The following is a 68820-nucleotide window of genomic DNA, read 5'->3' on the forward strand; positions in this document are numbered from 1 at the left end:
CTAAGCAACATGACCAAATGCAAGACTCATACGAAGCAAGCCAGATGAGGACTAATTCAACAGAACTTGCATATAACTGGTTCATGTCAGATGAGAAAGATAAATAGGTACAAGAAAAACAACATCGTGAGAGCTCCAAGCAAAGGCAAATAATGGGAAAAGAGACCATATACAGGTAGCTTATCAGCTTGATGAGTTCATTGATCCACAACAGATACATCATGGTACATGAATTTGGAAAAATAAGGGAGCAACATCTTGATATAGTTAAGCACAACATACTAGTCGTACATTATATTAACATAACTGTTTTTCAATTGAAAGAAAAAATAACTCAAACCTGGATGAGCCTCGCCACCGAAGTGATTTGCCGCAAGGTGTGCCATAAGAAAATCAATTTGAAGTCACCAACCCTTTACGTGATTATCTGTCTTCAGAAAATGAGCCACTCAAAGAATACCCGACAAAATTGACCAGATCAACTGAAAAAACCCACAACATCAGTATACACCAAGTAATAGTGAACAAATACAGATGTAACCTCCTAAACTCTAAAGCCTCGAAATAGTTAACTGTTGTTGCTCTTCTTCAACAAATGTCCCCAAAAAGCACAAAGTTATTACCCCCTCTTAAATAATCTGCATAACTTAAAGAATTGGGCACAATGGCCTGCGATGTAAACTAGACCCTCATTTACAGTAAACATGAGACTCCCCATATTGTAAAATATAAAGGCCTATCTTAAGGCCCTAATTAGATCCCAAAATAGAGATTCTAGAGCTCCAGCAGATACAAATTATGTTCCCCAATTCACAAAACATAAACGAAGATTGACATATAAAACATACATCAACTGTTCACAAAGGGGAAAACATGAAAAAAAATTAACAACTTGCACTAAAAACCCTGCAACCAAATACAGATCGAAACATTTAAGACAGCTCCGAGATCTAACCCAAAGCACAAGAAGCTCTAGCAGCAAAAAATTGTATATGTAGAGAGAGAGAGAGAGAGAGAAAACACCTAACTATATGGAAATTCAAAGGTTTCTATATATAACAGCATGATATTTCTATAAAGCTAGAAGATATTAATCAAAAAGGAAAATAAAAACACACAATCAAAATTCAAAGCACAAAAAAAGACTACCTTAAGTATTCAGCCGGATTTCTCTATTAGTCATCATACACCACGGATAATACGTTCATTTCCATGTACAACACAATCAGAAAAAGCTTAAAAATATCAGCACTCGGTCGCAGAACAAAGGTTGAGCTATAAATTGATCGATTAGTTGAACTAGTACACAGCTTTAATTAGGGTTTTCTCGTCTTCACAGAGAGTAAAGCTATGGAGGGAGGAAGAGAGAGAACTGGAGAGAGAAAATTGGTGATGGTCTTTGCCTGGCTGAAGCCGACAGTACTCCTTTTTGTTTCTCTCTCTACAAATATTCATGTATCTGTATTTGTAATTTTTCTATTAATTTATATTTTCTTTTTCGTTTCCACTTTTTCTTTTTCTTTGGGTTTATGTTGGACTGTGTGGAGCAATGGTGTCAAGCAAGATAGACTTTGAATAGCAGCACCAATAATATTTAAGGGTGGTAGGGTACTAGGTGTGCACAATGTGTATTGGTAATTGAGAAAAAAAAACTTACATTAATGTTTACCCTAAATTCAATAAATATATATATATATATATATATATATTTATCCTTTTTCCCGATATAAGTAATATTTATCTTCAAAAACATTATTATTATTATTATTATTATTATTAAAAAGTTTTAAATTATAGTACCCATTTTCATCTCAATCTAGTACTTTACTGTAACAAATTAATATGATATGTTATAAATACTAGGTACGATTTATGTCTGAGTCAAAATTTATGCAGATAAATTTGTCTAAATTTTTTATTTTTGTAAAAGCGGATTTTGAGACTTAAAAATATTTGAAAATTTGAGTTTTAATATTTTAAATTTTTAATTATTATTTCAAAATTTGTTTTAAACAAATATTTTATGAAATAAATAAATCATAGATCGAACCGCCGAATCGAAAAAATTAGTCTCAAAATTTAAATTTGCATAAAAAACTCGAAACATCAAATAAACACCAATCGATATACTAACTACCATCACTCTCACTAATCTACTATGAATATTTCTTTGAACTCTTTAGCCCGATGACATAAGTCATGTCGATGGAGGACTAGGTTAAAATTATATATATATATATATATATATATATAATGGTTAAAAATGGATCTTAGTTGTTTAAAATGCTCTTTTTGTGGCTTTTTTTCCTTATATGCATTCAATTTTACTAGTTATCATTTATATAGAAATAATAAGAGAATTAATCGCTCAAAAAATGAGATTTTGAATAACTCAAGAGATGATAACGAATAAATGACGAAAATTATATCAAAACTCATACCTTTTATGATGTCAGACACCGATTAGTTATTGAATTCAAGATGAACACAATAAACCAAATAAAAGCTTGGTGCGACGGAAAGCTTGATGAAAACCCTAAACGTTTTACCCGTATATATAGTAGCGGACTCACACACCCGGGAAGAAGTTTGAAGAGATTTCAATTATCTAACATTAATTTCATTCCATAGTTTTATATATCATTTAGGCAATTATCTTTTAGACAAATCTGTCAATACGGTGCTTGTTTTAGTCACTCAGTAATTTTATTTAGTTAGTAGGATATATATGAGTTTTATATCATTTATATTATTTTATACAATAGTTTCAGTGTACGCTTATTGCCATGTATCTCATCTCAATGAGTAATTTTTTTAAATATAACTTAAATTATTTTTTTAAATTGTGTTTGAATTATAATATTAAAGTATAAGCTCTTGAAATTAATGAATGTTGCTCTTATATATTATAACTCAATAAAAAAGGAACTAAGTCACGTAAAAGTATTAAATAATCGTTCAATATACTTAACTTAATTTTTGTCCCAATTTTATATTTTTATTAGTTTTATTTCACAATTTATCATACTCTTTTTTTAGTTTCGACAAGAAAACATAACATTGAAAGGTGTTAGAGTTTATTTTATTTTTGTTAACATATGTGAAAACTATTACAAGAAGACACAAAAATTGTTAGCTATACTTCTATTACCACTCTTAAAAAAACTGTCAAATATTCAAGATTACTTTATTTTCTAAAATAGATACAGGTTGAGGAATAAGAAAATCACAATCTCTATATTATTCGTTGGTAATATATTATGATTTTATAAATTTCGTTTCTTTTGGAACCAAATACCTTTCATTTAATTAAATGTGTTAATTTTTCGACTTCCAAACTCATAATGTTTTTAAGAAAATAAAAATAGCCAAGTATTTATTTTGACTTGGAACCAAATACCAAGCTTTATTTATAATAAATATTGGAATCTATAGTAGGTTTGATATTATGATAATCCAAATAATAGACACATATTAATTTCATAACGAGTGAAGTCGAACGTGTTTTCAATATTAGTATTGGTCCATTATTTGTTTGAAATCTTAGCTTTCTTGAGAATTAAGAGTTCAAGTTTAATCAAAAGTTCAATCGAATTAATTACAATTACTACACGTATTAGAACATTCAAATAAGAAAACGATTTATATAAAATAAAATTAATGGTAAACGCCTAAATATTAGAACTTCCTACATGGTTTAAATAATGAAAAAAAAATTACTTGATTTCTAAGTCCTGAATATTAGAAAAAATGATTAAATAAAATTTTTATATGATGTAAACATTATCTTTAAAGGATAAAAAATGCTTTCTGCTTTTAGTTTAGTATAAATAGATAAGTTATTTGGATTTTAGCAAATCATATCATATAAAATTGTATACTATACCACCTAAATATTTTTAATCCCTCGTGTCATGATACTATATAATGAATCATCTAGAGGATTTTTTTGCTCCAAATCATAATTAACATATCAAGAGTCTTGGGGTTGTTTGGTTTGGCTGACCTATATATAGAGAGGGGGGAATTTTGCACAAGTAATTCTTATGTTGATCCGTCACAAAATAAAAAGGTTTCCGCCACTATTAGAATGTGTATTAAATTATACATAATTAATGTTATGTCTTGTTGATAATATCAGTTTTTAAAAGGCACGAGCGAGACAAGAGCCGAGACATTTTATCTAACATGAGACGAAGCGAAAGCTCTGGGCCCATGAGTACTTCATTTTTGATATTTTTACAAGTTAATAAAATAAATATATTAATAAAAATACATTAAAATTTAGAAAATAATTCAAGAAAATTATAAAATTAGTGTGTGTGTATATATATATATATATATATATATATATATATATATATATATATATATATATATATATATATATATATATTTTATAATCGTAGTAGCATGTGCATGAATTATACAAAAAAAATGTTTTATAAGTGAAAGACGTAAAGATTCATTACACTAACATGATCATGATACGACATACTTAGAGTTATAAAAATAATATTATAGTTACAATAAAATAACGCTATTGCTTAAAAACTTAAAATCGGATAACAAATGACAAATACTTAACATATAATCAAAAAACCATAATAGAGTCATCAAATATCTAAACTTAACCGATACCAAAAGAAATTCTAAAATCAAAAATTATTTTGAAAAGAACAAATTAAAGAATGTCAAAAATAAATCGAAGAAAATGAAGCATAAAGAAGGAAAATGCAAGCGTAGCATATTAAGAACTCGAGGGTAAAGTGTTGGGTTTGTTATTTAATAAATAATAACAAAAGAGGTGTGAATGGAAAATGGTGGGAAAAGAAATGGAGGGATGACCCGCGGCCCGGTCCGGTCTAGCCCGTTTTTCTTTCCCGGATTAATTTAAATTCGTTTTAAATTTCCCGCAAAAAAATTTCCAACAACCATGACTATTCTGAAAGGTTGCAAACCTCTTCATAGGGTCACACCTGTTCCAACAGCCATGACTGTTCTGAGAGGTTTGCAACCTTTCAGAGGGTCACACCTGTTCCAACAGTCATGACTATTCTGAAAGGTTGCAAACCTCTTCAGAAACATCACCAAGTTGGCTACAAATAGACCTTCAAATCCCAGAATATTTATTTACTAAATTTTCTAAATCTTCTTCTTCTTCTGCACAAAATATTCCAGTGTGTTTTACGACCATCGAGTGGTTCGCCGATCACCAGAGTTTTAGGTACCGATACACTGGTGAGTTAAATCGTTCTGTCCTGAGAGGATATATTCCAAAACCTCGGGTACTTGAGGGGAATAATTTTTTTAAGGACACACTGTATATTCAGTGGGCCCGATTTGTTCCTACAACGTTTTTCCAGAATTTATTTTGAAGAAGTTTACTGTTTTCGGAATTTAATTTCTACTAACTTTCTGTTCCTGTTTTCAGAAAGATTATTATTTAATTTACAGCAATACAGATATATAACATAAAGCTCTTTGCTTTGTAGTTTGTATTTTGCCAACAAAGATCAAAAGTGTATTTGTTATTCGGTATAAACGATAGAGAAAAGATTATGAATTTCGGGTAAGCAATTAGAAAAATCTTTGGTTTTTGAGTATTTTTAGTTTGAAAATTTACTACTCCCTCCGGTCTAAAATAAGTGATTTTTTGGCATTTTTCTTGTGGTCCAAAATAAGTGATTTTTTTCATATTTCAAGAATGAATTAATTATTTTTTTCCTACATTGTCCTTGGAGTAAATAGTGTTGGAATATGTGTTAAGAGTGTTTATGTGAGATAATAAAGGTTAATATGATCAGTTCCATTGCTAATCTATATTATATTAAAAGAAGAGTAGTGAAGCATGAGGTTAAGCCAAGTGGCAAGCTAAAAAGAAGCCACTTGGCAATTTTAAGACAACATTAAAAATTTGAATTATAAATGGAAACACAATTAATGTAAGTAGTTTAATAAATCTTATACTCAATCTAAATAAATCTAATCTATGTATCTACATTTAAATTTATATTTATATGTATATGTATATTTGTAGCTATATCTCTATTTATATCTATATTGATCCATCCATAGATATTTTTTCTATGTTAGCTAGAAATATGGAGGTAAAACATTAACTAAAAATTATACTAGAAAAAAATAAAAAAATATAGAAAGACATAGATTTAGATAACCTGTCACTATTTATACTTTGGAGTAAGTTGAAATAAAATTAAAATTTACTTATGATATTAAAGGTTCAATAAGTTTAAAAATTATATAAATTCAAGCGGTAAAATAAAATCTTACATAAAATATATAAATTATTTATAAGGTAGGGAAAAACTTAAATAATTAGTAAAAAAAATATTTTAATAACAAAATAATAATGTCATATTAATATTGATAAATCGGGCAAACGAATATTTTATACATAAATATTACGACAACATTCAAATATAATGGGTTAAAACAATAAAGATTTTTTTTTTTGTAATTAAAATTTGAATTGAGTGTATTTAGTTTAAGTTTGAAAGCATAACATAATTTTTTGAAATGCAGCCAAATTTAGAAAATAGTATAATAAAACTTATTTGAATTTGAGAAAGTTTTTAAATTTTTATCTATGCTATATTAGAATGAGTGTGGTAAATAGATATTAAATTCAAACAAGCTAAGAACCCACATGACAATGTAATAATATTAGGTATTGAATACTATAATATCAAAAATACAAAATAAATAGAGAAATTTTTTTTTAGATTTTTTATCATAGAAAAAAACAGTAAAACTTATTTAAATTTGAGATGAGCAAGTTTTTATATTATGATAAGAGAAGTCATAATATGAATAGATCCACGTAACTCAACTCTAATAGATAAAAATAAAAAACTAAAAATATTGAATAATAGAAATAAATTAGAGATAANGTAGAGTATAAAATTCACTTGTAGAATTTGAAACGTCATGACAATGACTATTTTCATAGACAAGGCCAAAAAGTGGCAAGTGAGCACAATTTTAACCATAAATTACAAAACTTTTTTGGGTTGAAGATAGCGTAAATCAATTAACGATTGACAATCTATTTATATCTATATCTATATTATATTAAAAGGAGAGTAGTGAAGCATGTGGTTAAGCCAAGTGGCAAGCTAAAAAGAAGTCACTTGGCAATTTTAGGACAACATTAAAAATTTGAATTATAAATGGAAACATAATTAATGTAAGTAGTTTAATAAATCTTATACTCAATCTAAATAAATCTTAGACAAATCTAATCTATATATCTTCATTTAAATTTTTATTTATATGTATATTTGTAGCTATATCTCTATTTATATCTATATTGATCCACCCATAGATATTTTTTCTGTGTTAGCTAGAAATATGGAGTTAAAAGAATAACTAAAAATTATAATAGAAAAAAATAAAAAAATATAGAAAGACGTAGATTTAGATAACCTGTGACTATTTATACTTTGGAGTAAGTTAAAATAAAATTAAAATTTACTTAAGATATTAAAGATTTATTAAGTTTAAAAATTAAATAAATTCAAGCGGCAAAATAAGATCTTACATAAAGTATATAAATTTTTATAAGGTAAGAAAAAACTCAAATGATTAGTAAAAACTATTTTAATAACAAGAATAATAATGTCATATTAAGATTGAAAAATCGTGCAAACGAATATTTTATACGTAAATATTACTACAACATTCAGATATAATGGGTTAACAATTAAGAAGATATTTTTTTGTGATTAATATTTGAATTGAGTGTATTTAGTTTAAGTTTGAAAGCATAACATAATTTTTGAAATGCAGTGAAATTTGGAAAATAGTATAATTAAACTTANAAACTGATAGACTGCTTTTAAATTGTTTAATGGTTTATTTAATTGTTTTAATTGTGTGGCCTGTGGGTGTGTTTCATTATTGATGGCTTAGTGGAATTTGACATTAGTATTCATATATTGTGGGATTTAATGACATCTCAGTCCCCTCATTTATTGCTTCTTCTTTTGTCATTGCTATATTCAGTATGAGGATTTATCGGCTACAGCCTATTCCTTTTGTTTTAACCTACAACCGAATACTAGTCGTATTCAATCTAAGACTTCAAAAAATTTAATTATACCAAACAAGATGTGTTTCTTCCACATTTATAATATGTTCTTAGACCGACCAGGGTTACTAGGACTATTTTTGTAATTTTTTATTTATGGTTCTTTATTATACATGTTGTGGCATTCACACCCGTTATCACGTTACATTGTTGCTAATATTTTTTGCTATTTAATTGCTTTATCTTCACTATTCTTAAGCCGAGGGTCTATTGGAAACGATCTCTCTATCTCTATGAGGTAGGGGTAAGGTCCTCCCCATACCCCCCATTTTATATTTTTATTAGTTTTATTTCACAATTTATCATACTCTTTTTTTAGTTTCGACAAGAAAACATAACATTGAAAGGTGTTAGAGTTTATTTTATTTTTGTTAACATATGTGAAAACTATTACAAGAAGACACAAAAATTGTTAGCTATACTTCTATTACCACTCTTAAAAAAACTGTCAAATATTCNTGATCTATTGTGCTCAATCAAGACAGATCACAACATGATATGTTTAGTATTCTTTAGTATTGATAGCGAAACGAAATGCAAGACTAAAATCAAGGTTAGGTTGCTGCGAATATAAAAAAAAGAAGGTTATGCAATACGAAATTTGAACAATAATTTCATATCCTACTTCATAATTAATATCTAATGTTACATAATTTTTATCTGAGAGGTTTATATTTTAAGGTTATTTGCACATGATTCAAACAAGCTACATCATAATTTAATATGATTTATGTCCGCTCATCGCGCGGGTACTAATACTAGTTAATGTTAAAAGGTGGATTTCTTAATCTGTGTGAAAACATCCAAAAAATCACTTATTTTGGACCGGAGGAAGTATGTGTTAACTTTTAGATATTTAAGTTAAAAATAAAGATTTATTAGGCAATTTTTGCTCAAATTTGTAAAAAATTGCGGGGCTTATGCCCTAAATGAACTTGGGACTTACACCTAGGCAAACACCCGGAATGCTGAGGCTTACGCCCCACCAGTACGTATTGGTGCGATTTTGATACACCTCATCATAAGACTCGTCCAAAAAAATGCCTTTTAAAACACTAGATAGTGTTACTTACATTACTAATACTTATATAAATTTTCAAGAAAGTATATACTTATTTTATGTGAATTAAGATTACATGTTTTCAATATCTAGCAATCCATCCAATAATTATATAGTCAAGTTAAACAAGTTTAGAATGGGAGATAACTGAGTGATGAGGTATATATAAATGTATTATGTATAAATGAAGTCAAAACAGTGGATTCATTTGCACTCATAATTAGATCCGATCTCTGGGGTGGGGGGGGAGGGGGGTAGGCAGGAGGAAGAATAATAATAGAGGGAGTAAATAAATAAATAAAGAAACAGAGAAGAAAAGCGTGCCCCGAAACGCCAACAGGTTTCCCGTCCAGTGTCCACGCGCGTTAAAGCAAACTCCATTGGGAATTGGGGGATTTTTCTTTTCCTTGCTTTAATTAATTGCAATTAATTAAATAAATTAAACTGATAGACTGCTTTTAAATTGTTTAATGGTTTATTTAATTGTTTTAATTGTGTGGCCTGTGGGTGTGTTTCATTATTGATGGCTTAGTGGAATTTGACATTAGTATTCATATATTGTGGGATTTAATGACATCTCAGTCCCCTCATTTATTGCTTCTTCTTTTGTCATTGCTATATTCAGTATGAGGATTTATCGGCTACAGCCTATTCCTTTTGTTTTAACCTACAACCGAATACTAGTCGTATTCAATCTAAGACTTCAAAAAATTTAATTATACCAAACAAGATGTGTTTCTTCCACATTTATAATATGTTCTTAGACCGACCAGGGTTACTAGGACTATTTTTGTAATTTTTTATTTATGGTTCTTTATTATACATGTTGTGGCATTCACACCCGTTATCACGTTACATTGTTGCTAATATTTTTTGCTATTTAATTGCTTTATCTTCACTATTCTTAAGCCGAGGGTCTATTGGAAACGATCTCTCTATCTCTATGAGGTAGGGGTAAGGTCCTCCCCATACCCCCCATTTATGGGATCGATTGGGTTTGGCGTTGTTGTTTACTATTATATCTTAATATGTAGTTGTCAACAACAACAATAACGACAACAACAAACTCAGTGTAATCTCACAAAGGGATGTCTGAGAAGAGTAAAATGTATGTAGACCTTATCCTTACCGTACGAAGATAGAGAGACTGTTTTCGACAGACCAACGATCAAGAGAAAAAACATGTAGCTATCATTAGGTAAAAACACAAATTATGACTATAAAATGCATATGAACTAACATAATTAATTTTTTTCTAGCGATGAACAATATAACTTTAGAGAAAAGAATTTTATTGAAATTTGATTTACGTACAAAGTTAGTAATTTCATAAAATATGTCATTATCACTACATGAATCATTAACCATAATAAACCAATATGTATTTTTGCAATTAATTAAATTGAAAAATAAAATTTATTAACACTTACTTAAGTTTGTACTCCATGTAAATATAATGCCATATAGATCATTTAATTTTTTGAAAAATAACAAATTTTCAATATTATAATAAGACGCTTCAAAATTAACGGGTATGATTAATGATCTGATTATAGCTTGTGACAAAAGATCATCCCAATAATAAATTAACTACATTTAATATAGTTATCGAGTATTTTCAACCCACCATAATAAAATTATTTTAAGCACAACTAGCAGAAATAGTTATTTATATTTATAGTTATCAAGAACCTAAGTTTGTCTTTTTGTTAGAACTTTAGTGGAATGGGTCGAACTAATTAGAGAACGAGGAAATGGGAAAAGGGTCCCACTATAGTTGGGAAATTGAGTGCATTGTCCACTTAAACAGTGAAGCCAACCCACAAAAAGTAAAATAAATACTTACTAGTAGTACGTAACAAATAAAAATTAAAAACAACAATTAATAAATGAACAAGATACAGCACGGGATGGACATCCACGGAAGCAATAATGGAAGTGAAAGTATAGAATCGTGGCCCAATAAGGAAGCCGTGAAATGAACTCCACATGTTTGTTTGGGTTACTTTAGGAGAACCTTAGCTACTTCCAAAGTAACTAGACAAAAGTGTTGTATGTTTGTTGGAAGGGTACATTTGTAACTTTAATTACCTACAATAAGCCAGACAATAAACTAACCATGGTTAAATCCCTTCAGTTGACTGGAAATCTGGAATATACATACAGCTGAACAGAAGCAGGCAAAGTAGCTTTCTTTCATATCGGATATTTCCATAATGTGTTTTCGACCGTAGTTAATTGCCACGTACCACTTTGCCGGCCAATATGGAATTCTCCTTCTTTTGTTTCCTTTCTTTTTTTGCGCTACATTTTTTTGGACAATGGTGCACGGACATAATTTTGTAAGGACATTCTGGGGCCTTTTTTCCATAATAACAAGTACAAAGGATATGTATAAAGTTGAATTGTTTGAAAGATTTAAGTAAAACGATATTATAAGGGATCCTCTTAATCTGAAATTGTAGTGCCATGGATTGTTAATGTAGCGAATGATAATACCAGAATATTGCGTAGAAATAATAATGCGGGAATTGTAGTGTCATGAATAATCAAACATGTATTGTTATGTAGAAAATTGCACGGCTTAAAATTTTTCTAATATTTAGATACTCTTACACATTTATTGTTAATATGTATATTATGATCATGTTAGATTTTATCTTTTATGAGATAATTCACATATTTATGTATAAGTTATATTGGAATCGGTAATAGTGCTTGCTTTATGATATAAATTCCATTTTACTTATTTGAAGTTTAATATCAAAAACTCAAACGTTGTACTTGTATACGGGTAAAATCAAGCTCGTGGTACACCTAGGTCCCCGACATGATGAGCCAAGTTCGAGACATGATAACAAGGGGGCAAAATTTAGGCAAAGGTCTCATTGATTCAGAGTCCGAAACCATAACGCTCACCCTCGAGAATATCGAGGCTATGGTTCGGGATCGATCCCAGCCTTGAATAACTTCGAAGAACGTTGTCAGGTAATCGAGCACGGCCAACAGAAGACCGTGATATCCGTGACCGGCAGGATAACACGGCGGGATCTCAGCACGTATCGATAGGGGACCGACAATCAGTTAATCAGAAGATTTTTACCTTTTATAGAATTTGTATACGGTCGAAATCGGAGAGCTCGATTTCGAAGACTTGATCATACCCCGAGCTCGAGTTCGGAAGCTCGGAGTAAGAATCAGAGACTTGATCATACCCCGGCCGGGTTGTGTGCACCTCGAGAGGCAAATCGGAGATCCGCCATAATCTGCCACGAGGAAAGTATAATTTCGATGACACTCAAGAAAGAGCGGGAATTTCTCAAGGACATGTGGGTTAGGGTATAAATTATAGGATAAGATTCGTACGAAATAGTACGAAATAGTACTAGGTTGTTATACAGCTGTACCAATAGAATTCTTTACCATAATTGGGAATGTACCATATTGGGGTTTTCCCCTCCTATATAAAGGGGACCCCAATCATTTGTAAAGATCATCTCATTTTCTCTGCAATAGAATATTCTACTCTGCTTTCCTCATTTATCGTGCTCTACAATTGTTCTTCAGCTTTATTATTTTTGCTTTATTGTTCATACTTTATTAGCTCTTAACTCACCTCGAGGCTCCCGAGACAATCGAGCTCGAGGTCCCCGTTGCTCTAAAAACGCTGGTTTGGTTCATCAATTCTTCGTACTTAATCCTAATATTACTTGTATATTCACTAGTATTGAAATAGATCACATATCTTTAAAACCACAAATCACCTTTAATTATTACTCTCATTTTTTACAGTTTGGCGCCCACCGTGGGGCTAAAGATAATAGTGATTATTTTAGTGCTAGTTTTCTGATAACACATGTTATTCTTCACACTTTTTCTTGTCAAAGATTCTTTGATTTCAGGCTAAGATATGTCTAGCTCACCAAACGCACCTGTGCATGGAAACGACGGTCTCGGATCTCATGGAGAAAACAATGCCACAACTGCAGGGACCGGTGTGCCACCGCTAAACCCTGGGGTAGCACCAACGCCAAACCCCGTCGATGTCGGTTCGCACATTGCCGTGAACGTCGATTTGGATGCTGATGTCGAAGGAAGTGCGCGCGGAAGGGATCAACTTGACGCTCAAAGGACACATGCTCAAGGAGAAAGAGAAGTTAGTCTACGAGTGATTTTTGAGATATTGCAAGCGCAACAAGTTGCTATCGCTCAGTTGCAGAGTCAGCAAAAGACTCCGAGCGTGGTTGGGCCAGAAACCACTCATCGTGTTGAGCCAACCCCGAAAAGATCAAGTAACAACGGCTCAGGAACTGACCCCACCGTCATAAAAATGCTCGAGGAACTCTCGAAGAGGATCGAGTCAGGAGAAAAAAGGATTGAGGACAATGACAAAAAGGTGGAAACATACAACTCGGGGGTCGACCAAATACCGGAGCACCTCTGATTTTGAAAGGACTGGACTCAAAGAAGTTCGTGCAAAAACCATTCCCCCAAAGTGCGGCTCCGAAACCCATCCCGAAGAAGTTTCGGATGCCGGACATCCCAAAATACAACGGGACCACTGATTCCAACGAGCACATCACCACGTATACTTGTGGCATAAAAGGAAATGACTTGGAAGACGATGAGATTGAGCCCGTTTTGCTAAAAAGGTTTGGGGAAACTCTGTCTAAGGGTGCCATGATTTGGTACCATAACTTATCCCCAAACTCTATTGATTCGTTTGCCATGTTGGCAGACTCATTTGTAAAGGCACATGCTGGTGCCATAAAAGTCGCAACAAGGAAGTCCGATGTATTCAAAATAAAGGAAAGGGAGAAGGAGATGCTAAGGGAATTTGTCTCCTGCTTCCAGTCAGAACGGATGGAGTTACCACCGGTCTCCGATGACTGGGCCGTACAAGCCTTCACTCAGGGACTAAATGAACGAAGTTCGATGGCTTCGAAGCATCTGAAGCAGAACTTGATCGAGTATCCCGCCGTGACTTGGGCGGATGTGCATAACAGGTACCAATAAAAAATTAGGGTCGATGATGACCAGTTGGGAGCCCCCTCGGGCTCAGTTTATCCAAGCAGGTTACTAGCAAGGGGGTCAGGAAATGCATACAAAGGGTCAAGGTCGAATAAGGAAAGATATCAGCCATACCTCGAGGATCGAAGGAACATTTCAAGGCGTAACATACCTTGGAACGATCGAAGAGAAGATCAAGGTCAAAGTTCCCGGGGACTCGTGAGCAAAACCGAATTTGGTAGGCACTTGGGACCGGCAGAGGCACCCCGATTATCGGAGTACAACTTCAATGTCGATGCCTCGAGTATCGTCTCAGACATTGGCAAAATTAGAGATACTAGATGGCCCAAGCCTATACGGACGGATCCTTTCTTAGAGGAACCCCAACTTGATGTGCAAGTATCATGGTACTCATGGGCATAAGACCGAGGATTGCAGGCAGCTTAGTGAGGAGGTAGCCCGGTTGTTCAACGAGGGGCATCTTTGTAAATTTCTCAGCGACCGGGCCAAGAACCATTTCCGAGTAAGAGATGCAAATAGGAAGAATGAACGTGAAGAACTTCAACATGTCATTCACATGATCATCGGTGGAGTCGACGTCCTACAGGGACCCATATTCAAACGTACCAAAGTATCCGTCACAAGGGAGAAGTGGACTCGGGACTACATGCCCGAGGACACCCTCATATTCAGCGAGAAAGATATCGAGGCCTTATCTCGGTCTCACAACGATGCACTGGTAATTTCTATCCTTTTAAATAAAGTTCAAGTTAAACGTGTTCTTGTGGATCCAGGTAGTTCGGCCAATATAATCAGGTCAAGGGTCGTGGAGCAGCTCGGGTTGCTCAGTCAAATCATACCAGCATCTCGAGTCTTAAATGGCTTCAACATGGCAATTGAAACAATGAAAGGGAGAAATCATCCTCCCAATCAACGTGACCGGAACCATACAAGACACCAAGTTTCATGTCATCGAAGGTGACATGAGGTATAATGCTTTGATTGGAAGACCGTGGATCCATAGCATGAGGGCAGTGCCATCGACCCTTCATCAAATGATGAAATTCCCAACAAAGGATGGCGTGAAAATAGTATATGGAGAGCAACATGCGGCTAAAGAGATGTTTGCAGTACACGACTTGGTACCGGTATCGACACCATCCACATCGAAAAAGTCAAAGGATGAACAGGTGGCCAAATAGCAATCACATCCCATACCCTCGGTAGAGCCCGAGGGACAGGTGATCGATGAATAGGTGGTCGAGGGCGAAGAAGAAGATTTTCTCATCCCCCGAACCTTCGCCGCCCCCGAGGAATCGGATGCGACGAAGTCCACGGTCGAAGAACTCGAGCAAGCCATGTTGATCGAGCATCTTCCGGAACGAAAGGTATACCTGGGGATGGGGTTAACCCCCGAACTAAGGAAAAAACTCATTCAATTTTTTGTCAATAGCATTGACTGCTTCGCCCGGTCCCACTTAGATATGACAGGGATCCCACCGGAGATAACTACCCATCGACTAAGTGTCGATACCTGTTGACTTATGTGAGTCCACCAAACTATAGAGTACCTGGTCCTCTATGAGACTGATACGTAGAATGCAGTAACCACTGAATGTAAAGAAGGCCAGAGATTTTCTACATGGAAAAATCCCACACAAGGGGATAAAAAAACCACGACCTACACCTGTAGGCTTTAAACTTCAATTAACTTGTAATCTACCTATTACAAGCCACTTTGCAAACACCCTTTTGCAAAGACTTCAAACTAACTTGTGATACACCACCACAAGCCACTATATAACTCTCCTAGTTATAGAGGATTTAACTTATGACTATTCCTAGTCACAACATAAACTCTAAAGTTTACGAATTTGGTTTGTTCCTAAGACAACGCTTCTAAGAAAGCAAACTAGGAATTACAATGTAGAACAGCTAACAAGATTACAACTCAACTATGGACGTACATAAGACTCGGTTAGAAACTGATCCTTAGTGGAGTTGTCTTCTTGTTCTTGACACACCATTGACTTCAATGCTAGATGAACTTTGTTATGCTTGAGAGAATATCACTGAATGCACAAAGAATAGTATATCTTGCACCAGGTTATTTTATCACAAAAGATGTCACAATAGACAGTGATGTTAACTCAAGGTGATGTCAACTCAAGGTGTATACTTCTTCCCAATGAGAAGTGACTGTTGTACAATCTGCACAGCCACTTCTGGGCAGTTGCGTTCTAGCTGGATAGTGGGCTTTGTACATCCTGTCAGGACACACCAACAGACCGGGTCCTAGTTGTGTTCCTCTTCTGTAACAGTTGCCAGATGGTCACTTTCTTCTGTCACGTTCCAGCTGTGCACTTGACTTGTACTTTTTGTCAGAGAACCCTAAGACACTAGGTCCCTGTTGTGTTCCTCTTTATCTTGATTGCGTACAGTCATTGACTTGCTTGTGTCGGAGAACCTTAAAGGGCCAGATCATCAGGTCCCTGTTGTGTTCCTCCCTTTGCTGATTTTCAGGCTTCGATTAGTTCACATGAAATGTATGTCCTGTGCGCCAGGTGCTCTATCTGGTTCTTCATGACAAGTTTGTTAGATCATCAAAACATAAAATACTGAAAACCCATCAATTTCCCCTTTTTTGATGATGACAAACTTAGGCATGTACAGTATTTGTTTAGAGCAAAAATAACCAGATGAGATGCCAGTAGTAGTTTCCCCTTAATCTAAGATCTCCATCATTCTCACACGTAAGTTCCCCCTTAATCTAAGATCTCCCTCACACTTCTTTTTTTCCCCTTTTGGCATCATTAAAAAGGAGAGGAACTAAAAATAGCACCAGCAGGTAAGAAGCATAAAGAAGTCTAACACAGCTAGCTCATGCCATATATGTGCACACAACATGACAGAAAAGAGAAGCCAAAGGAGCATAGGATTGTACAAGCAGCAAAAAGGAAGCTGCTTCATTAATGTTTACACTGGACTGAGTAATTCAGGAGCAGTAATGGTTAAGTACAACATGCCATCACAACAAAAATATGCAAACAAAAGTAAAACAGCAGCCGCGGGAGGTTGGAGCAAAAATAGCTTGACACAAGGAGGATCCTAGGGGATACTAGGGAAGGAGGCTTGGAATAAGAGACAGCCATGGTTTTGAGAACCAGGTCCAGTCTAGCATTTGCGGACAATTGTTGTTCAAGTAATTGAGCCCGAAGTCTCTCATTTTCCTTTGTTAGTCGTGTAATCTCCTCATGTACAAAATCTGGTTCTTTAACTGCTTGACTGAGTTGATTTTCCAGTATGGCATTTTGAGCCCTCTGCCTTCTTATTTTCTCAGAGGCTACATTTTGAGCGTTGATTAGTTGAGAGATGGTCGAGATGCTTCCACCAACCTTTTTCAATACATTCACATTCTTCTAGAGTGATCTTAGAGAAGGTCTGCTTGCGTGTGCCCACTCTGGGATTCCCCAAGGGAACCTTATAGAATCTGAACACCTGAGTGACGAGAAAGCCACAAGGTAACCCATGATTTCCACCCTTGAAATTTGCCACCTTCTTCATATGGTCTATCATAATTGCAGGCAAATTGATTGAAACAAACTCATCGAGCGCTTCCGTTAGGACCATGTCCGATTTTGTAGCAATAGAGCGCCTCTCAGAGCGGGGTAAGAGCACTTTATTGACCAGTTCAAAGAGAAGCTGGTATTCAGGAAGCAAGACCTTCTTATGCACCTGTTCCCCCTGTTGAATACCTTGTTCTTTCATGATGGCTCTTCGAAAGTTTACTCCGCAGACACCCTTAACTGAGGACATACCTTCACACGGAATTCTGAGAATTTTTCCCAACATCGAAGCGTCGAGTACAATGTCTACTCCATTTACAAGCGCACAAATGTGATCCCCCTCAACAGTGAAAAGAGATGCGTAAAAAGTATGTACTGCATCTTCGTACACCAAAGGCATTATCTCTTCAAACAAGTGTTCCCATTATTGAAATTCCACAATCTCCAGAATTTGTCTCATCCCTGTCATCTTCGAAATTGCTGGATCAAATGTACGACCCCACAACACTTTCTGAGTTCTTAATCTCTGTTGCCAAAGACCACTGTCACGGGTTATAAACCTTATATTACCAGGTTCCTTAACAGTTTCCTTCTTTTGTTTGCTAGACCCTTCGTTAGACTTTTCTTTCCAGCTTGCCACTCCCACAGTATTGTCCTTAGACACAACTAGCTCAGTTAGACTCCGTTTCTGTTTCTCAACAGTTTCATCGATGCCCTTTTTCATAGACTGTTGGATTGTCATAGATTGTTGTACTGAGGAACCAGGTTCCTTGGAGGTATATTGGTCTACTTGGTTTATTGACATTATTTTGATGAAATCCTTTGGATTCATTTTCCTCTTTTTCCTCGTCTTGACACTCCACTTATTTTTCTGAAATGAGGACTCAGAATTCTCTTGCTGTAGTGACCTGATGGTGAGAGATTTGGAGGAAGACTCTAAGAGCTTGGAGTGAACGGGAGGTGCAGGAGTGGGTTTGCATGGAAGAGAATCAGGTTCATCAGAAGGCTTTTCTGAGAATATCTCATGAGCCAAGGACTTGAGGAGTGCTGTGGTTCTTACATCTCCTAGGAATAGAATTTCTTCCCCCTAGTACTCAGACGAGAGATATGCTCCTTCATTCATCACACTCTCAACAGCTATAACCATGATGTTATGAGCTGCTTCCTTTTCTAGTGACTCATTGAGAGTCACTGAGTCCAACATGGAGGTGTTCAGATACTGGTCAGGATCATCCTCAGTGGCTTCTGATACTTGAGGAATAAAACCTCTTGTGTGTTTTTCGATGAGATCGTAGGATTGACTAGACATAGGATTCTCAAAATAATGGTAAACAGGGTTTATCAGAAATGGAAAAACTGTAGGAGTGGAGGAGGAACCAGGAGTTGGTAAGGTGGTAGAGGGTGTGAAATAATGACGCTCTGGGGATGATTTCAAGGATAATGATGAAGTGGGAATGATGTCAATGGTGGGAGAATGAGACGATTTTTCGATCGCCATTAGATGGATACTTGGTAGACGAGTATAGAGAGAGATGAAGAGAAGATCCCAGCTGTACAGAGTAGATGAAGGTTCATGACTTGCCTTGAGAGAAAAAGAAGGTTTTATTGGAAGACGGGCTAATGATGAGTGGAGAGCGAAACAGGTTCTGAACAGTTCTGAAGAACGGCGGTAGGTTTGTGGGAAAGTGTTACCGTGCAGAGGGGATGAAAGGATTTGAAAGACAAGACATGACACACAGACGCTGAAAAGTCAGATGATGTGGCATTTGAATTAATTTTGTTAAACACATATTTTTTTGTTTTAGGAAGGCATGCAGAATAAGCTCATTACTACTAACCTGAGATACGAGAATCTGATGCCAGAGCAGTCTTTTGAACAAAGTTTTAGCAGCTCCCCTCTCGCAGTTCATAGCCATACCTTTAGCTTCTATAATCGTCATGCGTGTTTACCTACAATGGTATTGATGTGAGTTAGGCTTGGTCAGAAAACACTTTAGCTACCTTCACCTGATGGTATCTTACACAACCAGCAGATGGACGGTCAGGTTCTTCATTAGGTTCTTGTGACCCCATCTTCACCTTGATTTATCCGAAACATTCTCTTCTTGAGGCTTTGATGCAGATATCTGGAGTTTGGTCTTCTGTTCTGCAATGCTTTCCACCGATCAATCCTTTCTTCATATTGACCCTCAGAGGATGATCTCACCCTTCAATGTGTTTGCAATTTCTCTCCAGTTGTTGATGAGGTCATTTCGTTTTGCTTTGTTGTCTCCCAGAAGATAAGGCATGAATCATGATAGGTGCACCAGGTTCTGTGTGAGACGTGGTGGAGGAAGTTGAGTTGTCTTTTGCCAGTTTCCTTCATCTTGCTCACTTTATCATCCTCCCTATTTGAAGCCTTAGATACTTCCCAGAGACAGGATTGGTTCATCATATTGATCATCATCGTTTCTTTCTTGGCAAGGAAAAGTGTCTTGTTGAATACCCTATGAGGATCTCCTGCCATTTAGTGCTTCCTTTTTTGGGGACCTTTTGACCTTGTTTTGTGGGTTGTTCCCCAGAAGGATTTCTTCACTCGTCTATTTGCATTGTGCTTCCCAAGCTGATCCTTCCTGTTAGTAGCAAGGCATTTTCTTCCAATTGACGGTTCCTGGCGAGTTTTGATTTAGGAAGGACCTGGTTCGACACCTGTTCTCAAGAGAGAGCAGTGTTCATTCCTTTTGCCCATAATTTTGGTGATTCCATAGGCAATGAGCACTATCCATGCATCATTTTCCAGTTCCGTCTTTTCCTACTCGAGTGCCAAGGGAACCTCTCTGCCTTTTCATTCACAGAGAATGTAGCCTTTACTTTCTTCTAAAGGATACATTCCCTTCCTGCATGGCTTTCAGTGAGAGGCATTTCATGATGTTTCCAGCTGCGTGCTTTAGGCATTCACTGTCCATAGTCCATCACAGTCTGCTTCCTCTCACTGCTCCCTGCACATGCACATCAAGGGTTAGATTTAGGAACGCAAACTAGTTTGGGTCCCTTGTTACTAAAAAAGGATGAACGAGGGATTTCCTAGTCCACGCAGGCAGCATCCGCTTTTTGCGAGTGGTACCTGGTCCTTTGCTAGTAGTCACTCTATCAGTGAACACTTTGTTCTTCTGAGCAGACTGAACCCTGGCCTGACAATTTTCTTTAAAATGCCCATTGTTTCCGCAGTGGGTACATAGCCAGTTATCAGGTACAGTGACATACTTGCTGTGTGGGTTGTAGGGAGTTTTCTCCCTTTGGAACCCGATGCCCTGCTTGTTCCCACTATTGTTGAGATACATGGCAATAACAACATCTGAGGACCAGGTCCACTTCAAGGATTTCTCAAGATCATTTCTTACTTTCTCCAACTCAGCTTGGAGTTGCTGATTCCTCTCGAGTTCACTGCAAAGACTGGTTTTTACAACATTTAACTCTTTTTCAAGCATGATGTACGCCACATTGGCTACTTCCTTCCCTTTCCCAAGACTTACATTCCTATGTTCTCTATTGAGTCCCTCAATGGATTCCTCTAGATCAACGCATATTTCTAACAGGTCATCCCTTTCCTCTTCAGTAGATGCAACTTTTTCTTCTAAGGTGTGCTTCTCATTGTTAAGGCCTTCTATTGTTTCTTTTAGATCAACAACTACTACAATCAGGTCGTCTCTCTCATTTTCCACACTAGTTATTCTTTTATTCAAGGCCTCCTTTTCTATTTCAAGATTAGCTATGGTCCCATCTCGGTCTACTACACAGACCACTAGATTATCTCTAGATTGCTCTGCCTCTCCTAGTTCTATTGCGAGGATCTCCTTATCGTTTATAAGGCTATAATAGGCATCAATTAAGATATTTGATAAAGACCTTAGCTTCTTGGAAGGGTAGGATTTCAGATTTCTCTGAACATCTCGGAAGCTTACCTCATCGTCTTCATCTTCTTCATCATCATCATCCGACTGGCCCATCAGTGCAAACAGTGAGTCGTACTTCGTTGCTTCAGTTTCCACTACCATAAAGGAACTGTTTTCTTCATCTGATTCCCTTTTGGATTCACTTGAGGAGTCTCCCCAAGCAGCAAGAGCCTGCTTAACAATATTGTCATCAGCACTTTTTCTATTGAATCTTTTCTCTAGAACCAGGTTCCTTTTTCCTGCTTTGTCAGGATTTTGCTTATACTGCTCCTGTTTCGCGAGTGGGCAGTCTTTGATGAAATGCCCTGACTTTCCACATCCGTGACAGAGATCGTTGTTCCTTGTTTTACTTGAACTGCCCCACTTTGGTATGCCACCATTTCTTCGAACCAATTTTTGAAATCTCTTAGTAAAATAGGCCAAGTCACTATCTTCATCACTTGAATCACTCCTTTCAGCTTTAAGCACCAGGTTCTTTTCCTTCTTAGGCTCTCTTCTTTCAATGTCTTTCTTTCTTTTCATCTCGTACGTTTTCAGATTACCAATCAACTCATCCATGGTCAGAGTCTGTAGATCTTTAGCTTCCGTGATGGCATTTACCTTACTTTCCCAAGACCCAGGTAGGACGCTGAGAATTTTCCTTACGAGCTTATTTCTGGGAATGACATCTCAAGTGAATGAAGCTCATTTATGATGGAGGTGAATCTAGTGTGCATATCTTGTATAGATTCATCATCTTTCATCCTAAAGAGTTCATATTCTGTGGTGAGCATGTCAATCTTGGATTGTTTGACCTGAGTGGTTCCTTCATGAGCGGTTTGCAATGCCTCCCATATTTCTTTGGCAGTTTCACAAGCTAAGACTCTGTTGTACTCATCAGGTCCTATGCCACACATCAAGATTTTCTTGGCACGGTAGTTCTTTTCTACAACTTTTCTGTCAATGTCATTGTACTCTCTTCTTCCTTTCGGCACCATTTGCCCTGTTTCTTCAATCTTCTTCATGGGAACATGTGGACCATCACATATAGTGTCCCAGAGCTCTAAATCTTCTGCCATAATGAAATCATGCATCCTGGTCTTCCACCATCCGTAGTATTGACCATTGAATCTGGGAGGTCTATAGGTTGATTGTCCTTCTTCAAAGCTTGGTGGAGTAGCCATTGAGGATTCCTCCTAGGTGTTAGCCTGACAGGAGAAACCTGCTCTGATACCAATTGTTGACTTATGTGAGTCCACCAAACCATAGAGTACCATGTCCTCTATGAGACTGATACGTAGAATGCAGTAACGACTGAATGTAAAGAAGGCCAGAGATTTTCTACGTGGAAAAATCCCACACAAGGTGATCAAAAAAACACGACCTACACCTGTAGGCTTTAAACTTCAACTAACTTGTAATCTACCTATTACAAGCCACTTTGCAAACACCCTTTTGCAAAGACTTCAAACTAACTTGTGATGCACCACCACAAGCCACTCTATAACTCTCCTAGTTACAGAGGATTTAACTTATGACTATTCCTTGTCACAACATAAACTCTAAAGTTTACGAATTTGGCTTGTTCCTAAGACAGCGCTTCTAAGAAAGCAAACTAGGAATTACAATGTAGAACAACTAACAAGATTACAACTCAACTATGGACGTACATAAGACTCGGTTAGAAATTGATCCTTAGTGGAGTTGTCTTCTTGTTCTTGACACACCAGTGACTTCAATGCTAGATGAACTTTGTTATGCTTGAGAGAATATCACTGATTGCACAAAGAATAATATATCTTGCACCAGGTTGTTTTATCACAAAAGATGTCACAATAGATAGTGATGTCAACTCAAGGTGATGTCAACTCAAGGTGTATACTTCTTCATAATGAGAAGTGACTGTTGTACAATCTGCACAGCCACTTCTGGGCAGTTGCGTTCCAGCTAGATAGTGGGCTTTGTACTCCCTGTCAGGACACACCAACAGCGGGTCCTAGTTGTGTTCCTCTTCTGTAACAGTTGCCAGATGGTCACTTTCTTCTGTCACGTTCCAGCTGTACACTTGACTTGTACTTTTTGTCAGAGAACCCTAAGACAGTAGGTCCCTATTGTGTTCCTCTTTATCTTGATTGCGTACAGTCATTGACTTGCTTGTGTCGGAGAACCCTAAAGGGACAGATCATCAGAACCCTGTTGTGTTCCTCCTTTTGCTGATTTTCAGGCTTCGATTAGTTCACATGAAATGTATGTCCTGTGCGCCAGGTGCTCTATCTGGTTTTTCATGACAAGTTTGTTAGATCATCAAAACATAAAATACTGAAAACCCATCAATACCAAATTTAAACCGGTGAAGCAGAAGAGGAGACCTCAATCCGAGGTAAAGCATGCATTCATCAAAGAAGAGGTAACCAAACTTGTAAAGATAGGATCCATTAGGGAAGTAAAATATCCCGAATGGCTAGCTAACGTAGTGGTATTCCCTAAAAGGGGAATAAACTTAGAATGTGTGTAGATTATAAAGATTTGAACAAAGCATGCCCTAAAGATTCTTTCCCATTGCCCAACATCGATCGTTTGATTGACGCTACGGCCGGCCACGGGATCCTTACTTTTCTCGATGCTACTCCCGGTACAACCAAATTCAAATGAACCCGGAGGACCAGGAAAAAACTTCGTTCATCACGAAGTATGGTACGTATTGTTATAATGTAATGCCCTTCAGGCTAAAAAATGTAGGAGCCACATATTAACGCCTAGTTAATAAGATGTTCGAACATCAAATAGGCAAATCCATGGAAGTTTATATTGATGACATGATAGTTAAGTCCCTGTGCGTAGAGGACCATTCGACCCATTTGCAGGTGACGTTCGATATCCTAAGATAGTACAACATGAAGCTCACCCCCGAGAAATGCGCTTTTGGAGTCGGCTCGGGCAAGTTCTTGGGTTTCATGGTGTTGAACAGGGGTATCGAGATCAAACCCCATAAAATCAAAGCCATCGAGGAAATCACCGTAGTGAACAACGTGAAAGCCGTACATCGACTGAGCAGACGGATAGCTGCCCTAGGTCGATTTATCTCGAGGTCATCAGACCGGAGCCATCATTTTTTTCCCTGCTAAAAAAGAAGAACAACTTCGCATGGACTCCGGAGTGCCAACAAGCCTTGGAAGAATTGAAACGGTATCTCTCGAGCCCTCCCCTACTCCATATTTCGAAGGAGAATGAAACACTCTACTTGTATTTAGCTGTGTCCGAGGTGGTGGTAAGTGGCGTGTTGGTTCGAGAAGAGCAAGGTACGCAATTTCCTGTCTATTATGTGAGTCGGGCCCTAGGAGATGCTGAAACCAGGTACTCACATTTGGAAAAGTTAGCTCTTGCATTAATAAGTGCATCTAGGAAATTAAAACCATATTTTCAATGCCATCCTATATGTGTATTGACTATGTACCCGCTTCGAAGTGTCTTGTATAAGCCCGAATTATCGGACAGATTGGCCAAATGGGCCATCGAACTTGGAGGGTATGATATCGAATATTAGCCCCAAACGGCTATCAAGTCTCAAATTTTGGCAGACTTCGTGGCCGATTTCGCACCTGCCCTCGTACCCGAAGTAGAAAAAGAACTCTTGCCAAAAACGGGTACATCATCGGGGGTATGGACCCTCTTTACAGACGGTGCCTCGAACTTAAAAGGATCTGGGCTCGGTATCGTTTTGAAACCGCCCACGGACAGTGTCATTAGGCAATCTATCAAAACTTCTAAATTGACTAACAATGAGGCTGAGTATGAGGCCATGATTGCAGGTCTTGAACTAGCCAAGGGCCTTGGAGCAGAGGTCATCGAGGCAAAGTGTGATTCCTTTTTGGTAGTAAATCAAGTAAACGGGAGCTTTGAGGTTTGAGATGACTGGATGTAGGGTACTTAGACAAACTTCAAGTGACATTGCACCGCTTCAAGGAATGGACACTGGACCATGTACCTCGAGAACAAAATAGCGAGGCCGATGCACTTGCAAACTTGAGGTCATCGATTGAAGAAGATGATATCATCCCGGGAACTGTCGTTCAACTATCGAGGTCGTTGGTCGAAGAAGGGCATGCAAAAATTAATTCAACAAGTTTAACGTAGGATTGGAGGAATAAGTACATCGACTACTTGAAGCATGGGAAGCTCCCCACGGACTCAAAAGAATTAAGAGCACTTCGAGCCAAAGTAGCTCGGTTCTCACTTGATGAAAATGGAACGTTGTATAGAAGAAACTTCGATGGACTACTGGCAGTATGCTTGGGACCCGGGGACACCGATTATGTATTACGAGAAATCCACAAGGGCACTTGTGGGAACCATTCTGGTGCCGACTCTTTGGTTCGCAAGGTGACCAGAGCGGGGTATTATTGGGATAACATGGAAAAGGATACCAAGGAGTTCGTTCGAAGGCGTGATAAATGCCAAAGATTTGCACCGATGATCCATCAACCCGGTGAACAACTCCATTCGGTCATATCCTCGTGGCCATTCATGAAATAAGGGATGGACATCGTCGGCCCCCTACCAACGGCGCCATGTAAAGCTAAATTTATTTTGGTTATGACTGACTACTTCTCAAAATGGGTAGAAGCGCAGGCCTTCGAGAAGATAAGAGAAAAGGAAGTCATCGACTTCATATGGGACCACATCATATGTTGGTTCGGGATACCTGCCGAAATAGTATGTGACAATGGGAAACAATTCATCGACAGCAAAGTGACCAAATTCCTCGAGGACCATAAAATCAAAAGCATCCTATCAGCACCTTGCCACCCAAGTGCAAATGGTCAGGTCGAGTCCACGAACAAAACCATCATTCGAAACTTAAAGAAAAGGTTAGATGATGCAAAAGGGAAATGGAGAGAAGTATTGCCTGAGGTGCTATGGGCATATCGTACGATGTCAAAGTCAAGCACGGGGGAGACTCCGTTTTCTTTGGTATATGGGTCTGAAGCATTGATCCAGTCGAAGTCGGGGAACCTAGCATCAGGTTTCAGCATGCTACCGAGGACTCAAATCAAGAAGCTATGAACACTTCTCTCGAACTACTAGATGAAAAACGTGAGGTTGCATTAATTCGAATGGCCGCACAAAAATAAAGGATCGAAAGGTATTACAACAGAAGGACGAACCTTCGATATTTCGGAGTCGGGGACTTAGTCCTAAGGAAAGTCACTCTCAACACTCGAGATCCAAACGAAGGGAAACTAGGCCCCAATTGGGAAGGACCGTACGGTGTCCTCGGAGTCGTAGGGAAAGGATCCTACAAACTTAGTACAACGGAAGGCGAGCAACTACCAAATAATTGGAATGTGTCGTTGCTCAATCGCTGTTACTGCTGAGGTACGACCTTCTCCCTTTTTCCATTTGTATTTAAACTAACTCCTTGCTGATGTGCGATTGGAAACATCGAAGCACCTTTCAGCTTGAAGACCTTGGGTTTTAAAGCATGCGTTGCACTCTTTTTCCCTTAGACCGGGTTTTATCCCAAATGGGTTTTACCGGCAAGGTTTTTAACGAGGCAACACCTATATGCTACCTAAGGAATATTCAACATCATTACCCTCGGAGGACGCATTCTCGAAGAAAGCAATTCATGCCAAGGAGGGCCTCGATAGGGGAATGTTGTAATGGGCCAAACGGTCAAATGAACCGTGTCCATATAGAATAGTCGAGCCCTCAGTGGCAAAACATGTACGCATGTATCAATTATTTGAAAAAACATTCTTATTATATCAAAACACTTTATGTCTCAAAGAAGTCTACTGTTTTCACATTTAACGGCTCAAGGGACAAAACCTCGAATGCACCCGAATACTCGGGGACTGTCATCGATAATCGACACATCGAGTCATCAAACATTCGAACTTATAAGACCTCAAATAGGCACATTCGAACTTATAAAACCTCAAAGAGGCACACTCGAACTTATAAGACCTCAAAGAGGCACATTCGAGCTCACAAGACCTCAAAGAGACACCCCCTCGATATTAAGGCCAAGGCCATCACACTCGGGGACTAAAGGCTACGACCATATAAAAGACTACGGTCATATAAAAGGCTACGGCCGGAATAATGTGGCTCGAAGACGTCCGACTTCTGCCATAAAACTAAAAGGCCTTCATATACTTCGAAAAAACCGGTTAAATCAGACTACCCTCGGCAAAAGCAAATTGTAAGGGGCTTCAATATAATCAGCCCTCGAATAATGCGAAGGCTTCGATAACATCAGCCTTCAAAAAAACCTTGAGAGGTATTTGATTAACGTTGCATATCAAATTACAAACGAGGTTCCAATCAATCGAACCTTCGAAAAACCCAAACGGGTACGGAAAACACATGCTAAGGCATACAAAATTTTCACTAAGTCTTTTAGCCGAAAATAGGAAAAAATTTATAGCCATTTTAGAGGCCGAATTGGCCCTACCCAAAGAGCCTAAGGGCCAATCTAAAAGAGCCTAAGGGCCAAACTAAAGAGCCTAAGGGCCAATATTTAAAGAGCTTAAAGGCCGAAGCACACCATGCTCGAGACCTTACCCAGCTCGGACTCAAAAGTCCCGAGCTAAAACTTAGCTCGAAGATCGAACCATAAGTGGTAACCTATTATCGATCGTTGATCAAAACACGAAACTTGAGGGTCTACTCTACCCCGAATTTGACTCAACGCTCAGAGGTTATAGCATCAAAAATCAAGCAAACTTTGAAGAAAAAATTGAAGGCAAACGATCAAGGAAGCTCCTTTCCCTTTTTATATATACAAAAAGATATTACACAGGAGTCCTACAAAGCAAAAAATTACAAAAAGAAAAAAAAAATTCTACCTACTCCAGAGGGGCATTCCCCCCGGACCTGTTGCTTCCCCGGGACCAGCCTTTTCCCCGGGGGTAGCTTTTTCGGCAGCCTCCTTCTCTTCATCATCTTCGACGTCATCGTCATCGTCGGAGGAAAGGAAAAATTTGGCATCAACCTCATGTGCCTCAGCTTGCTTTAGCTCCTCGGAAAGATCAAAGCCCTTAGCGTGAACCTCTTCGAGGGTCTCCCTCCAGGATCGGAGTCGGGCATAGTCATTGTTTCTTTTCTCTCGATCGGAAACCTCTCTCAACTCCATCTGAGCATCGGCATCATCCTTCAAATAGATGGCCACCGTCCTGTCGGCCTTGGCTTGTATTTTTCTGGCCTCGGCCCTGACTTCCACAGCTTCGCCTTGGCCTTCGCAAGACCAGCCTCGAACTCGGCTATTCTGCCAGCTTGAACCAAGTTGCTCCCTTGAGCATTCCGCAGTTGAACCTCGAGGGCTAATACCTTCGCCGGTGCATCATTTTTAGCCGCTACGAGGGCGTCCATCTTCGCCTTCCATTCATTACACTCGGCTCGGACTTGATCGACCTCGCCCCGGAGCTGCCCAATCATATCCAGCTTTTGCTGCAACTGAGACATTGAAGTATTAGCCTCCGAAGACAGGAGAGGTAGCTCGTATTTTTTCAGAACAGAGGTTACATGCTTTTCTAACTCATTCTCGTATTCACGAGCTTTGGTCAACTCCGATCGGAGATGCTTCAACTCTTCCTCCTTTTGGTCAAGGAGAAGCCTAAGGGTTTTCTCCTCATTCGAAGCCCTATGCAATTCGACTTCACAATGACGCAATTCGGCCTTTAATTTGTCGAAGGCCTACACAAAAGAATGGAATGATCGATTAGACAAAAGAAGAAAAGTATGGCATTGGAGAAGTTGCAGTGCCACTAAAACCTTACAATTGAACAAAGACGTTAAGCCTCCTCGAAGATTGAGCTCGCATCCGCTGGGTCGGCCTCATCGACCCAAGCAAAGTAACCCTGGAAGGGGTCGTTTTCGCTCGGGACTCCGCCTAGCTCGGACGCCTTCAAGTTCTGAGCATCCCTAATGGTATCCTCGGAGAAGACAGGAAACGACGAGGTTTGACTTGCTGTCATGGCCTTGGGGAGATCACCCGAGGCACTCTGTTCAAGCATAGGAGCTTCGAAGCTCGCTCCCTTTGGAGTATCTCCAGAAGTCTGAGAAGCAGTTACCACGTCAGGTGATGCAGAGCCTTCATCCCCCTTTTCTTTTAAAGTTCCTCCCTCGAGGCTAGGGGCCCCATCCCAGCAAGCTTGTTACCCTCCTTTGGCTTAGGACAAAATGACACTACTTGACATAAATTGTGTCTTAGTGTGTTGGTTATGTGCTTGATTTTTCTCTAGGAGGTCAAAGATTCAAACCTCAACTGGCACATGCACATTTTTCTTTTGCAAATATTTGAGAGAGCCTTTGTGGTTAAAAATTGTGATGAAGTGGAATTGAACTCATGACCTTTTCCAACTTAAGACTCAACAAAATCGATGAAAAGGCTATTTTTTGTCTAAAAGTGTGACGACCCAAAGGGTCATCACCGGATTTCTCTCTTTTTCCGTGCTTCCGAGGCCTTGAAAACCTCACCTTTAGTTGCCTCGATTTGCGTGCACAGTCCGGGCGCGTAGCCGGAAAGATTATATGTTAAATTCTGTGAAAAATTTCAAAATGTGGCTTTAAAATGATTAAAGTTGACTTTGGTCAACATATTTGGTAAACGGACCCGGACCCGTGATTTGATGGTCCCAGAGGGTCCGTACAAAAATATGGGACTCGGGCATGTGCCCGGAGTCGAAATTCGAGGTCTAGAGCCCGAGAAAAAGAATTTTTCTGTGAAATTATTTTTCTGGAATTATTAAGGAAAATAGAAATAAAAATTGATTAAAAGACTATGGTATCGGGCTCGTATTTTGGTTTCGACGCCCGGAACAAGTCTTAAATATGTGTTAAGCGCTTTCTGTAAAGTTTGGTTGAAATCGGACGTCATTTGACGTGTTTCGGACCTAAATATCTAAAATTTGAAGTTTTTGAAGTTAGAATGAAAAATGATGATTTTGAGGTTTGATTCCTCGCTTATGATGTTATTTTAGCGATATGATCGCTCGATTAAGTTCGTAGGATGTTGTTGGGTTAGCGTGTGTGTTTGGTTAGGAGCCCCGAGGGCTCGGGAGTGATTCGGAGGTGGTTCGGAGTGGTTCTGCAATTTTTGCACACGCCTTTTCTTCTTCGTGATCGCGGCCTTGGGCTCGCGTTCGCACTGCCGATGGTGTTCCCCTTCTACGCGTTCGCATCTCCATAATCGCGATCGCGTAAGCCAAGTTCAGGACCCCAGAGACTTCCTCTTCGCGTTCGCAGTCAGATGTTCGCGAACGCATAGACTTGCTGCTCCCTCCATCGCGTTCGCGTGGCCTTTTACGCGTTCGCATAGAACAAACCTGGACCCCCCAGCATTTCCTTCTGCGCGTTCGCGTTATCTTCCACGCGTTCGCAATGACCTGCCCAGTTTACCCTTCGCGAACGCGGTCCCCTTCCCGCGAACGCGAAGGGCATTTTTGCCCAGTGATTTTTAAAGCTCAAAAACATACCAGTGACGGGATTATTCCCAAATTTCACACGAGCTCTTCTTCTCCACAACCCCTAGGTGACTTTTAGAGCGATTCTTCACCAAAGCTTCTTGGGTAAGTATTTTCTAACTCGTTTTCTTCATTTTCTATCATCATTTATCAAATTCCTAGACCTAAATCATGTAACTTAAGATGTAAATTGGGGGAAAAGGGTAGAATTTGGGCTTTTCAATTTTCTTTGATTTAAACCTCGTTTTGGGGTCGAATTTGAAAACAAATTCTATATTCGGGCTCGTGGGGGAATGGGTGACATGGAATTGGTTCGAACCTCGGGTTTTGACCAAGCGGGCCCGGGGTCGATTTTTGGAATTTTGGGTAGAAAGCTTAGAAATTCATATTTAGGCATTGAGTTTAGTTTGTTTAGCTATTATTAATATTGTAAAGTTATTATTTCATAGATTTGACTGAGTTGGACCCGAATTCGAGGGGTAAAGCTATACTAGAGGCTTGAGTTGACTTTGGATCATTTGAGGTAAGTGTTTGATCTAACCTTGGCTTGAGGGAATAGGATTAGAGTGTTGTTTGCTAATTGCTAAATGTTTAGTACGGTGTATAGGCATGGTGACGAGTATCTATACACCGGTGTCTAGCATGACCGTGGGTCCTTGTTTGTACTTATTCTGATAATGTTATGGCTCTTCCATGTTAATTGATGAATTCTATGTAATGTGAAGAGTATGAGGACTAATTGTGAATGGTAAATTCTTTGGAGCGTTGGCTCGAATGATAAAAAGACTAATGAGAAAGAAATGAAAGAAATAGAAAGAGATATGATTAATCCCTTGCCGGGATGGTTTGAGTATATTGATTATCTCCCTTGTCGGGATGTGAAGGTTATTGTTGTTGCTCCCTTGCCGGAATTCAGCTGTTTACTTGTGTTTTTCCCTTGCCGGGACATTTCTCATTATTTGTTTCTCCCCTCGCCCCGTTTGGTTGTGATTACTGTTTGGGTGAGGAAGAGTGATAATGCACGAAGGGTCATTCCATGCCATGTTTTGATTATATTTGCACGAAGGGTCATTCCGTGCCATGTTCTGATTATATCTGCACGAAGGGTCATTCCGTGCCATGTTTTGATTATTTATGCACGAAGGAACATTCCGTGCCCTGATTTGAATACAATTGCACGAAGGATTATTCCGTGCTATGATATGAGAGTTATGCGAGGGAAATCACGAAGGTTGATGCCGTGCACTTTACTTGATTACTTTTGGTGAGGATGAGAGTAAAAGCACGAAGGTTGATGCCGTGCAACTGTTGACTTTCCTGCTCTCATTAATTATTGTTATTGCCCTGTTGCTTACTTAAATTGTTGACTTTATATCCGGACTGTATTTCCCCATAGTATGCTCCCCTCCCTCTTAACTGTTTAATTTCTTTGTTCTTTCCTTTTATTGCATATATATATATTGAACTGCACAGGTTGGTTTGGTAGTCCTGTCTAGCCTCGTCACTATTTCGCCGGGGATAGTCCAGGCACTTACCAGCACATGGGGTCGGTTGTGCTGATGCTATACTTCTGTGCTCTTTTGCACAGATCACGGTACCGGAGCAGCTTTTGGACCACATCGGTAGGATATTGATCGGGAGCTGACTTCAGTCCAGGGACTTACGAGGTAGCCTAGCTGGCGTTCGCAGGCCGGAGTCCCTTCCTATGTTTTCAGTTTGTTTTCATTGTACCGAGACAGACACTTATATATTTCTATTCTGACTTGTTTGTAGCACTCTTTAGTAGTTCGTGAGATAGCGACACCAGTCTTGGGTAGAGAAATGTTAAACTTCCGCATTTTTTGGGTTTTCAGTTATCTATGTTTTAAAGACTTCCGCTTTAATTTAAATGACTCGTTATATTTATATTGTTCTTGTTGAGGTGAAATCAGGGAATGTTTAAAAGGTTTGGCTTGCCTAGCTCCGATAGTAGGCGCCATCACGACTCCGGATGGTGGGAAATCCGGGTCGTGACAAAAGGTATGATAATCAAAGTTATATCCCGGTTCTTTTATAAATTTCGACACTGCTTACAAAAATTCCTGTGTATGCCCCTGCTCGATAGACCCTGGCGCAAGGAAAAAAAGGGAAAGCAATAATAACAACAAGATAATAAGAAACAAACAATAACAACAATAAAACTCACAAATAAATGCACCCATATTCGACCATTATTTTTTCTTACAATTGTAAAAATATTGATACAAAAAGAACAAAAAGAAAACGGATAGGGTTTGGCAATCCATCTTGTTTCATTAATGCCCGCAAGTAGCACTTGCCATTAGGGCTAGGCATAATTTGGTAAATACCGAATTACCGTACCGAAATCGTAAATTTTGGTATTTGGTATACGGTATTTTGGTATTTGGTATGGTATTTGGTTTATGTTTTAAAAAAAATTAGTATTAGGTATGGTATTTGGTATTTTAAGATAAAATACCGAAATACCGATACCGTACCGAAATATATATTATATTACACAAAACACATATTATCAATTATAACATAAATATAAAAAATCTAAAATTTTACTTTCCTTTATTCTCAAAGTTCATCAATTAACTCTAAACAAGTAACAAGACATTTCTAATGATCAAATATTCTTTTATGTACAATTTTCTCTATTTGGGTCGATATTTGCTAGTTTTGGACAAAATTTTTGTCAACAAACATTTTCAGTTTTGTATTTTTGAGTACTTTAATTAAGAATACTAGAGTGTATGGCTCTATGCACTAGTTAATATTCAAACCGAATAAACCGAAGTTACCGAACCGAATAAACCGAAACCGAAAGGAGAAAAACCGAACCATACCGAATTTAATTAGGTACGGTATTGGTATGGGATTTTAAGAAACCGAATACCGAACCGAAATGTCTAAATACCGTACCATACCGACCGACGAACACCCCTAATTGCCATATGAAACGTAGATCAGTCCGATCCCTTAATGGATCGGGTCATCCAGACTCGGTATGGGTCCCCGAATCCGATCCAATAAATCACCAATTGGCGCCTCAGTTTTCGAAATACTCCTCTTAGCTTCATTTCGAAAGCACTAAATACATCATCTATCAGAGATATATACCAACAGACAGGCGATTCAGATAGTGTATTCAAAACCCTAGGATCGCGCTGAGCCCGTGAACGGAAAAAGGAAGGAATCATGATGCTGAGAACACCACCATTGAAGCGAAGGGCGCAGAGCAAGCAACCTGAAGATGGCAGTCCGAACTCCGGCAATCGGCAGCTCATCATCTACGAGGATACGCCGTTACCGGAGTCTTCTCACGATCATCCTGAAACTTCAGACCAAATGCTCTGCACTTACCAATGCCGCCAAATGGTACTCGTTCATTCCCCACTTGAGAACATTTCTGTGAATTTATTGCTATTGCGGGTGCTTATTAATTTATGTTAAAAGAGTTAAGACTTATAGGGTAAATGGTCTTACGAGCTTGGGTTGATTCCTTGCTGAGCTTTATGTTCGAGCTTTATTCATTTGTTAGTGAATTTTGTCTTGGATGTGTATGCCAACCACCTAATATAGGGTAAATGGTCTTACGAGCTTGGGTTGATTCCTTACTGAGCTTTATGTTCGAGCTTTATTCATTTGTTAGTGAATTTTGTCTTGGATATGTTTGCCAACCACCTAATATAGGGTAAATGGTCGTACGAGCTTGGGTTGATTCCTTACTGAGCTTTATGTTCGAGCTTTATCCATTTGTTAGTGAATTTTGTCTTGGATGTGTATGCCAACCACCTAATATAGGGTAAATGGTCTTACGAGCTTGGGTTGATTCCTTACTGAGCTTTATGTTCAAGCTTTATTCATTTGTTAGTGAATTTTGTCTTGGATGTGTGTGCCAACCACCTAATTGATTCTCGAGTCAACTTGAAGCCGAACGACTATACGACTAACTAATCACTTGTAAAGCTTGTCTCATAACCTTATGAGTACATTATTTTTGACTTTTCGGTTTACCACTTGTATACAGGTGTTTTATGCCCCCCCACCCCCCCACACCACCACCACCACCACCACACACACACACAGATAAAATCTTCTTATTGTATAAAAACAAATTTTAAGTACATGTCAGATGAACTCGAATTGAGCTAATCTTTTTGTAGCGCATATATTTGTCATAGCCCAAGCCTATGGCACGTATTGTCCGTTGTGGTCAAACATGATTTCATAGATTTATCGTTTGGACTACGCCGTTATTGAGCCCAAAAGCGTGCAAACTGCATACCATGTGAATTTGTGCTTTCTTATATGACACTTCACTCATATATCCCTTTTCGATGTTGGGATTTTCTTAAGGTGTCATATTAACCCATTCTTCGGAAGCTTGCCAACCTAGAAGCGTGCTAGTCCTTCTATGACGTGCCCTCAGTAGCCTGGTCTATGTCATTGGCGTCACATATACCCCCTAAGGACTCAACCTACATCGAGGTTTGTTTGCCCCCCTATTGTACTGCTCCAATCTGGCTTTGGTACCATATTTGTCACTACACATGACACATGATTCATTTAAGATGGATATGTTCCAAACCACAATAAAAACAAATGAACTTACAAAATCACAACTATCAAAACAAGACCAATTAGTGAATAAAGAGTCAAAAAATGAGCTTAAGAATCACTAACAAGATCGTTGTTCTCAATTCTGTTCAAGCCTGTAAAAAAAATCTCATTTCAGCTCACATGCACAACAGCAAAAGTCTAAGTATATTGGTACTAGACAAGCCGCAAGGTGGCCAAGGAGAAAATCTCAAAACTTACACATATTTTCAGGGAGACCCTCCTACTTTGCTGTTATTGTGTAATTGCGTTGATGATAATGCAACATTTTAAGTTGGGTGAGGTTCTAATCTGGATAGATACTTTTTCTGATGATTTGATATGTGTGGATGGATAATATTTGTTGGTTTTGGATATATGACTTGGTAGATTGACTTTATTTTGACTTTTTAGTTGGAGCTTTTTATTGTGAAAGTTTAGTGATGGTGTATATATGATGTTTTGATTATGCAGTTGGGATTTTGTAATTGCTAATTTTTTGTGATTATGTAGTTGGGATTCCGTAATTGCTAACATTTCTTCTTCACTTAGGTGTTAATCTCATTTTCTATTACTATATCTTTCATTTCCCCCCTTCTTCTTTCGTTCCTTGTTTATATTGCTGAAGGATAAAGATGATTTCCAAGTCGGTATGAATGATAGGTCCTATATGCAGTTTTTCCTTTCATTGATTACACCGAATGACAGAAGATAATGGAAGTCCTCTAAGCTAACTAATATATTCCTGCAAGTTAGTATTCATATGTCTCCTGTGTTGATTAATAACTGCTCAATGGGTCCTAGTTGATTCTTTGTACTCAGTTCTTGGGTTTTTCTTCATGAATTTGCTTATTTTTATACAAATTATTATCAGGTGAAATCAGAGTTTTTTGATGCCTTAAGCAGTGCAGAAAAGCAAGCTCGTGATTCCCAATCCAAACTTGAAACACTAAACAATGATTATCTTAAAGCCGGTGAGTCATCGGTAAGCAATTCTTTGAATATGGTTGACTAGTTTCATGCTTTTTTCCCCCCTTGTCCTTTCAGCAGTCTGTTTAAAAATTTAACTACTTTGACCACACAAGTTTATTCACCGGACAATTAAGATATTCTGATTTTTAAAGCTGCCAGAGTTCTATGGTTGAAACAACATCTATAAAGCAAAGCTACAATTTGCTCCTTTGCTAAACTAATCTTATTTGTACGGTTCAATTCTTCCTGATTGCAATTGTTAAAGCTATCTTCTCTTTTTGTAAATATATGTGTGAGCTCTAGCGACTTAACCGATAAACAAAGCAACTTTACCAGAAAACTAGCAACTTCTGAAAGCTTGGCTGAACTTTGCATTAGAATCGTTCTAATTATTGGTGAGTGCCTAGGTGGGTGTGAAGAGTTAAATTTTGCTTTTTCTCTTCTAGATCCTTGATATTCCATGGTCTGTTCTTGTTTCTTTTTACGTGGGATTCCAGCACATCTGCAGTGCTTTTCCTTTAATATAGATCACTCTGTACTGATTAATACGAATATTAGCATGCTAATATTGTATAACATTGTCCTAATGGCACCAGAAGTTTGGTTTACAAATTTTACAATTGTCTAACTATGGAATTTTTCGTTATATAGATTGGTATAATCATATTCTGGGGAAACTCTAGCTTTCATGACGAAGTTGGCACTATTATGGAGAGCAGATGTTACTCTACTTGGAATAATATTATTTTCCTTTAAATTTCTTATGTCTCCTAATCATGTGTTGAACCTCCTTAGTAATTAAAGCATGCTTTTTTCTTATAAGGTAATTTCCCTTGTATTTATTAAATTCTATTTTTTTTCCTATTCACCAGTAACCCTTTTCTCCACAGGAAGGACAATGATTATATGGTTTGAAATTCACCTTTTTGGGGCAATGACCCCTTCAGTGACTGTATTGATTTTAATTTGCATGATGACATGAATTGCACATGCAGATGCTGAAAGGAAGAAATTTCGGGATCAATTCCTCAATTCAGAGCAAGAACTAGCTGCTGCTAGAGGGCGTGAAGAGGCTCTGCAGGACCAGCTATTGAAGGAGGTCAACGCTTCTCAAGAACGGCTCAGAAAACAGTTGCAGCTGTACAGTGAACTTGAGGTGCTGATGTTTTGTTATATCCCATTATTTGTATAATTTTCCCTTCCTTTATGTCACATTCTTGAGATGAATCAGTGGGTTCTCGTTGGTTCGTGTCATGTTTATGTTTGGTCTATTTGTAAAACTAACTTATACAGTCCGTCGCCGAGATCTGAAGTGATAAGGGCATGGTTCACCAAAAGATGGGAAGTAACCGCTGGAATTAAGGTTATTCCGTTAACCCACAATCAGTTTCTTTTCATTTTCCCCTCACAGCAAGAGGCAACAAGGGTGAAAGAGGGTGAATGGTTCTGGAATGGAAGGAAATTATCCTTAAAATGGTGGTCGCCGGTGACCGGCGCAAATCTGTCTAAGCATAGTTCAGAACATAAATGGGTTAGAGCTTTTGGGGTTCCTCTACACGCCTGGTCGGAAAGTACTTTCCGTTCAATTGGGAATTTGTGTGGTGGTTTCGTGGGGGTTGATGTTGAAACGAGGGACAAAAGTCAGCTATACTGGGCTCGAATCTGTATAAAAGCTTCTTTAGCAGAGATTCCAAGAACTATTGAAATCGATTGTGGGGACTGGGTTTACGAGATTTCCATTTTGCAGGATGAACACGCGCAGCCCATTGGGAAAAAGGTCGCCGGAGTTCATATTCAAAAAGCTGTGGAAGTGGACCTGCAAAAAGCTGCTTCAGTATCATCAATAGACAGGCACGTGAAGGATCACGTGGTTGAGTTACCTGCACAAAAAAATAATAATTTAACTTTCAAAACCGGTAGTAGGTCAAAGCCACTAGAAAATTCTTTAAAGCAAAAAGGGAAGGAAATAGTTGGGCCTTCGGGTACAAAGCCACTGGACCACTCTTACTACTCTTCAGGCCCAAAACCAATTCGTACTAATAATAGAAGGGGGAAGAGGGAGAATAATTCTTACTGGAGGGCTAAAGGCCCAATTAAATACCCTCCCATAATCTCTACGCCCACTCAAACAGAAGCTCACTGTGATGCTGCTATTGCAGCCTCTTCTCCAACAGTTCAAGGCGAAGAATTAGGTGAGGAAGCAGACGATGAAGCGGAGTTAGGGATTTCTTCATCAATCATTCCAAGGCAAATAACAGATCTATCTCCAAGTTTTGGAGACGATTCTGAATTCTCCTCTCATTCTTTCGGCGACCATCTTGCTCTCCCTTGGTACGACTCAGAAGATCAAGTGGCTAACCCTACAGTGATTGAAACATCCAAGTGGACCAAGCTAGTTCTGGGAAAGGCATGCAAAGCATTTGGGGTTAATGTTCGTGGGTTTGAGAATGAAATTTTGGGTATGATTCTAAGGATGGAGCAAAGGCGACAACTAGAGCTAGAATTGAAAAAGCAGAGTGCAGCCAAAGGGAAAGAAACATCAAGGAAGAAGGGGGAAACAGAGGCTAAAAGGCTGGTGTGCTCAGTAAACTACGGTAGTGGGGGAATAAAGGTAAGGGGTAGGAAATACCAATCTTTTTCCGGATGAAAGTTAAAATAATTAGCTGGAACATAAGGGGTTTGAACGAAATTGAGAAGAAAACGACTGTCAGAGCACTAGTCAGAAAATGGAAGCCGGATATTTTATGCCTTCAAGAAACAAAAATCGATAAATGGACTGAAGCTTTGTCAAGACAAATTTGGGGTAGCAGATGGGCAAGCTGGGTAGAGCTTAGGGCCAGCGGTACTAGGGGAGGAGTTATAATTATTTGGAATAGAAGGGTATGGAATTGCATTGACAATCATCTGGGAAATTATTCCATTTCGTGTTTACTAGATAGTAGGTCAGAAAACTTCAGATGGGGATTTACAGGAGTATATGGCCCTCATACCAATCTAGAACGGGAAGATTTGTGGAATGAACTTGGTGCAGTTAGAGGAATCTGGGAGGATCAATGGGTGATAGGTGGGGATTTTAATGTCTGTAGGTTTGAAAGTGAAAGACTTAATTGCATAAGAAGGTCAAGGGCTATGAGGGGATTCTCTGATGTAATCCAGGACCTTTGCTTGGTGGACCAACCACTTGAAGGGGTTTATTACACCTGGTCAAGAGGGGAAGAACGCATTCAAGCCTCAAGAATAGACAGGTTTCTCATCTCTTCTGAATGGAATGACTCTTTCAACAAGATCAAACAATCTGCCCTTCCTAAAGTTGTATCTGATCACGTTCCTTTACTGCTAGAATGTGGAGACTGGGATCAGAATTCCTCTTATTTTAAATTCGAAAATATGTGGCTTAATATGGAGGGATTCATAGATAAGGTCAAGGCATGGTGGCTTAGCTATGAGGTTAATGGCAACCAGGATTTCATTCTGACTCAAAAGTTGAAACTCTTAGAGAAAGACCTCTCAATCTGGAACAAGACAGAACTTGGGAAGATAGAAATAAAGAAAAACAAAGCACTGGAGAGCATATGTCAATTCAGCAATCCACAGAAGGCAGACCACAGACCAGAGAAGAGAAGCAAAAGCTCTTAAGTTTGCAGCAAGAGTTTCAGTGGATGGCTAAGGCAGAGGAAGTGTCATGGAGGCAAAAATCTAGGTGCTTATGGCTAAAAGAGGGTGACAGAAATACAAAGTTCTACCAAAGGGTTGCTAACTCAAACATAAGGACAAACTATATTGACAGGTTGAAAGTGGGCACTGAAATCATTGAAGACAAAGATCAGATCAAAGGAGAAATCTTGAGTTTCTATCAACAATTGTATTCAGAAAGCGAAACATGGAGACCTACTGCAAATTTCGATGGCATATCAACAATCACAGGGGTGCAGAAAGATTGGTTAGAAAGACCTTTCGAGGAAGAAGAGGTCATTGCAGTCATTAAAGCAAGTGCTCCGGACAAAGCTCCTGGTCCAGATGGATTCACTATGGCATTTTTTCAGAAAGCTTGGGAGATAGTCAAAGTGGACATTATAGGAGCTCTTCAGCACTTCCATCAAACAGGTCACTTGGTGAGGTCTTGTAATGCCTCTTTCATAGCTCTTGTTCCTAAAAAGAAAGGAGCTATGGAGTTACGAGACTATAGACCAATCAGCTTGATTGGTAGTGTTTATAAGATTGCATCTAAGGTCCTAGCAGAAAGACTAAAAGGAGTGATGGGAAGGCTGGTCTCAGGGCATCAAAATGCTTTCATCAAATCAAGGCAAATAACAGATGCTGCACTGATGGCAAATGAAGTACTTGATTGGAGGCTAAAATCAAGACAACCTGGTTTGATTTTCAAACTTGACATTGAGAAGGCATTCGATCAGATTAACTAGTCGTACCTTATATGCATGCTCAGAAGAATGGGATTTGGGGAAGGCTGGATAAGGTGGATAAGATACTGCATTACCACAGTGAAGTTTTCTATCTTGATCAATGGTGGGCCAGTTGGCTTCTTCTCTCCTCAGAAAGGTCTCAGGCAAGGAGATCCTCTACCCCCATTCCTATTTATTTTAGCAATGGAAGGGCTAAGCAAAATGATACACAAAGCTACTCAACTTCAATGGCTGGAGGGGTTTAGAGTTGGAAATGAAGTCGAGACCTCTATAGGTGTCTCTCATTTGTTATATGCAGATCTCTTATCTTCTGTGGAGCTGAAAGATCCCAAGTCATGTATTTGAATCTTACTCTCATGGTTTTTGAAGCAGTGTCAGGACTTCACATGAACATGTTAAAAAGCACCATTTATCCAGTAAATGAAGTCCCTGAATTGGAAGAGTTTGCTAGATTGATGTGTTGCAACGTGGGCTCATTTCCTACTGTCTATCTTGGACTACCACTGGGTGCAAAATACAAGTCTCAGGCTATTTGGAATGGAGTGATTGAAAATTTTGAAAAGAGACTAGCTTCATGGCAGATGCAATACTTATCTTTAGGTGGGAGAGTAACCTTGATAAACAGTGTATTGGACAGTATCCCAACATACTTCATGTCACTTTTTCCAATTCCAAGTAAAGTATAAAAGAAGCTGGACCGGATTAGAAGATCATTTCTTTGGGAGGGGAATAGCCAAGGTTATAAATTTCACCTGATTAAGTGGCCTATAGTCATCTTACCAAAGAAACTTGGGGGCTTGGGAATCAAAGATCTAGCATTGCATAACAAAAGTATGTTGATGAAATGGCACTGGAGATTCAATAGGGAGAATACTGGAATGTGGAAGGAACTGATAATAACAAAATATGGAGTGCAAAATAACTGGTGTACTAGAATTAGCAACTCACCTCATGGAACAGGTCCTTGGAAGCACATCTCAAAACTATGGGGGAATTTGAGCTCAATACAAAATTCAAGTTGGGAAATGGATTGCAATTATTATTCTGGAAGGACAAGTGGTTGGGACCTATGGCTCTAAGAGATGAGTTTCCCAACCTATATAGAATAGCAAGCAATCAGGTATCCTATGTAGATCGGAATTGGAACAACAATGTGCGGGAACCTCTCTTCAGCAGAAATTTTCAAGATTGGGAGCTGACTGAACTAATGGAGCTATATGCTAAATTAGCAGGGGTCACTATCAGTCCACATGCCAGGGATAGTATTCAATGGGGGGACTCTGTCAAGGGTGATTTTACAGTCAAGAAAGGATATGCTCTCTTGTGCTCAAACAAAGAACTGATTGATAACTGGCCATGGAAGCTAATCTGGAAGACAAAGTTACCTCCCAAAGTGATCTGTTTTTGCTGGCTAGCTTTGTATGAAGCTTGTCTTACGCAAGACAATCTAAGCAAGAGAGGCATCCAGACTGTAAATAGATGCTACATGTGCAGAATGAACCTCGAGAGTGTAAGACATCTGTTTTTGCATTTTCCAGTAGCAGCAGATATCTCGAACATGTTCCTGTCACTTTTTGGGATAGCCTGGGTCATGCCTAGCTCCATCAAAGATGCCTATGAAAGTTGGTGCTATTGGAAAGTTGGAAAACCCATCAAAAAGACATGGTTAATGGTACCTGCCTCAATCTTTTGGTGTATATGGAAGGAACGAAACCATAGGTGTTTTGATGGGATCTCAACTTCAAATCATGCTCTTAAAGCTAAATGTTTAGTGGATTTATTTATCTGGCTTAACCAATCCCCTGTATCTAGCTGTGAACAACTTTTGGAAGGTGTATGCTCTCTAGTTATAGATTAATCTTTGTATCTGAGCAATCACCTTTTTCCTTCTTATAAATTTTTGTCTGCATCTTCTTGATGCCTTTAATGAAAACTTAGTACTTCATCAAAAAAAAAAAAACTAACTTAACGATACACAAATATTTTTGGTGGATGAGTAGGGGGGACGCGTCTAGTATGTGGTTCATGACTGCGAATTGCATTAGGGTAGCTGCTAGAGAGGTCCTAGGGGTCACGGAGGGCTTTCCTGGGTGTCATAAAGGGGACTGGTGGTGGAATGGAGAGGTTCAAGGTAAAGTGGAAGCTAAGAAAGCTGCTTATTTGAAGCTAGTGGAGAGTACAAACGAGGAGGAAAAAAGGACTTATCGGGAATGTTACAGAAAGGCAAGGAAAGAGGCGAAGTTAGCAGTTACGACGGCTAAGAACGCGGCATTTGCTCGTTTGTACGAGGAGCTTGAGGGCAAAGGCAGGGACAAGAGGTTGTACCGGTTGGCCAAGGTGAGGGAGAGGAAAGCCCGCGACTTAGACCAAGTCAAGTGCATCAAGGACGAGGATGGAAAAGTCTTGTTGGACGAGGCACTTATTAGGAGAAGATGGCAGACATACTTCCATAAACTGTTGAATGAGGAGGGGGATAGACAAATTGTGCTGGGTGAGTTGGAGCACTCCGAGAGTCGGCGGGATTTTGGGTACTGTAGGCGGATTACGATGGAGGAGGTGGAAGGGACGATGCGTAAGATGTGCAGGGGCAGAGCAACGGGGCCAGACGAATCCCGGTGGAATTTTGGAAGAGCGCGGGGCAGGCAGGGTTGGAGTGGCTCACTGGGCTGTTTAATGTTATTTTTAAGACAAAGAAGATGCCCGAAGAATGGAGGTGGAGTACGATGATTCCGATTTACAAGAACAAGGGTGATGTCCAAAATTGCAACAATTATAGGGGTATCAAGCTGTTGAGTCACACTATGAAGGTTTGGGAAAGGGTGGTGGAGGCTAGGGTGAGGAGGTGCGTGTCTATTTTCGAAAATCAGTATGGATTCATGCCGGGGCGTTCGACTACGGAAGCGATTCATCTGGTAAGGAGATTAGTGGAGCAGTACAGGGAAAGGAAGAAGGATTTGCATATGGTGTTTATTGACCTTGAGAAAGCCTACGATAAAGTTCCGAGGGAGGTCCTGTGGAGGTGTTTGGAGGTTAGCGTTGTTCCGGTAGCGTATATTAGTGTGATTAAGGATATGTATGATAATGCTAAGACTCGGGTGAGGACTGGGGGTGGTGACTCGGAGCATTTCCCTGTGGTGATGGGGTTGCACCAGGGATCAGCTCTTAGCCCACTTTTATTTGCCTTGGCGATGGATGTATTGTCGCGTCACATCCAAGGGGAGGTGCCTTGGTGCATGCTGTTTGCCGATGATATAGTGTTGATTGACGAGACGCGTAGCGGAGTTAACGCGAGGTTAGAGGTTTGGAGACAGACCTTGGAGTCTAAAGGTTTCAAACTGAGTAGAATCAAGACAGAATACTTGGAGTGCAAGTTCAGTGACGGGACCCATGATGCAGACGTAGAGGTTAAGCTTGATGCTCAAGTTATCCCCAAGAGAGCAAGTTTTAAGTACCTCGGGTCTATTATCCAGGGTAACGGGGAGATTGACGAAGATGTCGCGCATCGCATTGGAGCGGGATGGATGAAGTGGAGGCTCGCTTCCGGTGTTTTGTGTGATAGGAATGTGCCGCTAAGACTTAAGGGTAAGTTTTATAGAGTGGTGGTTCGACCGGCTATGCTGTATGGGGCTGAGTGTTGGCCAGTCAAGAATTCCCATGTGCAGAAGATGAGAGTAACAGAGATGAGGATGTTGAGATGGATGTGTGGGTGTACCAGGAGAGATAGGATTAGGAATGAATATATCCGGGACAGAGTGGGAGTAGCCTCCGTGGAGGACAAGATGCGGGAGTCGAGGCTGAGATGGTTCGGCCATGTTAAGAGAAGAAGCATTGATGCTCCAGTTAGGAGGTGTGAGAGGTTGGCCATTAAGAGTTTGAGAAGAGGTCGAGGTAGGCCTAAGAAGTATTGGGGAGAGGAGATTAGGCAGGACATGACGCTGCTTCAGCCCACTGAGGACATGACCCTTGATAGGAGAGTGTGGAGGTCGAGGATTAAGGTAGAAGGTTAGTAGGTAGTTTATAGTTGCTCACCGATAGTCTTAGTAGTATGCATGTCCCTTCATATTCTTAGACTTTTATTATGTTATGTGGTTTTGTTCGCCTCAGGTATTGTATTCCCTGTTGCTAATATTTGGTACCACTTATCCTGTATTTTTTTTTTTTTTTTTAATTATCTTCCATCTTTCTTCCTCCCTTGCTTTCCTTTTCTTCTTCTTCTTGCCCTTCCTGAGCCGAGGGTCTATTGGAAACAACCTCTCTACCCGCATTAGGTAGGGGTAAGGTCTGCGTACAGACCACCCTCCCCAGACCCCACTTGTTGGGACCAAACTGGGTTTGTTGTTGTTGTTGTTGTTGACTTTAATATATGCTAATTATGCCAAGGAAGAGAAACAGATTCTTAGGTATCTTTTTTTTTAATATAAGAGATTCTTAGGAAAGATCTCTATTGGTTAATAGGAAAAATAGCACGGTCTGAGGACAATAAGCAATTTCCACTTGCAATAAGTTTGATTAATGAGATCCTGATAAGTAAGAAGCGAGCCAGACATTATCTTAATCTGATTAGACGATTCTCAAACTTTATTACATTTTTTGCTTCCAAATGAAAAGAAGGTAGCAGAGACCATAATATTCAAGTTGTCATTATAATGACACTGATTTATGACTTGTAATGTGTACGTCTACATTGTTTCTTGATGTGTGCTGGCTTGGTCCTCAATGCTCAATGCTTAGTCGTAAGTCTTAACATTCCCCCAATCCTGGAATCCTTAAGTATGAGAAGAGGTATAAGCAGAATGAAAGCAGGTGTTTTCTGTTAGTTCCTTTTAAAGTAACAATCTGAGCAACATAGCCCACGTCAGAATGTAAACATGCCGCAGGGGATTTATCATTTAACTTCTGAATGGCATGGATGGAGACTTATCTTAAGTTATTCATTTTTCTATTCGAGCCTTTCTTTGGTAGCTTTTATGAATTCTCAAGGAACTTAATCTTTATAACTTTCTAGATTATCTCGTTGTAGTCTATGATATATTTTATCAACTATCTCATTGTCTTGTAGGGGAAGTTCCAACATGAGGTGAATCTTCGTAAAAAAGCTGAGACATCAGCTGCTGCATCAGAAGAGAAAGCAAGTCTTCTAGAGAGAAAGCTTAGTAGTGTGTCGGAAAGCATAAAAAGAGAGAAAAGTCGCCTGCAGAATGATCTTGAGCAGCTGAAAAGTGAATCCAAGTTTTCTGTCACAAAAATAAGTAAAAATGTAAGAAGCTGCTGTGTATGAAATTATCTAAAGGTGCTAGTTTTACAACTAATATTGTAACGTTGCAAGCTTGCTCTGCATGGAGTTCAATGAAATATCCATAGTGTTATAAATTGAAATCAAGTGTTATATCCAAATTCTAATCTGCTTTTATAGCTTGAAAGAATGGAATTCAGAGCTGCCAATGCTGAGAAAGAGTCAGTTCTGCTGAAGGAGCAGCTGGAAGAACTAAGGAAGAGGCTTGATGAGGTCAATGCATCTTCTATCCTAGAATAACTGCTTTGTTTGTCTTAAATGTCATCCATGAAGCCACACAAGTGTATGCTGGAGCAAGCAGAGTGGAGGTCTATCTAAATTTTTTGTTGTTGTTTTTTATATGAAGTTTTTTGACATTTTAAAATGCGCTTGCATAAGTTGTTGAATGGTCGACCAACGAGTTCTTCTATGGACTTGCAACATAACATTTACTGCTTCATTTGAAAGTGAAGGTCTAATTGGGAGACGGGAATGGCCTTTACACAAAACACGGGTGTTAACTGTTATGGAATGGGTATTCTACAAAATAAGTCCTGTAGATATGCATGTGTGGATTGGTACTTCAAGTCTTTAATATTTGATCTTTTGAAAGGTAACAGATTCTTGTTTTTGCAGTCGTGCATGTATTTGCTTGGCATATATTGATTAGCAAACGTAAAAACTGTTCAGGGGAAATATGTAGTAAGTGTGACAGAGTGCCTAGAGTTTTTAGTTGCAGTTGTCTGCATGATCTATAGAAGTTATAAATGTGCTAAATGTGCATTTACCCTGTCCTAATGTTGCTTCTATGGCATAGTTAGTCACTATGTCTGTAATTTTTACACTAGTATCTGGTTGATGCCATATTTGTTATGTAGGTTAACAATTGAAGAACATGCATTCAGATATTACATTGTCTGCGATGTCAGACTGTGGTCTTGCATGTTTCTTCTGTTTGTTAGTTTACCATGTTTGGCATTATTGAATTATTATGAAATTACAATTTTCTCTTGTTTTTTTTTTTCAGTGCGTCCAGCAGAGAATTGAAGCAGAGAAGAAACTGTCAAATTTCACATTTCAAGAAGGTTGTTCTAGTGACAACATTTTGGTGAAGCATTTGCAGGACGAACTTAGAAACTGTGTAAGTTAAATCCTCATTCTTATTGGTCCAATGTGCAATTCTCAATGCTTTTTGTCAGTTCTTCGAGTAGAGGTTGATCCAGGATTTTAGTTTGATAGATTCAACACCTTTAGGTTTTTACCAGTGAACCTATTATGATCTAGAAATTGTGGGTTAGAAAATTAATATTTTAAAATGTTAGTAATTTTTATACGTATATAAATATATACAAACACACACACACACACACATCTACATATACTCCGTGGCGGAAATCCTTGAACCCGTTGTTTACATGCTACTAGGGGTGGTGTGCATTCGAATCGGTTTATCGATAAATCGAATCGATTATTCGTTATCGGTTTATCGATATCGGTTTATCGATTTATCGATATTTATCGATTTCGATTTCGATTTCGAAATTTTCCTTATCGAGTTATCGATTTCGATTTCGATTTTGTCCTCTTCGGTTATCGGTTTATCATAAACCGATAAGAAATACTAAAAAAAAAATTAATTTTTTTTTTAATTTTTTTTAATTTTTTTAAATTTTTTTTTTACCCTTATTCTATAATACCCTTTCCTTTACCCTAAGTCCCTAACCCTATTATTTCATCTACCACATTTAAGGAATGATCATATTTAAAGCTCAACGGAATGAAGTTCAAATTAATGGAAAATAGAATTAGCCGTGATGATGTATTTTTTTTTTATACCGTTGGAGTGTTGGTGGCATACATTTGATCTCTTACTTTAGTTTCGTTGCATGTGCTTGTTGACACAATTTTTATGTTATAAACGGTGTTCGTCTTATTTTAGCTTCTTTTGGGTCCATATTAGTTAGGCGTGTTTATACCGATATACTTTCCGTGGAATCCCGCAAATTTTCTTAGTGGTGTAATCGATAACCGAATCGATAAGCCCCAAAAATCAATAAATTGAAATCAAAAAAATCGAAACCTTATTGAAACGATAACGATAAGCATATGTACAAATCGATAATCGATAAGTAATTATCGATAAGGGTCAAAATCGAATCGATAAATCTAATGCACACCCCTACATGCTACATCCGCCACTGTCCTTTATGTTGCAAGGTAAGTGAGAGCTAATACTAGCACTTACAATAATGAGAAATTCATGTTAGCTGGGTCATGACTAACATAATCAGTTTCAAGCTAATAGAGTGAACGTTGGAGAAAGAACTTTTATTAAGAGAATAATTCCACAACAAGCTGTGCAAATTGCTAGTTGCTCGATTAGTTTTGAAACTATAGGAAGCTTTTTCCTTTTAGCTTTCATGAGATTGCTATGAAGGAGGTGACAGATTGATCTCATATCTTGAAGTTATTTTGCTCTCCTGAATTTTAATTTATGCTGGCCAAACTGGCATGACTATCCCACCACTTATCAGAACATTTCTTTTCAGTGCCTCATTTTTACTATAAAGAATTTTAACTTTGGGTATGCAAATGTTTGACTGATATGTCGTGATCCCGTCATCAGGAGGCTGAAGTACGTGAAGCAAGAAAGCTGAGGTCATCTCATGAAAACATCGAGTTGTTGAAGGTAAAACTACTTGAGGAAAAGGGCCGAAGAGATAGGGCAGAATCAGAGCTGCTAAAATTAGCAGATCTTCAAGGAGATATGAAGAAGTTAGAGGATGAACTAACTACTTGGAAATCAATGGTTAAAGACATCCCTGGTGTATCATGTGCTGATGATGTGCCTCCCAAGTTTGCAGCTCTGCAGAGGTAAGCTGTTAACTTGATTCAGATTTTTCTTCATTTTGGTGCTTACTAAAGTTTTTCTTGTTCTGTAGCAAGGATGTTTTCTGATGAGCTCTGTTTCTAACTTCATGCTCTTCATTGATGCTTAAGATTACGTCCATTAGGAGTTATTTTGTTGATTTGGAAAGCTTTAGTCTAACTACTTACTCTAGCTTTAGGCCAACTACTTGCTCATAATTGTCTAATTTTAAACCACAGAGGAAATTCTGTCCTTCCTGTTCTTTTTCGTTTGGGTAATCATTGCCGTTTTTGCTTCAGTAGTATAATGTGCACATCCTGCAAACTGACAAAGTTTTAATTCCCAATTAATGTCGATTGATTGTGTTGAAACATTCATGGATGTGGATGTAGGAAGTATACCTGTAGATTTCATGCATATTAAGTTAGTAAGATGATGCACATCTTTTACACCTTAGAAAAGTTGCTTTAGTTAGGGTGACTCAAACTTTACCATCTCACAGTTTTCAATTTTTTGATTTCCTACACATATCTTTTGTCTTTTATTACAGTAGTTAGTACTAAGAGACACAATTGCTTGATGTGAAAGTTGACTTATTGAGAAAAGGAAAAAGGAGAAAGGATGAAAATAGTTTCTATCCCTTTTTCTCAGATGTATTGGGGTTTAAATTGCATGATTTTCTTGCCTTGCTTTTGTTCTTTTAAATTGGCATTCAAGAGTTTGTTTACTTTTCTGGGAAACAGAGAAGTGCTTGATAGCATGACTAAGGTGGGTGAGGTCCAGGCCCGACTTAAACAAATGGAGGTGGCACTGGACACTGCTGAGCTCGAGAAAAGGAAAGCAGAGAGTGAGGCTGCAGTTGCAAAGGAGAGCGCAGACTCTTCAAAATCAGAGATCAAGAGGATCGAGTTGAAGGTTAGCATGTTTTCCATTTGATGTATGAGAAATTAGTTACTGTAAAGTTGCTTTCCCATCTTCCCTGTGATCTTTGTTTCTTCTTGATTCCTAGCTTGGAGTTTAGGTCAGTATGTTTTAATAAACCAAGTCCTTGTTAGGATTTGTACTGATATCACAGTTCCCATATAGTGTAATGTATGTACAAAATTAGCTACCTTCTTTTGATAACCCTATGCCTGTAGTTTCGGAGTTTACCTTTTCGTAACCTTCTGTGTGCTTTTTAACTTGTGATGTATTTGATCTCAAATTTCTTTATAGCTTGTTGCTGTTATAGAGGAAAAGGATCGTTTAAAAAATGTCGTTGAGGACTTGAGGAAGCAAAAGAGTGTTGAAAGCGGGCATGAAGTGGTCAGTGGAGCTATTCTTCAGGTTATAGTCCGTGCCCTTTTTTCCTTTTGATGAATTACCTCTATTGATTGTTCTTTGCCTAATTGTGGTAGTTATTTCCTGACTACAGGGGCTTGAAGCATCTCTTGCCAAGAAAGAAGACGCTATAAAGGAATTGGAGAGCAGTTTATCTGAACAAAAAGAAGTGAATATTCGTCAGCTGAATGAAATAAATTTGCTCAGTGAGAAACTAAATAATGAAGCTAGAAGAATAAGATCTTTGGAGAGGGAGGGTGACCGCTTACGTTCTGAGATAGCTCTCTTGGAGTCCAAGGTTGTTTTCTGGGTTACATACTTTGTACTGTTGTCTTTCGGATTTTCTTAAAATATATTTTTCAGACCAGTGACAACGCCCTGACAGGAAATGCTACTGGGACGTTTTCCGTCCATGAAGCATAAGAATTTCACATGTAGATTCCTTTAAAAAGACCTTTTAAGATGCTGGTACATGCCTTTGGTGGTTATCCAGCTTATGACTTCTCAATACACTTGAGCGAGTTAGTATAAAAGAACTTGGTAGGAATATAATCTTTTTTACTACAAAATTTTATGTCTTCCTTTTGTTGTATATCCATCTTATCATATGTTAAATCCCATTCATGATGCTGAAATTATGCGCTAGATGTTTGCCGCTTTCATCGAAGATGCAGTGACACTTATTTGTTTCCTTGATATGCTTTGAAGGTCAAACTACTTGACTGCTAAGTGAACCTTTTGTCTGTGGAATTATATTATACATGTTGATGGATTCGAGGCAAAAACTGCTTCGAGTACCATGCCGACTTGTCTCTTTGGCATTCTTTTTTATCTACCTAATGCCTATTTCAACGTCAATTAGAATGCTATCTGCTGCAAAAATTACTTTTTTTTCTTTTTGTGTTCGTTATGCCGTTGTGGAATACTCACTTGTATGTCTTTTACTATGAATGAATCATGACAAGAGGGGGTTGCTCAGATGGTCAGCAGCCCCACCTACAACTCCAAGGTCGTGGGTTCAGTCACCAAAGGAGCAATAGCTCCAACAAAGGGGGATCAAAGGGGAGGGGAATCAAAAAGAAAAAAAATGAATCATTATTGGTGCTTTAGAGCATTTTTCCAATGATAGGGTAAAATTTTAATGTTATAAGCTATAACTCATATTTAGTATCCTTATGTTACTTTTGGTCACCTTGCAGTTAGGGCATGGAGACTATTCTTCTGCCAATACTAAAGTCTTGCGAATGGTTAACACCCTGGGAGTTGAAAATGAGGCAAAACAGACAATAGAGGCTCTTCAAAACGAGTTGCAGAAGACAAAAGAGAAGTTACTGGCCATTCAAGAGTTAAAAGAGCAGTCAGGTGCATACAAATTCAATTTTAAGTACTTGTGTGCCTGTACTTTGTTGTCATTCAATGCCTTTTCCTATCATTCAATGAGTTATCTTATACTATTCTAGTCTTGTGCTCCTTGGCTCTTGTTTTGGTTGAGACTTTGGTCTGTCATACGAATTGTTATAGGAATTTTTCCAAACAACTTGGAGTGGGGTTTCCGTGTAATCGATTCATCATTTATATATACTATGGAACTCAGAAGTGATTTATCAAATCACAGATCTACTTGGAAAATTTCCTCATTTAGGCTGGTTTAAGCTGGTTGGCTCATGGAACTTTTGGTTCAATGATGTTTATTACTTTCCCAGTTAGAAGTTAAAAGAAAGACGACAACAACAACAACAACAACAATCCCAGTATTTTCTCACAAGTGGGATAAAGAAAGAATATATGTATATTGAGAAAGCACCAGTTTTGGAGTGATTATTAGGCCTCCAAGGTTGAATAAATATTTACAAGACGGATGTTGTGCTGATGTTAAGATGGATAGATGTCATGTGAGGTTAGAAATCATCACCAGTGAAAGAAAATATAAGTAGTCACTCAGAGGGTAAAGATGAGAGAATGTAGTCTGAGATGGTTCGACTATCTCTCCAGACGTATTAATCAGTAGGTGCAGAATGAATCATTGAAGGTGTTAAAAGGGATGAAATAGACCTAGTAGCATGTTTGGCCAAGATGGAAAAATTAGCTTATTTTGAAAAGTGCTTTTTCTAAAAGTGCTTCTCGAAAAGTACTTTGGGAGAGAAGCAGTTTGTATTTTGGCTAACTAATCTGAAAAGCACTTTTGAGCAATAATTTGTGTTTGGCCAAGCTTCTTTTCAAAAAGTGATTTTAAGTAGCAAATTACGAATAAGGACATGAATAGATTTACTTAATAGTTAATATTATAAGTTAATAAATAATCTCAATTTTTTTTTTATTAAAGATATATTTAAATCTTTTCATTTTATTTAAGTAAAATATGATAATAAAATTAAAAAGTACTTTAACTCTTTTAAGATGATTTAAATATATTAAAAAATCATTCAACAAATATAAAAAAATTCACCCTTGAAGTCACTATTATATTAGAAAGTTATCCTAAAAATAAGAAGAGATACTTCTACATTAATATCCTGAGTATTAGGTTTAAAATAAGTAAGGTTATTTTGGCATATACTATATCTTGTTAAGGGTCTTTTTGGTAAGAAGAAAGTCAAAATTGCTTCTGTTTTTGGAAAGAAGTTACTTTTTTCTACTTCTCAGAAACTACTTTTGCTTCTTCCAAAAGCACCTTTTCCCCCAAAAAAGTACTTTTGACCTTGGAGAAGCTTGGCCAAACAGGCTACTAGACTTATATGGGAAATAGCTGTCTGAAAAGTACATAATGTTTCAGTATCCATGTAAATTTAGCCAAGAATAGAACACGAGGGAAGCAAAAGATCCAATTAGGAGATACAGCTAGTTGTGATCATGGCATAACTGTGCTGGTACGCTTACATTAGGTTCAGAGTTTGTTAGAAGTCATTTTTGTTTGTATAGAGAGTTGTATATCTATTGAAAATTTAGAGAACCTCTAGTGTTAGAAAACCCCTAATTTGTCCTAAAAGATAAATTATCGAGTATTTTATTAGAAGAAAGAGATAAATTATTGAGTTTTATGATGAAATAGGTCCAAATTGAATGGAATGGATATTGAGGACATATATAGCAGACCAAGTAGTTTGGGATTGAGTTTTAGTTGTAGAGGTCACTAAAAATGAGATAAATCAAGGAATATACATGTCATTGGTGCTTTCTGTGAATGACATTCAATAATTTATATCAGTTGGACCTGAAATACAAAAGATACATATTACAAAGGTTTAGAAAAGAGGAAAAGGAAAAAGACAAAATGTAATGCTTTTATCTTTGGACAACAAACAATTTACGTCTTTCTTCAACCTGATTTTATATGATGGCAAAGAAAAGTAGTTTTCTTGATGTTCCAAATATCATCACCAGTTAGTTGAGTTATTTACGTTAGATCTTTGATAGGAAGAAAGATAATGGAGAAAATCTAACACATTAGGCTTTATGTTCTATAGGAAGTTAGTGACAACTTGCTTTTAGGTTAGTTGCAATATACGATTTAGTGTTTAGTGTCTAATGGAGTTCCATGATAGCTTATGTTCAGAACTATAGTGGAGAATCGCCACTAGTGGCTATATTTATTTTATATCCTGATATCCTGACCAGTCTGGAAAATTTCTCTGCAGACAATGTTAGTAGAACAGTTACGGAGGGTTCATATATCCGGCCCCAACTTTTTTTGGGATTATTAATTTATTGATCGTTTAATGTTGGTGGTTTGTTTTGAGCATAATCATCTTTTTGTTACTAGGTTGGGATAGTAAAAGAGGAGCCTTTTATCTCCCAGAATATCTAGATGTCAAAAGAGGTATAGAATTTGCTGGTTAAATCCTCTGTTCATTGGAGCTGTTAAGCAGTATTAAGTATTAACGTGAATTTGTATTTTTTTTCTCTTTCATTCTCCCCTAATTTTCCTGCTCTCTTTGGCCAATTTACTGTGAGATTTTAAGTGCCTTTCTTTAGTTTCTATTATGCAATGTTTGGTGCATTTGAAGTGTCAGTTGGAAATATCAGTTCTTAGAGAGACCTTTTTGTCACCTTTTATTGTCTCTAATTCATTGCCTCTCGAAGTATACAGCTGACGCTGGTACACTGGTTGATTCTTATATTTCTGGAAAGATTATGCAGTTGAAAGAGCAAATTGCAACATTAGAAAAGCGCGAGGAGAGGTAAAGAATTCAGGATGTCTCAGCATTTGTATTGTTAATGATTTGTTATTCGTGTCAAAAACTAAGTTTAATCATTCTTCAGGTACAAGACAGTTTTCGCAGATAGGATCTCTGTTTTCAGGAGGGCATGCTGTGAACTCTTTGGGTATAAGGTATTACATGCTTCCTGGATTATGACTATATTTCGACCTAATACAGTTTTCCACTAGAAAGAACTGTCCAGAGTCTAGTTGGTATCTCAACCAATGTATTTCGACTCCACCAGTTTGAACACAAAACTGGAGGCTGTGAGTGGAGGGTGGGGTGTATCTTGTTTACATTTCTTCAATAGCATCTTCATTTTAGTGCACGGTGAAACTTCCTCGATGATTTCCTACTTATAATGTTGGTTGAAAAGGTAGTTTGTTTCAGGAAAAGCATTTTTGTAGCTTGTGAGTTCTTATGCACCAGAAAAAGTTGTACCTTGGGTTAAATATCGCCTGACAGTACTGAGTTAATGCCTTTAGTGTGTATTGAGAAACACTTAGCTTTTAGTCTAGCACCATTTTACCATTTTAATGTTTTTTACTCAACCTAACAATAACTGGAATTATGTTGTCAGATTGTGATGGATGATCATCATCGTCCAGATGGAATACCAGTTACGCGGTTTATGCTTCAATCGATCTATGCTCAAAGTGATAATGAAAAGCTTGAATTTGAATATGAGTCGGGGAACACAAACATTTTGGTAAGATGCCATGTTTTCTTTTTGTGGGCTTTAGGATGTTAGCGGTTGAAGCATGAGATGGACATGTTACCGTCAATTTCAACATTCGTGCAATGCCTTTTTGCTTCAGTTCGGCACGTTGCTAGTAAAACACATAGGTGGCCCTTTGAGTTCTTACTTTTGAAGAAGCACGATCATTAAACTCTTTCATTTGATCTTTCAGGCAAACACGTACACCTCTCAGCCAGAGATATCCCGACAGGTGCTTAACCACGATTTTTAAATAAGCCTTTGTGCAAGTCAATCTCTAGTATCTTTGTTATTCTTCCAATTAGCGACCACTGTTATAGATGAATCTTTCCTGTTTGTCCTGGTCAACTTTCATCCTTTGAGCAATTAGTGTTTTTAGCTTTTATTATTTTAAGCTACATAACAATGGTTGCAGAGAGGTATCAACCTTCTAAAGTGTAGGGGTATTATGTTTTGCAGGTCGATATCTTCATTCGGAAGATGAATTCAATACCTGCTTTCACAGCTAATTTGACTGTGGAATCTTTCAACAAGAGAACATTGTCTTGAAGTAACATACATACTGCAGTTTCTTCATTCCCTTACTCTTGATGGCAATAGTAATTCAGACTGCTGGTCTTTCGGAGTTTGTTGGAATATTTGGATGTTGGTTCCAATTTTCTGTAACTAATTACAGCGTAATCGGAATATGTGCATATCCGATGCCGTTTTATGCAATTGAAATATTTCTATCTAGGTAAAGGTACAATATGTCCCAATTTGCCAGCTCTTCGATTTGAGTCATTCAGTTAAAAACGATAACGTTGCAGAAGTGGTGGATAATTCATTTATGCTATGATTTTGATTTTTGTTTTCTTCCCGTCCACCGTTTATGCTCAATAATTATCAAACAGCTAAGATTCTTTTCAATAATTTAAAACGAATACGTTTACAAAACCCTGCCTTGCTCTGTCATTCTCCAGTGGTTTCTTTATCACTACATTTTATTTACTTCTTCACATTTTGAATTTATAACAAACCAATTTACAACTTTAGTCTGGTTGAAAGATTGATGTTCTATTGCCGAAAGAAGGGAACAAGATGAATCTTAAGATATATTTTCTGCTCCTCAGCAAATTATGCAACACTATTAATTCGTCAGCTATGTACTGGTAAATAACCAACTACTGCTAGTGTGGGTGTTTAAAGTTAAAATGGGAAATTTCTTCATACTTTCTTAAACACCGCCATTTGCATTGTAGGCTTTTTACACAACAAAACCCCTTTTCTCAAACCAACCCCTCTTACTTTTGTCCCCTCTTCTCCCTTCCCCCTTTTTGGAATTACACTATGTCTTACTGTTAACACCAGAGTTTGGTTAACACATTCCCAATAGCCTTTCCACTTAAGCTTACCTAATTTTTTATTTTTATTTTTTATATATTTTTTTACATTTGAAAGCTTTCGGTGAAATATGGTTATAGTTAAACCTTCATTCTAATTCTGTCGTTTAATCACGAAATCTTAATCTTTTTGTTTTGTGGGGGGCCAATTAGCAGAAGGGGAGACTGTTATGGGGATTTGACCCCGCACTTCACAGCTTTAGGATGAAATTGCAAACATAACTTCAATTCTTAAAAAGGTAATTCCAAACGTGTTTTGAATTACAAAACAACACCTCTTAAAAAAGAAATAAAGAAGCAAGTCGAACTATTTTATTTTACATAAGACAACAATTTCCTAGTATAAATTTCAAGAATGTGACAAATTAAACAGGCATAATGTTAAACTCTCTAGGATGTGAAAAACAATGTTAAGAATGTTTAATAAACTAAATTGACAGATGGCGGAGTTATAGCCCATTAACGTTGCAGTATGAATGAGCCCCTACACAATTCAAGCTTCTTTTTAACCTCTGCCAATAAACAATTAGGTTGTCGGCAAAAGAGAGTAATCAAGTGCACCCTAAAAGGCTAAGACATATAATAATCCATTAGTATATATTTTCAAATTTTGAAGCTTAAAAGCCCCTTTAATTTGTGATTCTCTTAAAAGCTATTTAAGTTGTTGAATGATATATGCAGTACAATGTTGGAGAAAATGGTGTAGTGTGGACAATGTGGGAGACAAGGCAGAGACATTGCTTTTGAATTTTAGGTGGTCTAGAATAGATCCCATTAATAATGCATACGTCATTGCTTTTTATTTACCTGTGAAATAAGATTACTAACAAATTCAAAACCCACCTGTCTCTTTTAAAAGTAAAAAAGAAAATTATTTAAAAGAAATGTCTTATGACTGATGTTTCTAGGAAAAAACAAGGATTACTGGATAGAGATGCTTTCTTGGATTCCAATAGCACCATACATAATGAGTCAACTTTTGTAGATACATTTTTTCTTTTAGGAAAAAGGCAGATAGTGAACAAATGAGCTACAATCTATTCAACCAACTTTTTCAATATTAGATCCACATATTGCTCTTGGAGCTAGAAATTGTCAAAAAGGTTAAGTTGGTAGTTAAGCACTCAACTTAACACATCAAATTTCCCCCTTTTCTTTTCTGGTTCCCTTCCACTCACTTTCATCATTTTCTAGCTTATCAATTTTTTTAATTAATTATCTGATATTCGAAATTTACTAGTCTGATTTATTTGGATTTGAGTTGTGTAAACCTTATTTTAAGGGAATCGTTTCCTTATCAACATTTCTCCATTTGAAGAGCTTGAATTGGAGATCTCTGATTGAGGGAAGGATTGTTCTTATCTATCCCATCAAATTTCTTGGTCGATCGCTCTTTTCCGACTCATTGAAAATAGGGCAAGTTACGCATTTTGGCACATCCGATGAGCCAAAAATAATTATTTCTTCTAACCAAATATACAAAAAATTTATATATTAATTAGGTATAAAATATGTAGATTGTATATTAATATATAAAAATATATATTTTATCGGTTATTATTTTTTAGAACGGCCATACTATGTAGTTTTTGCTCGAAGATATGCACCTGCAGCCTTCAAGCCCATATTGCACTTAGAAAAAAAACCTTTTACTGTATAGTGTATACTGAAGGCTTCTCTTTGCTTGCGTAGTACTAGTAATCATTACAAAGTCCATGAGCCAAATAATAATGCTACTAATATGACACCGTTTTTCTAGTGATATGATATGGTTCCATTAATTAATCTTCAAAATTTGTGGGCTTTAAACATTCGTCAAGATCTGAATTATTAGAATTAGATTTGTAATCTAACAGTACATTTAACTTATTCTCAATTTTTGCCGACAATGATACGTTGACATCGACCAAAATATTTGAGGAAAGCAATAAACAAATAAATAAATGAGAGTCCATACAAACACGCGGACACCACATATGTATATGCAACTCTTTCAATTATGAATTTATAATTCAATGCACTGTGCATTTGATCATTTCATGTGGGTTTTGCATTCTCATGTGTGTGAATATTCTGAATAGAACATTGACTGTTCTCGTCATTTCTGGGATTTGTACATATGCAACTCTTTCTCTTGTGATCTCATTGTCTCCGGAGACGGACCCCGGATTTAAAGGTCGGAAGTATACTTTTGGATTCAATTAAAATTTGCTGTGTATAAAGTGCTCTCTATTAATATATCACTATTTTCTAAAAACATATACATATATACATAGAACTTTTGCCCCCTATCGGTATAGCATAAGTCCGCATGTGGTTGTACCTGCACTTCGCTTTTGATCATTTCTTTGTTTATTTTAGTTTGCATTTTACTGTAACTTGTATTTTTTATTTGATTATATATATATATATATATATCGTCGAATAAGGGATCATTTGTTTTATTATTATATTGCAACAGCTCTAAGATCTTGTATCATATCATGAGCTAATTAATTTGAAGCTGAATTTATAAACCCAAGTTTCATTTTCATATTAGAGTTGTAGCTAGGGTAAATGGGGATCACCAAAGATAAAGGGTGATTACAAGTTTGTAGAAACAATCTTATCATGGTAAATATAGTGAAGGAGATTATGATGAAAGAAGAACATAACTTGTATTATTACCCTAGCTCATCTTTAAGTCAAACTTAGCATTAATTTGAAAGAAGAAAAGGAAGGAAATGTTAAAAGTCAAAAGAAGGGCTTGATGTCACTAAGGATTTCACTACAATATTTGAATTACGAGCATGGATGACACTTCAGAAGTATAAAGATTGGATTGGAATTGCAACCAAGGTTTTCTTTATAATCGTGGTATTCGGGTCAGATTACACGCACCTTGACTAATTCTACTGAATACTTGTTACGTCCTATCAGTAATAGGAACCAAGTAACTCTATCCATCAAGGCTTGGACATGTGGGAAGAAATCACCTAATATTTTTTCTCAACTGGAATTTAAACCCGCGCGAGACCTCATGGTTCTTAATCTACTTCATTGATCATTAGGCCACGACCTTGGGTGGAATTGCAACCAAGATTGCCATGGCCAAACTGAGAAAGTGGCAAAATGTGGTGGATGAAAAGAACTTGTGAGAGTGGAAGAAACTAAGGACAAACCCCAGAGTCCACAGAAATCACTAGCTATCATTTTGACTTTCCTTTTCTTTTTTAACCTTAAAGTTAAAAGGAACAACAAAATGTCAAAACCTATGCATTCACTTCAACCTCTCCTTGTGTGTAGATGGAACATCACTAATGTTATAATACTAAGTACGAATAATATTGCAGAAGATCCCACCAACTCCTTAATAAGCGGGAAGGTAAACAATATCAACGGCTGAGAACAAGACATATCGTGGTAGCATTTTAGTTATATGTACTGATGTTGTAAATATCAATTTATACTATTATTATTTTTATTAGATTATCACTTAGTGGCTTAATGCTTATGAAGAGATTTGCATGTAATAATTTAATAAGTGACCTAATTATATAATTATTTTTGCATAATTAAATATTTTTGCACGCTATTTTGAATTCTTACCGGTTCTTCTCCGATCAGCCGCAACACGAAGCAACAAAGAGGACACAGCAGGGGAGAAGCTCTTTCAAGTAGAACTGATAAGAAAAACCCTAGCCAGAGTGGTTGTTAGTGACTGAGCTATAAAACCGAGAAAAGTAATTAAAGGGAAAGGTTTGCCGCTCGATTTTGGCAGAAAATCAAAAGTTTTAGGCCACAACCCAACGTATGTCAAAATAATGTTTATTGCCAACAAAAAAAACTTTATTGTTGCCAATTCTGTTTATAATTTAACTTTATTATGTTAGAAGTTTTATTTTTTGCAACAACTAAAATTAGTTGTTGCCATTTATTAAAATTCGGCAACAATACTGTACTTGTTGCTAGAACGTTGTTGTCATTTTTAAAATTTTAAAGTTTATTATCTAAACCATAGAATATGGCAACAAAATTAACATATTTGGCAACAAGAAAATTTTGTTGCCAAAAAATCTATGCTATAGCAACAATTTTATCGAGTTGTTGCCATTTATCCATTTTAGCCAACAATTTGCTAAAAACGTTATTGCAAATTTCATACTTTCTTGTAGTGATGGCAATTCGATTCATAGAGTCAATTTGATTAAAGATATTATAATCCAACTTAAAAAGAGGGTTCATAGACAAGATTTTTAACATATCATTGGCTGAATAAGAAGCAACTAACACTATAAATTTTGATATCAAAGATGGATTAAATGTAATGATAATGAAGCTTAGGAGTTATTATCATTTTTTAGTTTGTTAATTAATTTGTTTAAAAAGTTCATAGATTTTATTAAAACAAATATATAAGAAAGTCACGCCCACTTCTTGGAGGCATGGCGTATGAAAAATTATACGTAGAGCATTTTCTAGACATATCACGTGTAGCATTAATCCAAAACTCTACCCAGCCTTTTCACTCAATAATTAATATTATTGAAACTTAGCAAAGCAAAGTAAGCACTTCACTTATATGAGATTGGTAAAAAGTAGAACCATTGTATCAAGCAAGATCCATAAGATCTGGACACACTTTTAAGAAATTGTGAATGATCTTGACCAAAATTTATACTAGTATGTACTATGAATTATTCTGAATGAGAATATGTTTATTTCAATATGCATGTGGACCATCCTATTTCTACAGTTTACTAGTACTATAAAGGTGGCTAGATACTTCCTCTCAAATAACCAATTAATAAAAAAGCTTGGATAAGAATACTCTACGTCGACAAAGGCACTAAATTGTAGTAATAATAATATGCAATCGATAGCTCCATAAGTCACCTACAAAACAAGGATGACATGAACCAAAATTGACCTTTTTTTCTTCTCAAGCTTTTCCTTGTATGTATAGTCAAAATCAATGTTTTAAAAGGCGGGGCATGAGGCGAGGCGTTTTACCTCTGACGAGGCGAGGCGTAAGCCCTGAGACATAGGGTGTAAGTCCCACGGATCTTTAAATTTTACTAATTTCAAGAATTTTAAGATAGTATAAAATAAAAAATAATTATAAAAATTACGTTAAAATCATAAAATTATACAAATAATCTCTTTAAAAATATTTATAAATTATAATTCAACTATGAATAATAAGAAAAGTATGACATATATCATAATATGCAAATTAGCTGCAACGTCGTTACAGCTCAAACATCAAAAGTAATGTATTCGATACGAAATCTTATATGTATCTCTTAAGGAGTAATGAATCTTGAAAGAATTGTGATATTATAATTTGATATTTTTCTTAAAATACTCCTTTTATTTAATATGCTTTGTATTTGAAAGAGAATCTATATAAAAATATAATTCACAATTTAATTGTGATTCTCAAGCATCGTTCATTTTTAAATTTCAACAAGTTCATAAAGTGACACATAATTCACCATACAATACCATGATAACTAATTATTTATAAATAGTTACTAATTGAGCTATTAAATTAATAAGTATTGTATATCATAACATGAAAAAAAATATTTATAAAAATAATTATAAAAAAAGTTATGGACTAGTATATAATAAAGACATAACAAAAGTTAATAAATAAATACTTTTTAAATGAAAGATTTATTTAAAATTAACTATCATAGCAGTCTTAATGGATAACGTGCAATAATTTTCACTTTAATTATGACATAAAATACTCTCAACTTAATGATTTAAAATTAGAAAAAAAGTAAATTTGAATAGTCAACGATTTATTAAGAAAATTTGAGGATTTACAAGGTTAGTTACATACAATTGCATAAAGTTCTATTAGGCGAGCCCAGTACGCTGGGCGTTGGGTGTGTCCGGGGCGTAAGCCCCAATGGTCGAGGTGTAAGTCTCACGGAACTAAGCCCCACACATAAGCCCAGGGGCGTTTTACGAGTGCTCCGCCCCGGGGCGAGCCCCGAGCGAGTCCCAATTTTGCCTTTTAAAATAGAGGTCAAAATCACTCTCCTAATTTCCTCGTACTAAAGTTTTCTAGTACTACTTATATATAAAAGCGGAGTCAGGATTTGAACTTTATATAGTCTAAGGAATAATAACTTTTTTTGTTGTTGGAAAATCCAACTTCACCTCACTACTTTCGGCCATATAAGAATGTGATCCAAGTTTTTCACAAATGAAATGATAACTTTAAGTACTAATTATTGAGTTATAAATTTAATATGTGTACACAAGGGCGAAGGCACACTTGGATTAGGGTGGTCAGTTGATCATCCTTTGTCGGAAAACTACACTGTTTTTATAGGTAAAATATTACTAGGTTTAGAGGTGCATAATATATATTGAACACTCTTTGTCGAAGTTTTTTTACTTATTTCAAGTTTGAACACCCTAGATAATTTTCTGGCCCACCATTGTGTGTGTATATTTTTAATAATTTTTTTAATATAAATTTAAATATATTATTTAAACAAAACCTATTATATTTGGCCGAACTTGTATCTGGACTTCTACCTCCCATGAAAATGAAAGTTCAAAGCAAAATGTCGAAACATTTTTCTAAAAAGACGGATCTTTGACTTATTAACAATTATCATTACTAATATTAGGGGTGTATAAAGAAAACCGATAAATTTCACCAATCCGATAATCCGAATCAAACCGAGAAAAAAACTAGACTATAGACCGTGGTCGTCCGTCTCCGGTTTGCCGGCCGATTGTGAGCACGTGATTTTTGCCCTAAGCAACAATTCCCAAAATTTCAAACAAAATAATTTTTTCTAGTATTTTATAAATTTTTGTGAATTTTGTGGCATTCTTTGGTAATTGTTGCATTTTTATTTGTGCATCTTAATCCATATGAAAATACCAAAATATGCGTTGGCATTTAGGGATTTAATTTTACAATTTTAGTACAATTAGTTGTAGAATAAAATGTAAAGAAAATTGCAAGAAAATAGTTCTTTGCATTACTAATTATTGCGTTTGTCTTTAAATAGAGTTGTAGGTAATTTTAGGAGTTAAATAGTGTAATTAGGTCTCTGCTTTGTTTTAACATTTTATAAAATCAGAAAAAAATAAATAAATACAAAAAAATACAAAAAATAGATAAAGGAAGAAAAAGGGAAAAAGGAAAAAAAATTCAATTTGGTCTTGAGTAAAGACCAAATTTGGGCTAAAATCAGGTAGCCCAAACAATTTCCACGTCCAGGCCCAGTTCACCTCTACCCGATCCAGGTGCCCATGCCTGTGAGACCAACAAAACAACGTAGTATAGGGAGCATACTACGTCGTTTTGAGTTAAATGCCAAAACAAATCTAGGCCGTCTACCCACTCTAATCCAACGGCCCAGCTTTAATCTCAAATTTTAGATATAAGTGTCCGAAATCTTCAGAAAAGTTTGAGACCAAAATCATCCTACGGATACGGCCTTTCAGCACTTCGTAAAGAAGATTTTAAGGCTGTGCCTGCTAACCGTTTAAAAATAGACTCAGGGTGGCTGTTCTTTGCAAAAACAGCCTTCCGGCGCCCTTTTGGGGACATTCGGCTTATTTTAAACAAAAATGGAGGCACCCGACTTATTTTTAACAAAAAGTTAAAGTCTTGGTNAAACGGTCCCAAATTAACACCATGGGACCGCCTTGACCTCCTCTATCCAACCCCCATAGCCACGTGTCTCAAATATGGCCAGAATTGTCCAAATATCCGATCAAAATCCGGCAGAACCCTAAATTAGAAAATCTTGGGGATTTTCGACCATAACTTCCCTAATCATGTGTGTTCTTTTGGAAAACACACGATTAGGGATGTTACGCGTCAAGAATCCCGGAGGATTCAAACAAAGGACCGGTCAGAGCTCACCCCATAATCAGTCAAGTGTTCAAGCTAAGTAAGTTTTCTTCGTTCTCCTTCGTTAGTCTTTTCCTTTTGACTGATACTTCCTTTTGAGCAATCAATTTAGGGTTTGAGTTTATTTTTCCTCATTTTTGGTCGAACCAGTGGTCAAATAGATTAGCATGTTTCTTATTTGTTATTCTTCATTGTCTGTTAATTAATAATTGGGTCGTTTGTCAATTTAGTTGTGACTGAATTCTTTAGGATTAGGATTAATCATGCTTAGGATTTAGTTTAGGTTTTGAGTTGCTTAAATCTTCTCCAGGCTTCATGAATAAGTTGTTCTATTAGCTGTGTGTGTCGAATTTGCTGCTTACAGTTTTAATCAATACTATGTGAGTACTGTTTTAATTTGACTTGTTATTAGTAGTTATTAATCCAAAATCAGAAGTTATTTGAATTTAGGATTGGATTGGGGGCTGGTTGATAGTTATTTGAACCAGGGTCAGTTAGAAAGTGTGGTGTAGTTAATGGAGGCTAGTAATTTCAGGAGGTTCAAAGGGTAGTTTAGGCATAGGAAAAGGGTACTTTCAGCAGATTTGGTAATTTTTGAAAAGGGTTAAGGGTAGAGTAGGGATTGTAATAGGCATAGAACCTTCTAGGGGGGACCATAGTGTAGGTTCTAATAAACTTAAGTTAGTTGCTTGTGTAGCAAGTCAGAAAATAAGGGGAAAACACTGAAATTAGAATAGGGACTAAGGGGTAAAAGGAAAAATCTGAAATTGGACCTAAGTTCACCTATAAATAGGCATTCATTTGCCTTGATTCACAAGTTTGGAGGCCTAAAATTCACCCCCCCCCCAAAGTATTGACAGATTTGAAGTCTGAAATTCAAAAACAAATCCAATTCAAAAACCACAAACAAAAACAGTAGAAAAATCCAAAGATATGTACTGTTCTATTGGGACTCTCTTAGATCAAGTTTAAATTTCAATTGTAGATCAAATTTCAGTGCAACAGAAGGTTAAAAAAAGTGGTTTGAGTATTTTCTAGACCTTGTTTGGTTCAAGTACAAGGACTTTTGGGTTGATTTCGAGTGTATTTTGATCCAATCATATCTGGTTTTCATCTGCCTTTGGTGCTTAATCTGCTGCTAGTCATTCTTGGGTTTGCTGTGGTATTTTTGGATCTGAAAGTGATCTAGTTGCTTTGGATTTGGGCTGCTGTTCATTACTGTCTTGGCTGACTTCTCCTCCTCCATTTCTATTTTATTTCCAGGTACATATTCTCGAGGTTAACTTGATGTATCATTGAGTTGGAATATTGAAATGAAAGCCCATTTGTTTACCTCTTGAGATGTGTGTGTTCAGGTTATCTTGCTAGGATAGATACTCATGGATTTGCATTTGTTAAGCCTGCTTTACATATGGACTGTATAACTGGGTTAAATTGCTTTATACCCTGGACTGTAAAATTGGACTGTACATATGGACTGTGCGATGAGTTTTATTCTGATTATAGCAATTCCCATGCTAGAGTCTAATGTCCACTTTCTGCGTTTAATGACATGATTGGACTGTTTAATTTGAGCTGAAATTTGTATGTGCTATAAGAGCTGTGAATGTTCATATTATTGAGTTGTAGCATTTCGTGATGATTCATGTTGGTAAAATAGTATTTTAAAACCGGCTAATGATAAGCGTCAAATTAGCTCTTTGAAATCTGTTAGTTTAATCCGGCAAATACCTTAATAGGATCCACGCCATAGAAATACCAAAGGCCTACGATTATTTACAGATCTGGGCCAAACAAACAGCCCAACTGTGACAAGGATATTAGGTCAGGCTTGTCTCCAGGCTGGGCTGATTTAATTTCCCCTTATTGGGTTTACTACAAGGCCCATGTCTGGACAACAACTATTTATTGAACATTTAAGGTCTGTTTTAAGGCCTGAATTTTCGCAAGGGCCTGCTTTAAGGCCCACAAAATTCGAACGCTTCCTTGGGTATTTTGTTTGAGTTCAACACTTATGTGAGTATCTTGGCAATAATACATGGACATACTAATTGATTGGGGCTTTCTCTTGTTAGTAGAATACTTAATAGTGTTTTCTCAAGTTTCTCAAGGTCGCTAAGCAAATAAATCGCGGGTCCCTTGACAAATGCTTAAGTTAAATACTTAGACTCCGGGATAGGTCGTTTAGCGAATTTCACGACCTTCCCCAAAACAATAAAAAACGCGTAGTGGCTTTAGGAGCGTACTTTAATAATATCACTTTCCTGAATTCGGGTGCACATTTATGTGACCCAAATCCAAATCTCAACGTAGTCAAAGTGTGTTAACAATCACGGGTGCACTGGTACGACGTGATTCGAGATGCATTTTCACGGCGTTGCAATTCTTAAAAATAAAAAAAATGAACGCGGTTTACTAGTAAAAGCACATGGGACATAACATGTTTTGAAATCAGATAAAATCAAATACAACAGTTGAGCGACCGTGCTAGAACCACGGAACCCGGGAATGCCTAACACCTTCTCCCGGGTTAACAGAATTCCTTACCTGGATTTCTGGTTCGCGGACTGATAACAAAGTCATAATCTCCTCGGGTCGGGATCTAACTGGTGACTTGGGACACCATTAATTTCCTAAGTGGCGACTCTGAAAATTTAATAATAAATTCCGTTCCGATTGTCACTTCAAGTTGGAAATAACTCCCTTTATTATTTTATATTACACAAGGAGGTGTGACACCGATAAGATCTCTGAGATTGACCAGCCAGCTGGGTTGGTTTGGCTATTCTTTTCTATTGAAAAGGAGTCAGCTGTCTGCGCGAGTCACCTTCTTCTAGGCTCCGCTGGACGACACGACATTTTCGTTCAAATATATATAGGCCGGCCGTACTTGTGATGGTTCCCAAGGATCCAATATGACCACTTAGGTCTACGTTGCCATGATATTGTTCTATGGAAGCGGGCGGTTTAGAAGTTCGGCCCGGTTTTTTTGGTGTCGTAGGGGAGGGATTGACCTTTCTAACGCATATTCAGTCGTACCGGCATGGCCCCACTGATTTGTTTTCGATCGGAGCATCAAGCAGCGCAACCCGGTTCTACTTGACTAAGCCCGTGCTCCTCCAAGGAGAGAGTTTGCTTTACCCAACTCCCTTTTTGATAACAAGGCAGAAATCTCCGACCCGACACTTGTTAGTTTCGAATGAAGAATGAAAAGTGCCCTGCCCTAGCAAGCACCTACTCCTATCAAAAAGCGAGACTTTACTAAACAAGCAAGAAAGGCTCTTTCTATCTTATTAGTCAAGCGCTAATGAGCAAGAAAACGGATGCGCTAAGATTGTTTGATTTGGTTTGGTGTTGGAGAAAAAAACCCGACCATAATTGGTTTGGTTTGGTTTTAATTAAAGAAAGTCAAACCGAAACCAAACCAACCCGACATTACATATATAGAAATTTTAGATATATTTATATAAATAATTGTGATGTAATTTATAAATATTTCTTAAACTTTTTCATAATTTTATCTATTAAGGTTGGACTTAGAACTTTTGAATGTTCCAATAAGTTTTATAGCCATTAATATTAGTAACTCAAATAATGCTAACAAAAGCCCAAACTAAAATCAAATCAATCCTAATGCTAACAAAAGGCATTTAGTTCAATACTATGAACCGCAATGTATTGAATATCTATTTTTTTGTTTTGTAATAATTTAGATAAAAAATGCATAACCTCTTTTTATTTTTTCTTTAGCGTTTAGTCATGTAATTAATACTCCCTTATTAGTCTACTTATTTTAGCATGACTTAGTATTTTCATATTATGTTTATCTTTATTGTGGCTTTTTAATTAGCAATATTTATATTACATAATTTTATTGTCTTTATTGTTGAATATTTTAGGATAATGCTATGACACATCTCATATTTTGCATTATTTTCTTGAAAAATACCTTATACAGTTGTATCTTACTAGGATTAAAGAAATATTTTGAGCACCAAGTTATATATTTTGTGCTACGAAGATTTTACCGGACCCCAACCCCCCCCCCCCCCCCCC

The 68820-nt window shown here is 37.4% G+C and overlaps 2 protein-coding genes across 5 annotated transcripts in view; one reads left to right on the top strand and one right to left on the bottom strand.

Moving 5' to 3' along the window:
* LOC109211159 (auxin response factor 1) overlaps positions 1-1455 on the bottom strand; it is a 7214-nt gene extending 5759 nt beyond the window's left edge. The window contains exons 1-2 of one of the 3 annotated variants that reach the window (XM_019374660.1): positions 1150-1455; positions 341-427 (exon numbers count right to left, since the gene is read on the bottom strand). In XM_019374660.1, coding sequence (XP_019230205.1) covers positions 341-386 — 46 coding nt within the window. In that variant the 5' untranslated portion in view covers positions 387-427; positions 1150-1455. Of the gene's footprint in view, positions 1-340; positions 483-1149 lie in introns of all 3 variants that reach the window. The other 2 variants (XM_019374661.1, XM_019374658.1) reach the window with 2 other exon arrangements.
* A 32721-nt stretch (positions 1456-34176) lies between these two features.
* Positions 34177-56360, top strand: LOC109211160 (mitotic spindle checkpoint protein MAD1). Of its 2 annotated transcripts, XM_019374662.1 has the most exons (16): positions 34187-34514; positions 36610-36709; positions 37703-37863; positions 46188-46385; positions 46542-46634; positions 47428-47541; positions 49027-49274; positions 50013-50184; positions 50485-50595; positions 50684-50887; positions 51789-51951; positions 54677-54767; positions 54850-54919; positions 55369-55497; positions 55700-55738; positions 55966-56360. In XM_019374662.1, the coding sequence occupies exons 1-16, from the start codon at positions 34335-34337 to the stop codon at positions 56053-56055; spliced, it is 2163 nt and encodes a 720-aa protein (XP_019230207.1). In that variant the 5' UTR covers positions 34187-34334; the 3' UTR covers positions 56056-56360. The 2 variants fall into 2 exon arrangements, with proteins under 2 accessions (XP_019230208.1, XP_019230207.1); XM_019374663.1 differs by lacking the exons at positions 54677-54767; positions 54850-54919; positions 55369-55497; positions 55700-55738; positions 55966-56360 and adding an exon at positions 54350-54635 and having other exon boundaries at positions 34177-34514.
* Positions 56361-68820: the final 12460 nt, after the last annotated feature.

This window comes from Nicotiana attenuata, unplaced genomic scaffold (assembly GCF_001879085.1).
Source record: "Nicotiana attenuata strain UT unplaced genomic scaffold, NIATTr2, whole genome shotgun sequence".
In the NCBI taxonomy this organism is placed as follows: Eukaryota; Viridiplantae; Streptophyta; class Magnoliopsida; order Solanales; family Solanaceae; genus Nicotiana; species Nicotiana attenuata.

What these genes read in the sequence shown, in the direction of transcription:
- LOC109211160 (XM_019374662.1), top strand. Translation starts at nt 34,335, where the DNA reads ATGATGCTGAGAACACCACCATTGAAGCGAAGGGCGCAGAGCAAGCAA. An exon ending in TCAAGAGGATCGAGTTGAAG is followed by an intron (nt 50,185 to 50,484) that starts GTTAGCATGTTT and finishes ATTTCTTTATAG; the next exon opens with CTTGTTGCTGTTATAGAGGA. An exon ending in AGCCAGAGATATCCCGACAG is followed by an intron (nt 55,739 to 55,965) that starts GTGCTTAACCAC and finishes TATGTTTTGCAG; the next exon opens with GTCGATATCTTCATTCGGAA.